This window comes from Papio anubis, chromosome 3, assembly GCF_008728515.1.
Source record: "Papio anubis isolate 15944 chromosome 3, Panubis1.0, whole genome shotgun sequence".
NCBI lineage: Eukaryota > Metazoa > Chordata > Mammalia > Primates > Cercopithecidae > Papio > Papio anubis.
Window position 1 is genome coordinate 118,503,717 of NC_044978.1, and position 72,089 is coordinate 118,575,805.

Genomic DNA, 72,089 nt, shown 5'->3' on the forward strand with positions numbered 1-72,089 from the left:
ATTAATTAACGATAGCAGTGCCCCAATATGTTTAGGCATAACGAAGTACATCCACAATATACTCAAATGAAGATTTCGTTAAAGCTATAGCTGGGTCTTAAAGCCATGGGCTTTGAAATATGTTCTGGACTTCATTTACAAAATATTGCACAAACAAGATCTTATCTAAATAAGGTTATTTGACCTGGAACATTTTACTCCACTCTCAATGTGACTTGCTTAAACCATGGGCAATAAAATAAAGTGGAAAATGGGAAAGCCCTAAATGACAAACTGTAGGAAACTATAAAAACCTCTCCCTGCCACGTCAGGAAATCACTTAATCAGATAGCATTATTGGGACCAGAAACATCTATTCTCACAGCTCACACGCCCACATGCTCCACCCTGCTATACCCAGGACAGCCTGGAACAAGGAATGAAGCCTTGATTATTTCTCTTCACTTGTTCCCTTGAAGCACCACCTCCTGGTCCCTCCACTTCTGGTGCTTTCAGAGGAACTTGGTAGAATTTGACAAAGACTTAAGAAATATTTGATAAGCCCAGGAGTTCAAGACTAGCCCATGCAACATAGGAAGACCCCGTCTCAAGGAAAAAAAAAAAAAAAGCCAGGCATAGTGGTACATGCCTGTGGTCCCAGCTTCTCGGGAGGCTGAGTGGAAGGATTGCTCGAGCCTGGGAGGTTGAGGCTATGATGGTGCCACTGCACTCCAGCATGGGTGACAGCCAGACTCTGTCTTGAAAGAAAAAGAAAGGAAGACAGACGAGAGAGAGAGAGAGAGAGGAAGGAAGGAAGGAAGGAAGGAAGGAAGGAAGGAAGGAAGGAAGGAAGGAAGAGAAAGAAAGGGAGAGAGAGAGAAAGAAACAGAGAAAGAAAGAGAGAGAAAAGAAAAATAAAAATAAAAGAAATATTTGAGCTTACCAAAGATTTGGGACTGAGGCCTTTATTTCTCAGAGCCAATCATCAGTTCAGGTGTAATTTCCTACAGGAGCTTTCCCTGATTCTTACTAAGCAAGGCTAAGTGACATTCCTCTCTGTTCCTTAATACCTTGAGCTTCTCTCAGAGCAACAAATTGCATTGAAATGTTCAGTGAGTAGCTGTTTCCCCTACTTAGAAACTCTAAACTTCTAAGAGTCTTTCCTCCTTAGCATTTGTCACAGTGGGTGAAACAGTACCTGAAATACAGTGGTGCCCAATCAATGCTTACTGAAATCCCTGCTCCCTCTCCACGCTCCCATGAATGTCTGTGTGGTGCAAACACAATGCTGTTGCTGGAAATGTTCGTTTAATATGATAAAAGGCACTATTTGAAAATAATAATTTGATATTTTGTTTTACAGAAGATGTCATTTCCTCTTTAAGAAACCATTGTCCACAATCTCAGGATGCACCTGAGTTGGTCAGGATCTTGGTTCCACGTTACAGAAACCCAAACGGAACTAGCTTAAGACAAATGAAGAATTTATTATGAAGATACTAACATGTCTCATGGCGCCCATAGACAGCAACTGTGCTAAACTTCTAGAATGCGTGTAACCAGGACTCACGTTCTGTCGGGAAATTTGTGCCTCGTCTCTGTTTTTCACTCAGCGTTTGCTTAAAGCTTCACTTGCTGTAGGCTGACCAGATTCCTTTGTTTTTCTGTTCCACATGAAGCAAAAGGTAACTGCCAATAGCTTCAAAATGCACATTTTTATACCCCAAGAACCTTAAGAAGACTGACTTCAGTTCAAGTTTCCAATTTCTCTGGGAATGACTCTAATTGGCCCAAGTTCATTAAGTGCCCACCTCAGACCAATCAAATGCAGCTGGAGGTGGAGTTCAAAAATATGGCCAGGGTATTGGGAAGACAGTCCCATAGATGTCAAACACACTCCCAAATGTTTTAGTTCCTAAAGAAAACACATGGTCAGGATGGATTATTTCAAGAACATTAATGGATAAGGTTTACAAAGCATAAGGTGTTTAAAAGCAATAGTGTTCAAATTTGTTTTCATTAGTAATGCATGGTAAAATAAAAAATTCCCAAGTAACCACGTTTACTTTGTTTTAAAAATAAATTTATTTTATTACATGATAATATTGACAGTTTACATAACAAAGTTATTTAGTGTATGCAAAGCAACTATAAAACACATTTTGAAAAGATACAAAAATCTTTGAAATTCTTTCTTGATACCAGATCTACCAAATTTTGAGAGCCACCATTGACATTTTAGGATCAAAACAAAATGGCTTGAGAGATTTTATTGGTCAGCCAAACTCAGTCCAGGAAAAAAGAAACATTTAGAGCATTGTTTTGTGTTTTTAAAAACTCTAATGGATATTTATTCCAAGCTCCTTTTGTATCAAAGAAGACTACATAAGAGAAAGGGCATGAATGAGCTTTTGAAAATAAAGCATATACAACATGGATCAGTTGGATATAATTGTGTTTCAAGTATGATCATTAAATCAGGATAAAAAATAGATTTTGAAAATTATCAGTTGCTTGACTTAGCTCTTACTGACAGGGAAGCTATTTCCGTATTACATATAAGTACAGCTCCAGCTTCACTCAAAACACCACGGATGCTAGAAGGTGATATATGATTTCAGCATTTGTCTGAATTCTCCACTTCACTATGGAATCTACATTGCAAAGTAAAATTTGCAAAGATTCTAAAAAAGAAGCTGCTTGGCTGACACACACAATTTGGGGGGCATCTTCCATTGATTTTTGTAAGTGAACCACCTAATCAATGTAAAAAGTTAAATATTCCACGAACTATTGACTAAATGTAGATTGTGCTTTTCCAGGTTTAAAGCAGTGTTTATTAAATATACCATGGAGTAAAGGAGCACTTGGCAAGATGGTCTCAAGTAATAGATGTTATGGTCATGAATTTACTGCATCAAAATTTACCTGAGGGCAATCATATATGCTGTCATCAAGAAGAACGCAAATGAGGATATGGTCACAACCAGTCCCTACCTGGTCTCTCCAGTGTTGTCCCTGACCATTACTCCCACATAAACAGCCTCTTTCAGTAACATTATTTATGTTTTATTGAGCATAAACACTTACCCAGGGCTTAAGGAATGCCAAGCATTTACTTTTCCATCTCTATTCATTTCCTTAGTTATGGGGCCAATCTGTTTGCTTTAATAATGTAAAAATGTAGTCACGTCATTGAGAACTTATAAAGGAGCAAAGAAACGTAATAAAAGTCAATTCTATAGAAAGCATGATGGTAACAGCAATCTAGGCCAGGATTTCTCAGTCTGTGTGCCTGTAGGAAGATGGCCTTGACATCTCACAATCATACCAAAACACAATTCAGTATAAAACCTTGGGTTATGTTATTGAGTTAGGTTGCACTGATTCAGATGAACAAAAATGATGGTTAAAAGCACAGATTTTGATTTAGATAAACCTTGATTTCTATTCTGTCTCCAACAATCTCCAACTGTCTAAATCTGGATTAGATTATTTGACTTGAGTTCTTTGGCCCTGTTTCCATATGTAGGAAACGAGGATTATAATATCTATCTCATGGATTGCTGAAAGGATTAAATGAAATAATATATTTCAAACTTATTAGCACATGGTAAATGCTTGATAAATGGTAGCTTTATTATTAATTCAATTCCTAAGACCTAACCTCCTTTCTACTTTTCTTTTTTGTTTGACTAGTAATCCTGGTGACAATACTTAAATGAAAGTTTATTGAAATTTCCCTTCTGTTGTTGCTACGTAACCAGTTGCTGTTTTTCGAATTACTAGACAATAATCATATAATTAACGTTCTTATTATTTAAAAAAAACACAAACTAAAGTTTCAAATAAAAAGTAAATACATTATTTAAAATTCATGTCTACTAGCTGTTTTCCTGAGACACATTCTGTCCATTTTCAAATGAGCAAGGCATTTTGCAGCTTGCCACCAGCCTGAAGGTAACTTCATAGCCTCTGAGAATGAAGAAAATAACAACACGTCACTCTAAAACAATGGACTATGCAATAATAATAATAATTTAAAAATCCAGAGCCAGTGATTTTGTTTTCAATTCAGTAATGTTGTTTTTGGAATAAGTTAGGAGCACATATAATTTTCATCAAGCATTTACCAACCCCATTAAGCTGCTAGGATTGTCTGGGAGTGATGCTTTGTACAACTGAGCTGTGGAAAGACACTACTGTCTCATACTGGATGTCAACAAGGAAGCTTGTAGGTCTAATTGCTACTGACCTTCCTTATAACCTAAGAGAAACTGACCAAGGATGAAAGCCAACTCAGAACAGTGAGCAGAAAGAAAGAAATAATGTGTTTCTTTATGTATGAGCCTCTGGTTTGACAAGTGTGAAGCCCACCTTACCTCTGGACTGCCATTCATGTGAGCCAATACGTTGCCTTCACTTTATGCCAGTTTGAGTTGGATTTTATGTTATTACAAACTATCCTGCTCTGTTGTGCTAGTTATGCATCATGTGCCTTCTTGGAGCCTTTCTCTGCCCTGCTCTGTCTCCAGGATACTGACCACTTCAGATTCCATCACCAGGGCTCCATTGCCCTCTGGTTTCTGGTGGGTTTGACTAGTAGGAGGCACCTGCTGAAGATCCGAAGGCAAAAGGAGAGAAACTTTGGAATACTTCTTTCCCTATTTCCTCCCTCTGTCCTTGTTTATATCTGACAGTGGCTATTCCCTCCACAACCACAGTTCCTGCCTAGGGGACCCTCCTGCAACATGCCTCTGAATGCTAAGATAATATTTACCTTGGCCCTTTCTATAGGAAGGGCAACAGCTCCCAACCATTCCCAAGCTCAGGGAGCCTCAATGTACTTTTCCTTAACCTTGATCCATGGTTCTTTCATTAAAATCTCTCTATTGGATCATCTGAGAATATTCGTGATTCCTGCACAATCCTTACAGATGTTACATTTAAAGAGCTTATAACAGTGCTTGGCATTGTGGTAAATGCTCAATATATGTAGTTATTATTGCTATTGTTATTTCCTTTCAATGTGAGGTGTCTATATTAAAATACCTCTTTCCTGTGCCCAAAACTTAGAAAGAAAAATTATATAAATATCCCCACAACCATGCAGTATTAGAATGCCTATCTCTGTGGTAACATGCAGAAAAAGATACGAGAAAGTATTTTATTTGGTTTCAGATTCTATGAAAAAAAACCAATTTATTTTTAGATGTTTTTAAATAAAAGCAAACTCTAGTGAATGATTTATTAGATGCAAGTAAGCCCAGTCTCACCAGTTAAATGTCACCTGAATAGTTTTCTATCAGCAAGTTTATCTCACTTACATTAAGAAATATTTGTCTCTTCAATATCTTCATTGATAGGAGTTATATCTTTACCCAGAGTTTGCATTTCTTCTTCTTTCTTCTTTCTTTTATGACGTTTCCGAAGAGGACTTAGAAAATACATGTTAGAAATTAGTATGGGCCTAGTAGTTCATGTGAACACAAAATTATCCATCAAAAGATCCTATGATCTTATTTACAGACTGTTAAAAATGCATAGGTTTCTTTTAAAAATATATATTTAGGGTTCTCTCTTAACCCATCTCCTTCTCTAGGTTCAGATGATAGGTATAATAGGCAACAGTGTGGGTAGAAAATAGTTATCAAAACAGAAAGAATATGTCACTTATATTGATGGAGTTTAGTTAGCAGAAGAGAATTTTTCAGGCCAAGTTATTTTACAAAATAGACTAATGAGTATTACATAGTGTACATGTGGTGTACATGAAACAGTATAAATTGGAAACAGGCATAAGGAAAACAAGAGTGACGTAGCCTGTGGATATATTAACTAGGCTTCTAGATACATTAAAAAATGTGTTAGATATTCCAGACTGCATTCCTGTTTTCCTAAAGTACAGCTCCAAGTTGATATAACAAAATAGGCTGTTTCCCAGCTTTGCCCAGCTGATTCTCTGCCCCAAACCTGGCATAGTATTTCTTCCTACCTTAAGTAGGTAAAATAAAAATATATCTTTCAATTTTATAGTTAGAAAGTATCTTACAGATTATTTGGTTTAACACTCTTGTTTTACAGAAAATAAAAGTTCAAAGATGTTGAGAAATTTGCCCAAAGTCTCAAAGACACATAATGGAGGAGCTGAGACAAAAATTAAATACTCTGGCCGGGGACAGTGGCTCATGCCTATAATCCCAGCACTTTGGGAGGCCAAGGTAGGTAGATCAGCTTGAGGTCAGGAGTTACCAGCCTGGTGTACATGGTGAAATCCCATCTCTACTAAAAATACATAAATTAGCTGGGTGTGGTGGCAGACACCTGTAATTGCTACTTGGGAAGCAGAGGTAGGAGAATTGCTTGAACCCAGGAGGCAGAGGTTGCAGTGAGCCAAGAGCAAGCCATTGCACTCTAGCCTGGGCAACAGAGCAAGACTCTGTCTCCAAATAAATAAATAAATAAATAAATAAATAAATAAATAAATAATCAAAGACTCCCTCTACGGTAGTGTTTTTTCCCTAGCACATTGCAAAGAAAGGAATCATAAAGAGCACCCTCTTTATGTATGGTCCACAGTGAAGGGTAGATCCAAGAGTTTAGGAATCTGGGCAAGCTTCTTAAGACAAAAAGATACCACTTCAATAAGATACTTTTTTTTTTGTTTTGGTAGCATACTTGGTGGTAGTCCTGTTCTGCAAAAAAATAATAAAAATAAAAAATAAAGTTTACAAAAAGAAACTAATTTAATTAAGAATTGTCCCAGAACCAGGTACCACGGCTCACACCTGTAATCCTGCTACTCAAGAGGCTGAGGCAGGAGGATCACTTGAGGCTAGGAGTTCAAGACCAGCCTGGACAACATAGTGAGAGCCAGTCTCTAAAAAAAAAAAAAAAAAAAAAAAAAAAAGCCTGGCATGGTGGCACACACTTGTATACTTGTATTCCCTACTACTCAGGAAGCTGAGGTGTGAGGATCGCTTAAGCCCAGCAGTTTGAGGCTGCAGTGAGCTATGTTCGCACCACTGCCCTCCAGCCTGGGCAAAAGAGTGAGACTCTGTCACAAAATAAATAAATAAATAAACAAATAAATAAATATATACAAATAAAAGTTGTGCAAAGCCGCTCTGTCTCAGAGAAAAAACAAGATGTTTCCTGATTTTCAAAGTTCTGATATATAATAGAAAGCAAAAGGAAAAACAAAGTAATGTGGTTTGCACATAAAGTTTATTATTTTAATGTGGCAAAGCAAAAAAAAAAATTTGTTTTTATCTTTCAATGTTATTGTGTTATGGTACAATTTTAGAAAATAAAAGTCTTATGTAATCTACTAACAAACATAAAATATAGGCTTTAAGACTAAATGATTGTCTTTTTTCACTAGAAAATTTATACAGATTTTATTTTAAATTATAACAATTTTATTCAGTAAATGATAAAAATCATGTATTATGTGTTTTATTATGAGTACTTCTATATCAACAATGGCAAAGCTCAAAAAGTAGATTTATTTGAATCAAAGAAAAAGCAAAAGAGAATGTAGGAAGGAAGAAAAGAAGAAAAACTATGAGCAATACTATTTCTCAGATTTACTTAAAATTAAGTTTAAAAATACTTACTGACAGCATGTGCAGACGCCGATGACCAAAATAATAAAAACTACCATAACTGCTATCAAACAAATCACCAGAATCTGTCCTCTGTCTCCTTTTAGGTAAAACAAGTCAACTCTCTCACACCTTGCTCCAATGTAGCCTTCATCACAGCTATAAAACAAGAAGAGGGCAAGGAAGTAAAAGATGCAAGACTTAAGAATCTCTACTTCTTTTCTGAAGAAATTAACAGTTTTAATTACTTGAAATTAATAAAGAACACAGTTCCTTTTTTAAAAAAAGGTACACTACTTTGTTGACTAGTGACTTCCATTTTTTTGCTTTGCTGAAAACCTGTCACCACTTGATCATTAGACATTATTAATATGTCTGATATAAATACACAAGGATGATGACAATTAACTAAAATGTATTTTAAAATTTTAGTCTCTGAATTCAAAAAGGAAAGGAGGATAAAATTTCCTCCACAGCATTCCCAGTGCTTAAATATCTCCATGATAAGGAACTCAAAAATCCCCAGGACTTCCCATTTCATCACAGGATAACGCAAATAGTTTTGATGTGTTCAAGCTGTCTTATAAATTAGATAAAAATTGTATGGTTTTATATGATCAAACGTACTAACGCAGGTAAAAGTTCATAATACAATGTTCCATAAATGTTAGATAGAGAGAATGTTCTATAAATGTTGTTTCTACAGAATTTCTTTCCTCCTTCCTCCACTGTAAGTGCTATCCATTGATTCTAGTTCTACTGCTTGAAGGCATCACAGATTAGGTCATGCCTTCTATTACTCTTCTATTCACTGCCTCCTTCATTACATCCCCGCAAACACATAGTTCTTGTCCTCTTTAGCTCCTTTATCTGATTCCTGAAACCACATTTGCAGATCTGTTCACCATTCTCTTCACTCTCCTCTAAATGGCTTCCCTTTTTTCCATGGCCCTCTTCAAGGGAATGACCAGAAATCAACAATCTCTCTTCATTTCCCTCATTCTCTCAGCTTTCTATCAATCTGCCTTAGGATATATCTAACATAAACAGATGTCCTAAATCTGAGATTACAGTTATGTATCCACTTGACCAAGCTGGGGCTTGTCTGAGTAACGCCCAGGGCTAACAACTCAGTGATTTGAGTACTCCTCATAGAATTATCTGAACTGCATCAGAGAATTAAGGTACTTTAAAAGTTTGGAGACATTTTACCCAAAATTATGTGTTGTAACCTCAGTATCTTAGTATTAATAAACATTTTCCTTTATTAATATTAGGGAAATAGTAATAGAAAATATTAATAAATATTTTCCTTAAAAGAATATTTCAAATGAAGTCAAAACACAAAGTGATACTTGGTCCTATACATAATTATTTAAATGTCAAAAAGATTAAATTCTTCTCCTTAGAAAACTTCTGTGCACCCCCATTTTCCTTTAAGAAAGGATTTACTGCTGGGCTGTTCTATACTTTATGCTCGAGAAAAGCCAACGCAGTCAATCCTCACAAAGCCTGTATTTCTCAAGTGAAGAGATCCCTTAATGCCAATATTGTAGCTGAGACAGTGCTTCAAAACAAATAAACAAAAAACAAGCTCAGTAACAGCCATCAGTTGAAAGGTGAGGCATAATGCAAGCAAAGGAGAAAAGACACCTAAAGGCATCTATAAAAGGACGCAAGGATGAATGAAAGAAAATTGTTTCCTGCATGAGATATCAAAAATCTGTCATACATAAGACTAAAACTAGGGAGGGGGAGAATCTTTTTTTTTTTTTTTTTTTTTTTTTTTTTTGAGATGGTGTCTCGCTCTGTCACCAGGCTGGAGTGCAGTGGCGCGATTTTGGTTCACTGCAACCTCCGCCTCATGGGTTCAAGCGATTCTCCTGCCTCAGCCTCCAGAGTAACTGGGATGAAACCGCGCGTGCCACCGTGCCCAGCTAATTCTTGTATTTTTAGTAGAGACAAGGTTTCACCATGTTAGCCAGGATGGTCTCAATCTCTCTCTCTCTCTCTCTTTTTTTTTTTTTCTAGTTCTTCTTCTTTTTTTTTTTTTACTATCATACTTTAAGTTCTAGGGTACATGTGCATAACGTGCAGGTTTGTTACATATGTATACTTGTGCCATGTTGGTGTGCTGTACCCATCAACTCGTCAGCACCCATCAACTCGTCATTTACATCAGGTATAACTCCCAGTGCAATCCCTCCCCCCTCCCCTCTCCCCATAAAAGGCCCTGGTGTGTGATGTTCCCCTTCCCGAGACCAAGTGATCTCATTGTTCAGTTCCCACCTATGAGTGAGAACATGTGGTGTTTGGTTTTCTGTTCTTGCAATAGTTTGCTTGACCTCATGGTCCACCCCTGTCGGCCTCCCAAAGTGCTGGGATTACAGGTGTGAGCCAACCCAACTGGCCGGGAATCACTTTTAATTGCATGTATAGGAGAAAGATTTGTCAGAGTTTTTATAAGGTTGGAATTAAATCTTACAAATATAATCTTTCCCAACTAGCTTAAATATTCCTCTAACAAATTTACTAAATGTGATATTTGTAAACAATAGCTTTGCCCATAAAATGCACGGCAATTACTTTCTACTCTTCTAGAATGTTTTCCTAATTATATGCTGTGGGATTGGTGGCTTAACAATGCTTTAACTGAATTCCTCATTAAGCAGTACTTCCTGTAAGTTGTACCCCAATGAATCCATGCTAAAAGGTCAAACCTTAACATAGCTGGTTATAGTGGTTCTTATGATATTTATGCTCTTCAGCAAACCAATAACATATCAGCTGATGTTTATTTTCAGTGAGTGTATCTCTTATGTAAGAGAAGAGGCAAAGAGAGCAGATTCTAACTTTTTTTTAATTAAACGGTGATTAAGTGGGTTTTTATTTAATAAGCATCTTATACTATTTAAAATCAGAAATAATTTTAAAAGATGTTCATGATCCTTAAGGGTACTGCAAAATTGGGCGTTGGGATCACTATTCTGAAATAACCACCAGAAACTGTTGTAAAAGATCTATAAACATTAACCTGATCCTTATTACCACCTTTGAGGTATGTGCTATCATTAACACCATTTTATAGATGAAGAAACTGATGCACAGAGAAGATAAGGTAATGGGGATTCAAAAAGGCAGTCTGGCTCCCAAGTTCATGCTCTTAACTGCATAGTAGATGTGCTGTGCTGCATGTATAAATAAAACTTATGTATCTGGAAACAAATTGTTCCTTTTCAAAGGAAGTACTGAGAAGATTACTAGGAGAAGATGTGCATTATTTGAAACACACTTTGGTTTTTCATGTAAAAACAAGAGTCCACAAACTCCCATGTTTGTGGGATCCCATGATCCCAAGAAAAGGAGATATTTCTGGTTTCTCAAGACAGCGTTATCACCAATGGCAAGAGAGTTTTGCCTGAATCTGTGCTATATCACCTGAAACATCAGTCCTAGGTTGATTTTCTACTACCCATTTCATAGCTATCTTGGGAGGATGAGGCAGGAGAAGCACATTAGCCTAGGAGTTTGAGTCTAGCTTGGGCAATATAGCGAGACCCTATCTAAAAAAAAAAAAAAAAATTGTTTTTAAAAAGTTGGGGCCGGGCGCGGTGGCTCATGCCTGTAATCCCAGCACTTGAGGATCACGAAGTCAGGAGATTGAGACCATCCTGGCTAACACGATGAAACCCCGTCTCTACTAAAATTACAAAAAATTAGCTGGGCGTGGTGGCAGGCTCCTGTAGTCCCAGCTAGTCTGGAGCCTGAGGCAGGAGAATGGCGTGAACCTGGGAGGTGGAGCTTGCACTGAGCCGAGATCACCCCACTGCACTGCAGCCTGGGCGACAGTGTGAGACTCTGTCAAAAAAAAAAAAAAAAAAAAAAGTGGAACTTTTTATTAATGGCATACTTAAATATGTTCTTAAAAAGTTGGAACTTTAAAAATTATTAAACTCTTGCTCTGTGCTGGGTACCACAATTAGTGTTTTTTGCATTTATTATTTTGCTTTCTTCACCACTTGACAGGACAGTATTATTACTCCTTGTAGATGATAAAACTGAGGCTCAGAAAAGGTAACTGACCCACTGTTAACACTGCTTATAATTGGGGAAAACAAAATCTTACTTTAGGTATATCTGACTCCAAAATCTGTGCCCCGTCTGTTATGATCTTCTGCTTCCCATTGACTGTGTATTATTCCTCTACTAAGAAGATGTTCCGTTCAGATTAAGGCCTTGGTCTGGAAATTTAGTGTAGTATTAGATGGACTGTAATAGAGGCACTATTTGTTCATGCATCAGTCATTTCTTGTGCACCTACTAAATTCTGAGGGCTGTGTTTGACACTGAAATACAAAAATGAATAAGCCATGAGCCCTGCCCTATAGGAGCTCACAGTCACAGAAGGCACATTGAAAGAAACCACCAGTTATGCTCCAGTGGATAAGAGCTTTCATAGAGGTGTGGCTAGATCACAGGGGAAGGCCATCTAAGTCAGACCTGGGTGTATGCCTGAGAAGGAGGAAGTCAGTGAAGGGGTGCACAAGGAGATGATGAGTGCAGTGCATCTTAAACCATAGCAAGAATAAGCTTTCTAGGCTACGAGAAGAGCATATAATAAATCATGAAATGAAATGTAGAATTTTAGAAGAGCATTTAGGAATATGGTGAGATATAGCTAAAAAATTAAGCCAGGATCAGGTGATCTAGGAAGGCTAAGAAATCAAGTGTAAACTTTACATTGAAGGGAACAATCTGTGTGTTGATCCTAGGCAGGTAGATTACACATTGTGATTTTCATTTTAGACGGCAGCAATATCAAAGAACAATAAATCTGCAGACATAGGAACCAATCACGAAAATGTATTAAGTTAAAGATCATTAATATTTTTAAAATTCAATATATGCTTCCAAACCAGGGAGCAATTAAATGAATTTTTTAAAAAATTAGATCTATCCCTCTCAACACACACACACACACACACACACACACACACATGCACACACACACACTTCCTTATTTTCTTACATTAGCAATTGTTATCTGCCTCCAAGTATTATCCACGCATATTTCTTTTTTAAATTAAATATATTTAAGTTTTTAAAAAGTTTATGACCCTTAAAGTTTCCAAAAATTAGGATTTGGAATCATTTTTCTGAGAAACTTATGAGAAGAACACTTATATACTGGGGCAACTATGCAGAAGAACATAAACGTTCTATGAACTTTAAGTCAAAATTGCACTTGGAGAATCACCTTCCACTTCTCTAAGGAAAGGTCCCAGGAAGCACATTAGTGGGACATCCTTTTAGAAGAAAACACATATTTAAAAGATGCAAAAAGAAAGTTGTGTATGCCTGAGTAAAACTGAACGAGGCTCAAATACAAAGAGTTGAAAAGAAAACTCTTCTCCCAATTCCCCACTGTACTAAACAGGCTTCGCTAATCTCTTATTTATAAATAAGACTAATTCCTTGCACTTAACTGACACCTTCAAAAGTAGCTCTTAATTTGGCAGGAATTTCCTCGTATTTACACTAACTATAAACCACCTAACACTTGCCAGAATAATTCATTTCCATTTGAACCACCCAGGAGATTATTTGAGCTGAAAAGAATCAGTTCTGCTGGCGCAAGAAATCAGAGGACACTGCCCAGCCCGGAAGTGAAGCTGAACTCTCACACACTCATATTTCAGGAGGAAAGTGTGTGTCAGTTTCTCCATAAGTAGTTGCTGAGTGGGCCCCTAAACAAGTGGCTGGGGGCAGAACCAGGCAGAACTGTGTTCGGACAGATGGCATGGTTAGCTCACACTTTCCAGTCCTGGCAATCCCCAGGCGGGCACCATTCTGCACCCTTTTGCTTGCTGGCTGAGGACACTCCACTTACACACAGGAGGGCGTCTGCTCGGTCACCACGAAGCGGCATCTCCCTTTGATGCAGTAATGCTTGTATTGCTTGGGGCACCTAGAGAAGTGGCCTTTCTGCTTTGATTGTGTGGTGGTAGCTGGAAAATGAGAAAAAGTTCAATAAATCAACTCTTTTTAAATATTCGCTTGTAAATAGAATCATATTCCTATCTTGCTGCCAGTTTCTCTGTAGAATATATTTGAATCTCTCATTTTTCTTTCTCTCTGCATTGGGATAGAATTCAGACTTTTGTGACTCCAAAATAGCTCTGGAGATTGGACAATGGGGATCATGGTGAGAATGTTACCTACTTTAATTAAGAATTGACTTCAACCTACCTTTCAGAAACTTTAGTGTCATTTAAAGGGTAAAACACAAGTATAAGAAGAAGAAGGCTTTCATTCCATGAACGCTATCAGAGCCATGCTAGAGAAGAGAGGTTTTTTGTTTGGTTGGTTTTGGGGTTTGGTTGTGGTTGTTTAACTTAAACACTTCCATAGTATTTCCTGGGTGCTAGATGCTGGTCTGTTTGCTTTTTGTATATTGTTCATTTAATGTTCATAATAGCCTTGTGAGGTAAGCACCATTTTAATCTCCAATTTACGGATGTACAAAGTACAACACATGGAGGTTAAGTCACCTTCCAAGATCACACAGATAGAAAGTGGCAGAACTGGGACTCAAACCCAGGGAGTGTGCCACTAAGTCCACGATCTTGACTGCCACATACACTCTGGCATTTTGTTGAGCCAGCCGCTCACCAGGTGTCTGTCACTGACTCTCAGCCTGATGCATGCAGAAGTCACACCTGCCTCCGTGGGCAATTGTCTCTCATTTGGCCCATGAATTCTTTCTGCTGTTCTGAAGGAGGAGGAAAATACTGAAAGCTTCATGCTCTGGATTTCACTCCTGAACTGACTTCCTTGCCTTACCCTTTTAGGGGTTTGATTGCCTAATTTTTCAACTGAGGGTAGTAACATGTAGCATTTCCCCATCACTGACATGTAAAATTTCAGTAAATAACAATCATCAAGAGAAACAGAACAGAAATACTAACTAGCTGTTTCGTCTGTTAATTTACAAGGGACATATGCCCACACCCACAGAAAACAACTAACGAGCCAGCTCCAGCCCAGGGTCAAACTTTCCATGTTCATGGTATAACCAACAGCTTGCAGGATCCAGGCGCCTGTGGAGCCAGGAGGACCATAGTGTGTTCATGTCAGAAGGGCATGTCACGCTAGGTTTGGTATGGCACCTGTCATCCCAATGACATTGAATAATCATTTTATGAATAGCAATGACTACTAAACATCTTAATTAATATTATGAAAAGGGTACATATAATTGCCCCAGGCCACCAGAGAGAGGAATCTCAAAGGACTTAGGATGATCTATACACTGCAAATTCCTGTGATTCCAGGTCACAGTGCAGAGTTTCAGGGGATGGCAGAATCTCACTGAGGAACTGGCTAACCTGGTTTGATTGGTGACTTGATAACCACCTATGCTGGCTGCTTGAACTACATGCCAGGTATTTGCTTGATACATGTCAACCAATGAGACTCATCAGAAGGACTGAAATTTCTTCCAGAAATAACTACAAAATGTATCAAAGACAAAGACCTGTGTATTTTGACAAATAAATTGATGTCAGCTTCCATTTGTTGAGTGTTTCCATTTCCAGAGCTCTGTAATAGGCAGTAGAAAACATCAAAGAAATAAAGGATACCCTATCTTATTATTTAAATTGGTAGATTAGAACAAACAAAAAACAAGAATAAGCAATTAACTGGCAAAAACAACCATCATAACCAGATAATAGTTTTAGTACACTGAAAACAGTGGAAGAAACACTGGATTCAGAGAAAGAAAATTTGTGTTTAATTTTCAACTCCACCTTTCATTAGCTGCATGAGTCTGGGCAAGCTAATTAGGCTGTCTGAACCTTTGTTTCCTCATCTGTAAGATAGACATGATAACATCTACATTGAAGGGCTGTTGAGAGATGCAATAAAAAAAGATATGTAGAAGTTCATAGCAGAATTCCTGGGACAGCAATCCCCTCAGCAAATGAGTTAATCCAAGAATCTTAAAATCTTGGCAATTCTAACAGCAATCTCGTATGAGTGTGAAGAATGTTGACCTAATCAAAGAGAAATGAATGGAAAATGTAGATTTTTTAGAGGAGGTGAACAAGCAATTGATTTATGGAGAATGTCAATAGCAAAGGCACAGAGTCAAGAATATGCAGGTCTAGTGCAGGTAGTGGGAGGCACATTTCACTGAAATGGAAGGATCCTGAAGGAGAATAGCAAAGAATGGCTGTGAATGAAAGTTAGAAACCTCAGATGTCAGTAGGCTGAAGTGTTTACACTTGAAACACAAAGCAAGAGAGAGCTGAAGATGATTCCTATGGATAAAATTAAATGGTATATATAAAAATACTTTAAACTGTGGAGCATTTTGTCGCCATATTATATAGGAGAGTATAGACTGGGCTCTTAGTGGGGGCAAAGAGACACATGCGATAAGAGTCTGGGCTAGGGAGATGGAGGGGAAGGAGATTAACTCAAGAGGCAGCAGACTTAATGACAGATCTTGTATGAACCAGAAAGACCTTTCCAGATTTGCAAAGCATACCTATCTTTAAATATCAAAGTCATTTGGCTATATATCCTAATCTTTACTTATTTCTCTAGTTGCTGTGCCCCTTTAAATGCACCCAGGCTTTTGATAAACACCATGCAGAGTATGATACCAAAAAGCAAATTAACCAGCAGCTGCTGAATGCAGTGATTTGATCAGCCTTCGTTCATCCAAGCAGCACAAATCTATGCCAAGGAAATGTTTGCCAGGTCTTGTTTTGATCGCTCACAGAGCTCTCTCCTTTGCCAAGTAAGCATGCTCTTAAATATTCTCAACATTATTTAGATTTTAAAACATTTCCATGCCACCAGGCAGAAAATGTCCAGTGATTTCTTTATGGAACTTTAAAACCTGAAAGCAAAATAAATCACACATACTGCCACACATACACATAAATACACATACACACACACATACACATACAAACCCAGATGGGATCATCCTGTCCTTGTCAAAATGAGAAGGCTTATCAGCATTCTTTTTTTTTTTTTTTTTGAACGGCACCTAAAATTTCAGTTCCTTATAATCTAGTATTCATCAAGTTCATGTTATCTAAAAATTGAACTATGGAACCCAATGTTTTCTGCCTGTCATGAGACCTGATGATATAGGGCACAGGAGGGTGAATATACCCTTCCATTCCAGAGATATTTATCAAGAAGAAGGAAAAGTTAATCCTATGACAAAAGAGGGATATGTCCTAAGTGTTGTGTTTCTCTGTTGTAAAGTGAATGACATAGTCTTGAAAATGTAGCAAGGTAGCAACCAGAAATATCCCTCTGATCCTAGAGGTGGTGGAACGCAATTGATCTTTTTTCCTCCCACATTACGCTTTTGCAACTCAAATTCCAAAAACAAAACATACCCCTGTCCCAGAGAATTTCACTGGAAAAGTACATCCACTAGTGGGTCAGGCTGCAACACAATCTCATAAGTGGATGGGCACCACAAGTAATATATATCGATCTCTTCATAAGACTCTATATTCCAAAGATGCTAAACACCAATTAAATAAGAAACGATTAGGATTACTGCAGGTCAGTGGATGTAAAAACCTAACTCTAAGGTTTGCAAAAGGAATCGGAAGGAGGGACATCTTTCTTAGATAACACAGCAATTAAACAAGAAGTAGTCATCCTCCTTGGGTCATATAGGTAGTTAGATGAGATGTACTAGATTCCCTTGGGCTAAGCCAAAGTGGAGGAATACAGTAGACACCTAAATGACTTAGTTTCCATATGGAATTTTCCTCAATTTGATGACATTTTGATTAAACATAGGATAGTTCCTTAGTCTCTATATGATTCTAGTTCTCAAGACAAAAGAGGCTTTGTGATGCCTTTGTGACTAAAACTCTGAGGAGTAGATCCATTACGTGTATCTTTCATAAAACCTTTGCTTATTTATTCTAACAGTGTTCATTCAAATGTATTTAATAATTTTGTAGATGACATTAATATCAGCAACTGTATTCTGAAGTCAACTCAAAGGTCAATCAGTACTACAACTGTTATTACAGTGCTTTTTCGTAATACCTATTATAATGGCTATAGCCTTATAGTGTCTCTAGCTCCGTTGTTAGATGCATAGTTAAATCTGTATGTACAAATGTAAAGGGAAAGGCTAAACTTTGAAATAGATGTCTCACAGGTGTTAACAAGGAGACTGAGGAAGAAAAACAACTATAAATTCATACTCCCACACAGATAGGAAGTAGAGCCTAGGGCTTTATTATTTTACTCCTTGGCTTCCAGGCATCTTCCCAATAGGGATTTCCTCCTTTTACAAACCTCTTAGGCCAAAATGTGAAGAAGAAAGTTTTATATATTTAAAGTTAATTTTCTTTTTTGTCTTGCCAGCTATCTCTGGTCAGGGGAATGTAAATTCACAGTGTCCTTGAAGAAATACATACTTTGAAAATTTATTTTAATTGAGGATTCCCATTTGTCTTACATCCAATGACATTTCCTCCAGAAAAGTGAAAGGGGACGTTACATCTCACAGAGGTACATGTTAACTTTTTTTGAGCCACTAGAATTTGCTTATATAGGAGTTCAGTGGTGCGATATGGACAGAATAGCATGTCTTTTAACTAAGAAGGCCCTGGCAACCATTTCTGAGCTTATAGGAATGGGCCTTCACCCAGAGCTGCCCTTTTTCATTTAATCCCTTTGGTGGAAAATAAAAGAATCAATGTTGAAGCATGGGTATCTTTGCATATGTTTAAAAATATTCATGGCTAGAGGAAAATAAAGATGAAGGGACAGGAAGAAAACTTATCTTTCCCTTGTTTTTCAAGAATGCATGCTATAGAATTCTTGTGTGCATGATGAATCCTTTGCTCATTCTTCTTTACAGGTTCCTCCTCGCCTCCCTCAACCTCTAAAATTTTGCAGATACAGCAGGGCTAGATACTCTTTCATCTCTTCTCCTTCCTGGGTAAGCTCATGAAGTCTCCTGTCCTAAACACAACTTTATGATAACAATTTCTAAATTTAGTTTACATCTTAGATATCATCCTTCAATCCCAACTGTCCCACTAACATCTTCACTTGGAGATCTAACTGACATTTCAACTTAACACTTTCAAAATAGAATATTTGATTTTCCTGTTGAAACTTGGTCTTTCCTTATCTCAGTAAATAATATCCATTCTTACATTATTTCAGCCAAAAATCTTGGAATTATCTTGACTTATTTCTCTCTTACCCTATATGCAATGCATCAACAAACCCTATTGGCTGCATTCAAAATATATGCAGAATATTCCCATGATCTCCACTACCCTGGTCTGAGCCCAGTAGCGTCTCAGGCTGGAAATCACTTCTATGACAACACCTTTAGCTAGTCTCTTTCCTTCTGCCTTTGCCCACTTGACTATCAAATCTGCATACAAAAACCAGAGTAATGCCATTAAAACTCACTCAGAGAAAAAGCTGAAGGCCTTATACTCCTTGGCAAGGCTCTGTTATACAGTACTCATTACCTCTCTTTCTCCATTACCTTTCTGACTTCATATTTGACCACTGTTCATTTTTGCATCCCTGACACCTGGACGACAGCCTGCTGCATAGTAGGTGCTCATAAATATTAGTAAGATGAATGAATGCAACACTCAAGTTAGAAAATGATACAGTCAGTACAGAAGATCTGTTCCGGCATCCTATTCATTTATTTTTCAAGAACCTACTGTTCTCATTTGCACTTTACCTTCAGGAAATGATTGTTATTCTTATTATTTTTAGCATTTTTCTCACACGTTCCACATTTTGATCTTCCCACATGATTCTAAGCAGTTTAGCATGGTGATTAACAACACACTTTCTAGAGAGATGATGTCTCTGAATTCATGTCAGGCTACTTTGTTTACTGTGTGATCTTGAACAGATTACTTTATCTCTCTGTGCCGCAGTGTCTTCATTTGAAAAAGGGAGTAATGTAGGTACCCCATAGGATTAAATGAATTTATATACATAAAACACTCAGAACAGTCCTTGGCACATAGTAGGAGATAAATAGATGATGGATGCTATCTTTTTGTTAAAAGTGTAATTGTTGATGATGATGCTACACCCCAAAGGAATAAAGTATAATAAAATAAATCACCAAATAAAGGAACGAAAGGAGGGCTGAAGGAAGGAAGGAAACAAAAAAGTAAAGAGGGAAGGAGAATAAGAAGGAGGGTGGAAAGGGGAAGAAAATTGATTTAAATAAGTTAATTAATGCTATCGTGACCATCATATAAGAGTAGGCCCATCTACCTTAGATTCTGAGAGATCAAGCTCAAAGATATTTAGCATAGTCTACCTATTAATTTTACCTGATATTTTAAGGTAATACAGTTATTTTAGCCTGATAATGTGAAAGGACAGTAGTAACATAAATAACGCTACTCAATGCCACAAAAATTTCAAGAAGCTCCATCCTTGATTAAAATTTTCAAAATCAAATCAATTGATTTTCAACACCTCTAGAATTGTGTTCTTGAGATGTTTTTTGTTTGTCTTCTGTTTTCTAATAGGCTACTAGGAGAAGAAGAGTAAACCAAAGAAATAATTAAGCATTTTTGCTCTGTATTTCTGGTTTCTCATTGATTTCTCAACATACAGCCATGTTGAAGTCTGTCTTCTCTCCATCTCTAGATAATATTCCCCAAATAGTAAAATGTGTAACTATATTTTTAAGCCCATTTGCAAGAAAAAATTCTATATCCTATATAGGAAAATACAAAATAATTTTTCTGACATTATATTATTATTGTGATATTTAAGCAAAGTGATCTTCCACCAAATCACTACTGTATTTGTATCTTAATTATGCCAATAACTTTACTAAAATAATTTACAAATAATATTTTCTTAAAATTATTGTAAGTCAGTGACAAGTTGCATCCTGCATGGTCTTAGCGTGCCACAGGCCTAATCACTCATGGTGTAAAAGAAAGTTTCCCCATGTAGAGATTACAGTATATGGTCTCTATTTTAAATTTTTTTAAGTCAAAAACTCATTTTTGCCTTATTTGCATAGTTTTCAGCTTTTACATTTATTTGTAAATAATACATTCATATTTAATATTTGTAAAATAGTTTACAAAATTTACAATAATTGTACTAAAATATTTATAAGATCTACAAATGCAGGCTTAACCTCCTGAATGGGAGGGAAAGGGAACATACAAGCAATAGTGATAAAAAAAGAATCAGAGATTAATAAATTTCGCTTTTCATGGATGCTGAGGGGGTGGGGAGATAGCCAGAGATTGGTTGCAGGATACAAAATTATAGTTAGATAGGAGGAATAAAGTTCTAATGTTCTCTAACACTGTGGGATAACTATAATTAACAATAATTTACTGCATATTTTGAAATAACTGAAAGAGAAGATTTTGAATATTTTCAACACATAAAAATGATAAATGCTTGAGGTGATAGATACTTGCTAATTACCCTGATTTGATCATTGCACATTGTATACATGTGTTGAAATAGCTCACTGTATCCTATAAATATGTATAATTATTTTGTCAATTAAAAATAATCATAATAAATTTTAAAGAAAACAGAAAATATACCAAAAAATAATTATTTGGACATGTCCCCAGACTATGTCTCAGAAAAGAAATTACAACTAATTCAGAGAAAATTATGGATTTGAGTGGGTGAACAAAAATAACTACTTCCTCAGTGATCCTCCAGAGAAAAAATTAGAGATAAATTTAAAAGCTAAAACTATGCAAATAATGCAAAAACAAGTAATTAAATTTTAAAAAATTAAAAATAAAGATCTTATACTGTAGCCTCTACACTGTGGGAAACCGGCTTTTACACAGTGAATGATTAGACCTGTGGCACGCTAAGACCATGCAGGCTGTAACTTGTCACTGAGTTACTATGGAAGACGTGTGATGGGAAGGTCTGCATTAATGGGCATAGACTTTGAAAATGAAAATTTTGGTGCTGGAAGCAGAAAGCTGCCTAAGACAACAAAATGGCTTAGAGTGAGAGATTGGGGATTATTCTGTTCAAGGATTTTCTTAGACCCCTCTTTTTGTTAAAGGGTATTAGAGAGACATATAAAAACTACATCCATTTGTAGTACATAAAGAATTAGAAAACAGCGCCCATCAACCAATGAATGGATAAAGAAAATGTGATTTATATACACCATGAAATACTACCTGACCATAAAAAGGAACAAAATAATGTCTTTTGTAGCAACTTCAATGGAGCTGGAGGCCATTATTTTAAGAGAAGTAATGCAGGAATGGGAAACCAAATAGTGTATGTTCTCATTTATAAGTGGGAGATAAGCTATGAAGATGCTCTATTAATCTGTCCTCATGCTGCTAATAAAGACATACCCAACACTGGGTAACTTATAAAGGAAAGAAGTTTAATTGACTTACAGTTCCACATGGTTGGGGAGGCCTCACAATCATGGTAGACAGTGATTGAGGAGCAAAGTCATGTCTTACACGGCAGCAGGCAAGAGAGCTTGTGCAGGGGAACTCCCATTTATAAAAACATCAGGACTCGTGAGACTTATTCAATACTATGAGAACAGTATGGGGGAAATCGCCCCCATGAATCAATTATTTCCACCTGGCCCTGCTGCCTTTGACACCTGGGGATTATTACAATTCAATGTGAGATTTGGGTGGGGACACAGTCAAACAATATCAGATGCAAAGGCACAAGAAAGCTATAATAAACTTTGGGGACTGAGAGGGGAAGATTGGGAGCAGGGTGAGGGATAAAAGACTGCATAGTGGATATAGTGTACACTGCTTGGGTGATGGGTGAACTAAAATCTTAGAAATCACCACTGAAGAACTTATCCATGCAACCAAAACCACCTGTACCTCCAAAACTATTTTTTTAATTTCACTTTAAGTTCTGGGATACATGTGCAGAATGTGCAGGTTTGTTACATAGGTATACACATGCCACGGTGGTTTCCTGCATCTATCAACCAGTCATCTAGGTTTTAAGCCCCCCATGCATTAGGTATTTGTCCTAATGCTCTCCCTCCCCTTGCCACCCGTCCCCCAACAGGCCCTGATGTGTGATGTTTCCCTCCCTGTGTCCATTCCCACTTATGAGTGAGAACATGTGGTGTTTGGTTTTCTGTTACTGTGTTGGTTTTCTGTTACTGTGTTAGTTTTCTGAGAAAGATGGTTTCCAGCTTCATCCATGTCCCTGCAAAGGACATGAACTCATTCTTTTTTAAGGCTGCATAGTATTCCATGGTGTATATGTGCCACATTTTCTTTATCTAGTCTATCATTGATGGGCATTCCTCCAAAACTATTGAAATAAAAACTGTTTTAAAGAAAAGAAAAAAGAGGAGTAACATCATCAAGATGGCAGAATAGAAAGCCTCCAACTATCCTACCCTCCACAAACACACTGAGTCAACATTACAAAATAAAGACAAATTCTTTTGTAAGAAATTCAGAAAATAGTTGAGAAGCTCCTGTCCTCTAAGCGAATGCAAAAGTAGCCACATTGAAGAAGGTAAAAAAATCTGAGACAGTCTCTCATCATAATCCCTACCCCTAACACAGCATCGCATGATCAGAAGAAAAGTTTCTAGATCTCAGAACAAAGAGAGTTGGACTAGCACAAAGCCTCGAAGGGCCCCCAAGTCTTCAACCAGACTGATTAATGAGAGTCTCCTTCATAAGGCCAGTCCATGAAGAGAGGAGAGGTAGCTGTTTTCTCTAATGCACAGACACCAACACAGCAAGTTAAGAAAAATGAAGGAACAGGTAAATACATCCTAAAGAAAAAAAAAAAACACTAATGAAATGAAGATGTATAATTTATTTGACAGAGAATTTAAAATAACTATCATAAAGATGCTCAATGAAGACAGGAGAACAATACATGAACAAAGTGAAATTTTCAAGAAAGAGGTAGAAAATATTTTTTTTAATCAAACATAAATTTTCAAGCTGGGTAATTCAGTAACTAAGCTGGAAAATTCAATAGATGGGTTCAACAGCAGACTGTGTCAAGCAAAAGACAGGATTAGCAAACTTCAAGACAGATAATTGGAAATTATACAATCATAGGAGCAAAAATTAAAAAAGAATTTTAAAAAGTGAAAAAGCTTAAAGGACTTATGAAACACCATAACTACAGGCAGACCAATATACATCTGATAGTAGTCTAAGAGGAAAAATAGAAAGGGGCAGAAAGCTTATTCAAAGAAATAATGCCCCAAACTTACCAAATCTAAGGAAAGAAATATACATACATAATCAGAAGACCAACATATTTCAAAAACATAAACCCAAAGAAATCCACACCAAGACACCTCACAATCAAATTGTCAAAAGTTCAAAATAAACAGACAATTTTGAGAGGAGTCAGATGAAAATTACTTTTCATGCACAAAGGAACCTCCATCACACTCAGTGGATTTCTCAGCAGAAATCTTGTAGGCCAGAAAGGATTAGGATGATATATAGTTATCCATCACTTAATGACAGAAATATGTTTGGAGAAATGCGTTATTAGGCAGTTTTTTCATTGAGCAAACATCATAGAGTGTACTTACACAAACCTAGATGGTGTAGCCTATACACACCTTAGTTATATGGTATAGTTTATTGCTCTGAGGCTACAAACCTATATAGCATGTTACTGTACTGAATACTGTAGACTATCATAACATAATGGTGAGTATTTTTGTATCTAAACACAGAAAAGGTACAGTAAAAGTATGATATAAAAGTTTGCAAATAGTATATCTATATAACGCACTTACTATGAAAGGAGCTTGAGAGGCTAGAAGCTGCTCTAGGTAAGTCAGTGAGTAAGTGGTGAGTGAACATGATGGCCTAGGACATTATCATAAACCACCGCAGACTTTATAAACATTGTACTCTTAGGCTACAATACATTTGCATTATAAAAAATTCTTTCTTCAATAATTAACTTTAATTTACTATAACTTTTTATTGCATAAACTTTTTTATTAATTTCTCCTTTGACTCTTGTAATAACAGCTGAAAACACAAACACACTGTACAGCTCTACAAAAATATTTTCTTTATATCTTATTCTATAAGCTTTTTCTATTATTTTGTGCTTTTTGAACTGATGTCACAGAAATAAAAAGGATTATATTAGACTACTATGAAAATTGAATAACCAAGAAGAAGGAGATAAATACCTAGAATCAAACAACCAACCATGATTGAATCATAAAGAAACAGAAAATATGAACAGACCTATGACTAATAAGGAAATTGGTCATAATCCAAAGCCTCCACAAATAAAGGCCCGGGTCCAGATGCCTCCACTAGTGAATTCTATCAAACATTTAAATATATAATTCCAATCCTTAAACTCTTTCAAAAAATTGAAGAGGAAGAAACACTTCCAAAAACATTTTACGAAGCCAGGATTGCCCTGATACCAAAGTTAAACAAAGACAAAGACATTATAAGAAAAGAAAACTACAGGGCAATGTCCTTAATGAATATAGACTCATTCATAATTCATTTTGACAAAATTCAACACCCTTTCATAATAACTTTTAACAAACTAGTAATAGAAGGAAATTACCACAACATAAGAAAGGCCTTATATGTAAACCCCCAACTAACATGGTACTTAATGGTAAAAAATTACAAAGCTTTTCCTCTAAGATCAGGAGCAAGACAAGAATGTCCAGTCTAACTGCTTCCATTCAACATAGTGCAGGAAGTCCTAGTCAGAGCAATTAGGAAAAAATAAAATAAAAGGAATCTAAATTGGAAAAAAAGAATTTTATCTCTACTTGAAGATGACATGATCTTAAACATATAAAATTCTAAAGACTACACACAGACACACACACATATACAAATACACACAAACTGTAAGAACTAATTTACAAATTCACAAAGTTGTAGAATACAAAATAAACATGAAAAAACAGTTGTATTTGTATACACTAATCACAAACTGTTCAAAAAGCAAAGTAAAAAATAAACTAACTTATGATAGCATCTAAAAGAATAAAACACCTAGGAATAAACTTAACTAAATAAATGAAAGACTTGTACACTGAAAACTATAAAATATTAATTAAAGAATTTTAGAAAGACAAAAGTATATAAAAAGACATCCTGTTTTTGTGGCCTAAAAGATTTAATATTGTTAAAATGTCCATACTACCCAAAGTGATCTATAGATTGACTATCAAAATTCCAATGACTTTTTTTTACAGAAATGGAAAATCAAATTTAAATTTCAAAGGAAACTGCAAAGGACCCTGGATAGCCAAAACAATCTTGAGCAAGAACAAAGTTGGAGGTATCGTTCTTCCTGGTTTTAAAACATATTACAAAGCTACAATAATTAAAACAGCATGGTACTGGTATAAAGACATACATAAAGACCAATAGAACAGAGTAGACAGCCAAACAATAAACCCATGAATATATGAACAACTGATCTTCAGAAAGGGTACTAAGAATACACAAAGAGGAAAGGGTAGTCTCTTAAATAAATGATGTTTGAAAACTAGATATACACATGCAAAAGAATGAAATTGGACTCACTTGTTACATTACACAAAAATCAACTCAAAATGGACTGAAGACTTATATTAAGACCTGAAACAGTACAATTCCTTCAAGGAAACATACGATAACACTTCTTGACATTGGTCTTGGCAATGATTTCTTAGATGTGACACCAAAAGCACAGGTGACAAAAGTGAAATAAACAAGTGGGACTATGTCAAATGAAAAAGCTTCTTCACAGAAAAAGAAACAACAGAGTTTGGGCTGTGCAGAGACAGGGTTAGAAGTTATAACAGTTAAGAGAAATGGGAACTCAAATCCATTGTGATAGGTAAATTAGTACTGTTTTTCTTGAGGAAAATTTAGCACTATACAAAACATATTGATTACACATATCCAAAATACATAAAGAATTCTTACAACTCAATAACAAGAAAACAAATGACCTAATAAAAATCAGGATCTCAATGAGATACTTGTATTCCCATGTTTATTGTGGCATTATTTCATAAAAGTCAAAAGGTGGAAGCAACCTAAGAGTCTATTGATAGATTAATGGATAAAGAAAGTACAGTACATACATAGAATATTATTCAGCCTTACAAAAGAGAAAAATACTGCCATCGTGACAACATGGATGAACCTGAAAGAAATTTTGCTAAGTGAAATAAGACAGTCACAGAAAGACAAATATAATATGAATGCCTCTACTTATATGAGGCATCTAAAATAGCCAAATTTATGGAAGCAGATAGTAGTATGGTGGTTGCTGGAGGCTTGGGGAGTTGCTATTCAATGAGTACAAAGTTTCAGTTAGTGCAAAATTAATAAATTTGAAGAGATCTGCTAATCTGTAGTTAACAATATTGTATTGCCCACTTTGTTTGTTAAAAGGGTAGGTTTCATGTTAAATGTTCTTACTACAATAAAAATAAAATTAGAAAACACATTTAGGATGATGATGAGGAAGATTTTGGAACGTTGTCTGTCATCAAATTATGGAATGATTTCCCAAGGGAAATGTGAAAAAATGCCATCATTGAAGACATTTGAAACCAGACTGAAGAAAAACACATGAACACATAAAGTTGGCCTTGTTCTTCTGCCTACAAGGATGACAAGACCCAAACATGACCTAAGACACCATTAGATTCTACAGCCGATGAGCACCCTCTGACCACCCACTACTGTGAGGGATGAAAGGGGAAAATTGGGCTGGAACTGATGACTCACATCAGGAAGACTTGCTCAGTGTGTTCCTGGCTCTGTTACAACTTCCCAAGAGTGCTAGGAAAGGAGAAGTTTACATCAAGTCACCATACTCCCAGTTCATAGAAGTTTTTTTAAGTCAGAAATAACCCCTATAGAAGACCAGACCATACAATCTATACAGAACAAACATAACCTTAGACCAGGGGTCAGCAAAGTGTAGTCCAAGCATCAGATCTGGCCCACAGCCTGTTTCTCTAACTAAAGTTTTATTGGAACAGAGCCCAACCTATTCATTTGCATAGTGTCTATGACTGCTTTCACAGTACAATGGCAGTGTTGAGTAGTTGTGACAAAGACATCATGACCCACAAAGCCTAAAACTCTTATTACCTAACCCTTTACTAAGGCCAACTCCTGCCTTAGACTGATAAGTTTCAGAACACTAATTCAAGCATCTCCAAGGTAAAATATGTAAAATCCTTGCCTTCTTCCCTTCTTTTAACTAAGAAATAGAAAAGAAAAAAGGAATTTAACTTTGAGTAGAGTATGTCAGCTTTTCATGAATCCAGACTAACATATCACATGCTAGAGTCTGGAACATGCATCTGTGACCCAAAATACAGTGGCTGACCAGAGGCACTAGAATCAGAAAGACCTGCGTTTGAATTGCAGATTTGCTATTTTCCAGCTGTATGACCTTTGGCAAGTTACTTAATCTTTGTAGGTTTTTCCTTGAAATAAAATAAAAAATATTATCTAGCTCAGAGGGCTCTTGTGAGTAGTGATGAATTACTGTATATAAAGCACTTTAGCACAGTGGCCGGTACTTCAATATGTACTCAATTACGTAGTATTATGAGTACTATTATTATCAGAAAACTAAAACTCAGATTTGAATATAAAGTTTGTGAAACATTACCTGCACAGTTTTCATCAGGGTCTCCACAGAGAAGGCCATTAGTTTCAGGACTTCTGGTGGAATTCCCATCTGCCACCACACAGTGGAGGATCACTAGACCTTCAAGTTCAAAACACAACCAAAACCAGACATGAAAATTTGCTTATTGTGAAACAGTCTATCAAAGTCATCACCCATTTCACCCATATATGAAAATAACAACCTACGGTTTCCATTTCCAAGTCATTCACTCCCAGAAGGGATACAGAGGCCAACATGCTGCACATTTTCAGCTCATTGCTAAAGAATGAATTTTCAAGTCACCATCACTTACATCTAACTATGGATCTTAAGGAGGAAACTTGGCCATAGCTTGTGAAAGAGCCTTATAACAAAAGCAGAAGTAAGAGCAGCTGAATTCCCAGTCCCTGAGTGGATATACTAATGAATTTCCAGGGAAAGTGGATGGTGAACTTCCATGGCAAGCAAAGTGCCTTCTCCATTCCACACAGACCCAGCGTTTCTCAGGTGTTAACAACTGAGTGTGCTTCTTTCTGGGAAGATATTTGATCCATGGGAATTCTTTAAAAATTTTAGATCCCTTCAGCTAAGAATCTCTGTTTCTGAGAAGGACAGGCCACATGTTTTACAAGGTAGAGAAGAATGCCATGCTGTGGTTAGAATGGTTCAGAATACAATGTGCAGTACTTGTGTAGATACTGATTCAAACAAACCAAGCAGAAAAGGTCACCTATGAGATAATCAGGGAAATTTGACACTGACTGGACACTAGATAATATTAAAAAATGTTATAGATATTTTAAAGTATGATAATGATATTGTGGTTTAGGTTAAAAAACAGGTTCTATATCGTGTGTGTGTGATTATGGAGAAAATTGATGTATCTGATGTTTGCTTTGAAATAATCCAACATGAGAAGGAGGATACAAAGAAGTGATGAAAAGGCATGGATGAAATAAGGTTGGCTACATATTGATAATTGCTGAAGCTGATGGTGGGTATATCAAGGTTCATTATGTTGTCCTCTCTAGTTCGTATATGTTTAAACATGTCCATAATAATAGGAGGAAAGAATAGAAAAAGAAAGAAGAGAGGAGGGAGGAAAGTCAAGAAAGAGAAAGATGGCTTAGAAATTAGTTGGTCTTGAGTTTAAGAGCTGTTTTGGCCAGATAACTATGAAAAGCACTTAACACGGTGCTGGTATGTAAGCAATGTGCAATAAAAATTACTTATTATGATGCAACTGACAAGAATAAAATAGCCTGTCCACCAGTTGTATTGAAATTTATACGTCTAATGATTTCTAAACATATGGATGTTCTCCAATTCAATTTCATTCAACAAACATTCATGGACATACAGGAACACACAGGTGAATACGATGTGCTAGATCGCAAAATCCTCAAGTTGCCCCCAAGCTGTGGAGCCAATTAACCATAACAGAAAGTGCTACTACTGTACCAGAAAGCAACAGTGGCTAGCAAATTCAAAGGTCAAGAGTTTTCAAAAGGGTCTTTTAAAAGAGAGACTCTTTTTTACCTATCTAATTGGAACATTTTTTTAAAGAAAGAAATTGTACCTAGCATGGGTAACAGTAAAGAGAAACGGAAACTCAAATCCATTGGTGATGGGTAAATTAGTATTGCTTTCCTTGAGGACAATTTAGCACTACACAAAACACAAAAGCAAATGAAAACACAATGTATAAATCTTAAATTCAGTAATTACATTGCTAATGGTTTTTCTTAAGGAAATAATTCACGTTAAATAAAGACATTTAGCTACAAAATGGGATGAGCTTAAAAAAAATATAGATTACCTAAATAACTGACAATAGATTAATTAAGTATATTGAACTATCTTCATGCAACAAAATACTATCCAGCCATTAAAAGATGATATTCAAACATATGTAAAACCTATCCATATAGTCAAAAGGTGAATGAGTAAATAGAGAGTAGCTCACAATTTCCTTAAGGCAACACTTTTCTTAATTTTTGCTTATTTGTATTTTCGAAGCTTTCTAAAAGCACATTTTATCTGTTGCAACTAGAAAAAAGGGTGACTCATGTATTTCTTTTGTAAATTGTAATTTGGCTACCAAATTTCTAGATTATTTACACGTTTTCTCCCAGCACCTGCCCTTTCCTTCACACTTGAAACAAATAGGAACAAACAATCATTTAGGGCTTCTGAAGCACAGTAATTTTATATCATTCATCTTTGTAATCCTGGTGCCTAATACAGAATTTAACGAATATTCAACAAATGTTAAAAGACTGAATGAATCAATCTGTAAATGAACAAGAAAAAAACTCTTTATATTCAAAAATCCCAGGGGCAATTTCTAGTGGAAAATAATAAAATATGTTTAATTCATTTCTAAAATCCCATCCATGGGTTTTCTTCATGGGCAGTAATAGGCCTTAATCTCTTCTAATGATGGAAACTAAAAAAATAAAAATAAAAATAAAAAATCTCTAAATCTCATAGAGATTCTGCATCTGCAATCTGAGGATGGTAGTATGTCCTTCTCGGGGTTATTGTAAAACTTAAGTTTATTTTTAAAAAGAGCACATGGCTTGGCACATGCCATACAATGTGCAGTCCAATTACACGCCTTCTCACTATCACTTATAATTTAACCCATCATTCTCCAATTCCACTCACAGAGGGAGTTCCAATTCCTTTGAAACCCTGCTGAGGCCTTCAAACATCCCCATAGGCTGGGGGCTACAGCCCAGGCTCCTTCTGCTAAGCCTCATTTCACATGCTGGTGTCAGTTGGCAAAAGGAGGTTACTGTCCTCACAGGTGGAGGCAAAGCATGGGGAGGAGGAATCCTCAGCCAAGCCAGCTCCCAAACCAAGCAGAGCATACATTGCTCCTCTTCCTGCCCACCCCAGCAACCTACAGGTCACAGGTTGGTGGGTGCGAACCAAAGCGAGCCTGAAGAAGCATTTGCCTGACCTTCACAGTTTTTAATAATTGAATCAAGGCAGTTCATATTAAACCTGAATTTTCTTCTTCCATTGAAAGAGTGGAAGATCTGGCAAGACAGACCTAAAATACTTTCCTAGCAACAACTGGCTGAAACTAAGAAGCAGGTGACCCCTTTAAGTGCCCCAGAACCCATGAGGCTTCCTGCACTTATCTATTTTAACTACTCAGGCCCTAACAGGTATTTGAGTTTGTGATCTGTAAAAAGAGACTCAGAAACCAGATAAATGCTCACAAAATTATCTACTAAACAATAAAGGCTGCTATAAAGAAAAAGGACACTCCTGTTCATTCATAATACAATGAATATTTATTAAGACTGTGTATTTGATACAGGTACAAGACTCAAGACACTGAAGGCTCTAAGATAACAGACACAGGTATTATCATTAACCTCAAGGAGATCACATTCTGGGAAGATAGACACACACTTTTATTTTCTTTTTCTTTTTTCTTTTCTTTTTCTTTTTTTTTTTCTTTTTTCTTTTTTTTTTTTTTTTTTTTTTTTTTGAGACAGAGCCTCACTCTATTTCCCAGGCTAGAGGGCAGCGGTGCAATCTAGGCTCACTGCAGCCTCCACCCCCCAGGTTCAAGCGATTCTCATGCCTCAGCCTCCCGAGTAGCTGGGATTATAGGTGCCTGCCACCATGCCTGGCTAATTTTTGCATTTTTAGTAGAGATGGGGTTTCACTGTGTTGACCAGGCTGGTCTTGAACTCCTGACCTCAAGTGATACACCCGTCTCAGCCTCCCCAACTGCCAGGATTACAGGCACGTGCCACCAAGCCTGGCCTGACACACAAATCTTTAAGGTACAGCATAATATGTACAACAACGATGATAATGCAGAAGTAATAGGATAGAGAATCAACTCTGCCTAGTGGCAAAGACTTCATGGAGAAATTGAGATTTGTCATGAGTTCTTAATGAGGAATAAATGATTTTTAAAAGCATCAGTTAATAACTTTTATAAAAAACAAAAAAAAGTGTAAACAAGATAATAATCATAATATGTTAATTGTTTCAACAGTGGATAATATTTATGTGGTTATAATAATGTCAATATTGATAATTTAACAAAATATGTTCATAAATTCAGGGCAAGTAATTAGCCCACATATACCATATGGGATAACTGGTTGTGACTAATCAGTGTGTGCTGTGCCAGTTCTTGAATGTTTTGAGTATCGGTCCTGGAATTATGAGAGAAGATAAGGTCAGCAGATAAAATCTAAACCTGACAAGTCAAGAAGTAGCATTATAAGGAAATGATTTGCAGTAAACAGTTGAATACCAGAAGAAACATCAAAAAGAGTCAAAAGTGGTTAGTAGAGAGGCAGAAAAGTATGGTGCAAAGATCTGCTATTTATTGTTATAAGCCTCTTAGTACTGATTTTTTGAATTAAAAAATGTATATTTATCATTTTATTAAAAATATAATTAATTTTTAAGAAAAGGATAAATAAAGTCATAGTTAACCAGGGCATTCTTAAAAAAAAAAAAAAAAGAGGAAGAACTTGTAGTAAGCAAAAGGAATAACTTGTTAAAAGACATGGCATGAAACAACACAACTTTTCCTGCTTGTTTGGTGGGTGGGTAGGGATTGTGATGGAAGAGGAGGCTGGCAAGCAAGTAGGCAACAAAAGGCCTAAATGCCATGTGGATTAGTTGGGATTCTGTTATGCAGTTAAGTTGAGACCACTGAAAAGTTTTAAGTTAGAAGCAACAGAATCATCTTTTTATTTTTTCCATTTTGAAAAGGCTACTTTAATATCAGCATGGGTGATTCAGACACACCTAAACCAAGATTGTAGCTCCGGGTATGCAGAAAAGAAGAAAGGCCTATAGGGGATAGCCATAAATGAAATATGAAAGACCTGGTGACTGGAAGTGGAAAAAAGGAGTCTGGGATGACCCCAGAGTCTGCTGCTTGAATAACTGTCTGGATTGTGGTACCAATCACAAAGATACAAGGTACACAGAAGGGAAACAGGTTGGGTATAGAGAGGAATTCAGTTTGGGTCACTGACTTTGAGATGACTGTGGCTCATCTAGAAGACAGTAGATGAGGTGTACATCCAGAACTTTGGAGCAAAGCCAAGCTACAGGTTCTATTTTAGGGAATCATGGAAAATAAACTGGAATTTAATTCCATGAGAATAGACTTCTCAAAAAAAAAAGGCAATGTGAAAAGAAAAGGCTGATTAAGAGCAGAATTCTGAAAATCCAGTGAAATAAGAACGTTTAAAGGAACGTACATTATTAAAATAATCATCTTTATCAGGGAAAGTATGAATTGTATTTTAAAGAAAATGAAGGAAAATATGATACTCAGCTGTAGAAAACATAGTAAGATTTCCACTCAAAAAGATCATAGGTTATGTTAAAATTTAGAATTAGTAAAAACTATAAGTTTAAAATTTCCCACCAATTAACTCTCAACTCCCCAGAAATCATCCTCTGGGAAAGTTCATCAAGTCTGTATTTAAAACTTCAGCACAGAAATTACAATCTCTTCCAAAATATGCCATTTCAAGGAGACAATTCATCAATTCTTTCAATCATGATCATTCATTCATTCAAAAAAATTAACCACCTACTTCTAAAGCTCTAAATGTTTCTTTATATTGAGCTGGTTTTTTGCCTTCCTGTTATTTTATTCTGCTCCTTGGAGTCACCTAAAATAAGTCTAAGCTTTCTTTTCCTTGACAGATTCTCATATACTTGAAGCCAGCTATCAAGTCTTCCTGAAAGAATTTCACTTCTTCAGGCTAAACATCCTGGTTCCTTCAGTCATATTTTATGGTATCATCAAGACCCCTCACAAGCCTTGTCATCCTGTTCTAAATGCAAAGTCAAAATAAAGTGCCATCCCACATGGTCTGATAAAGATAGAATAAAGTGGGGCTTTCAGACCCCACACTGGGAGCTCCCCATAACATAGCAGCCCTTTTTGCCTGTCACATTAATACCGGGGTTTTATTCTCCTTACCATAAAATGAAGCTCCTCTATCTTTCATAATGCTGGAAAGCAATGTATTTATGGTTTTCTTTTTTCATTGCTGTAGTTCTGTTTTGTTGCATTTTTTTTACCTTAAGAAAATGGTTTTTACACTTTTTCCTTTTAAATTTTTTTGGTCAGATTTCACCTATCATTCAAATATTTCACAGTCTTTTTGCTGTCTGATTCTTTCATTCAACCTATTGTCCATACCTCCCTGCTTTGCATGACCTGAAGAATTTCTCAAGTGCATTAAAGCAATAAAAACAAAATAAAATAATGTTAACTGCATTTGCTAAGTGACTAGAAATTAGTCCCTATTTCTGGGGATAGTTTTAAAACATCAACTCCACTCATAAAATTAAAGACAAAAGGAAAATAAACCCAATTCTACTTCAGTGAATCATGGCTGTATTTACTTTTATGCATTTTGAGATTCTCAAGTTAAATATTACAGAATGTATTAAAAGTATTATCCCCATCAGTCAGCATGGGGAATGAAGTCAGCGTAAACAATACGAGCATTCAAAAAGAGGCAGCCTGACAAGGAGCATGACACGCTGTCTCAAAGTCACTGCTAATGCTGAGGTAAGTAGTACACCAGCTGGGTCAACTATTTAAAAAGATCATATATGACCAACTTAAACAGTCATGTATGTTGTATTTGCCTCATCTCTGAGCCAAATTTTCCATTTTTAGAGCCAAGTGCATTTTGTATTTTAAAAATAAATATAATATCACAAAATGTCCATTCATTTATATTCTCATGATTTAGGACATCTTCCTAGATACACTCCAAACTTCTACTTATGTATACTAAATCCAGTGATTCCTTGTCATATCGTATCATTTAAGATTAGAATCACATTCCATGTCTCATTAGAAAATCTAGCTTTAAGTCAAAGAAGAATTTATCAACCTATGAACATAAACAGAAATTAGAAGAGTATTTCATAGTCACGCCACTATAATTTTATTTATATTAAAGAGAAGCAGTGCAGAGTAATGGAGAAAAGGCAACTTTGGGGTCCAATGGAGCTGTTTTTGAATCCTAGGACCTTTTAAGCATCACATTTATAATTAGGATTGAGTTTCTCAACCACTGAGCTTCAGGGTCCTCTTCTGTAAACTGAGGCCCATAATACCTAACTTACATGGCCTGGTAAAAATTTAGCTGTGTGCTTAAAACGAGGTGGAGGGTAGAAATTATGAATTTTGAACCTAGGTAATGCCTTGCACAGGGTAAGCGCTCAAAAAATAGTAACTGTAAGTGACCAGAAGTAAAAGAACAAAAATTTAAATTACCCTGGTAAGAAACTAGATTCGCAGCCTCGTAAGTGGATATTGACAAATTTCTACACTTATAGTGTGATTTCACTGTGTATAAAATATGTTTCTGATATACACTATGAAAGATGAATACACATACATATGCATACATTCAACAGTATGCTTTTTCCTATGTACTTAATGAGACAAAACTATATCTTTGTCTATCTGCATGTCCTTTCTAATTTGTGAAAAAAATTTGAAGTTAATATGCCTCAGCTAATTAATAGAAATATGACATCTTCTATATGCATAGTTCTTTGTGTTTTCAGAATAGTTCGGCCAGTGACTCAGCATACCATTTATGTCAGTTGGGATTACTGATTCAGTTGGTTGGTTAAATGATTCAATAATACAAATATAGCTGATAAAGTCAGATCATAGAGAGTAATAACTAAAAATCAAGTGAATCATAAATCATATCTCTAATTTGTAAAAAATAAAGTTTTTAAGTTTAAATCAACACTAGGAGTAAAAGCAATAAGCATTTGGGGAACTTTCTTATTACATCTTCACTGTTAGGAAGAAAACAGAATTTTAAATAAGCATACTATACACGGAGTAATTTCCAAGTCCAAAAAGAGACCCTATCTAATGTGGAGTTGGAAAAAAAATAGGGAGTGAAAACATTGTTTAACACTGGGTTTGTGGTTAGCTGAGATGAAAACTGTGAAATGGGCGAAACGTGACAGTGTTCTTCTCCTTTTTTGTTAACTCCTTTTCTACTTTTTCTTCTTCTTGTCTTTCGCCCACCTATAAACCATTGTCCTCACTCTGCTTTAACATGGCCCCAAGGAGAACATAATTCTTGGACAGATTTTTCTTTCTAAATGTATTTGCTTTCAAAGCAGACCTGCAAAGAGAGAAATTATTTAACTCAAAAAAACACTCTACAATCTAGAGTGTCTCAACCTGGGTTTCCTTGAAAGCAGAACCGGATATACAGACTAAGGGATTACCACTTTATTTGAGAGTTACAAGCTTGGGGTAGTGAGAATAAGGAAGAAAGGAAATGAAGCAAAAAAAAAAAAAAAAAGAGGGACAATAAAACGTGTGCATCTATCATGCAGTGTGTAGTTCCAAAGCGAGATGCAGAGAAACACAGAAATTTGCTCAGACAGCAAGTTCACTAGTACGTAGGCCACATGAATGGTTCAAGAAAAAGACTCACACCTTGAAGCAGTTCACTGGAAAAAAAAAATGAAAGAAGGAAGAATGTATCAGACCCAATCACTTTCATCACCAATTTCCTACTGGACAAAATACACCCCACTGAGTATTAACTCTCTCAATTCTGACCCCTTAGTGACTGAGAGGCCAGAACTCATGCCCTGGGACATGGTGTTTTATCCAAGTTTCAAAGTGGAGCAACCTGGCATGGGGAGGAGCTGACAAAGAGGCAATGAAGATGGTTGAAAGACTCTTAGGAAGTGCACAATATTTGTGTCCCAACACAGTGAGCAATTTGGGTATCAGTACATCTCCTGGGAAACAGTTTTCCAGGACAAAGAGGGATTTTCCAAGTTCTCTTAAATCATGTCTTCTGGAGAACTGCCTATTCTCTAAAACTGAAAGACAGGCTTCGGGGTTTCCAGGGCCAACATGGGAAGCAGAGACAGGAGCAAAGAAAAAAAAATGAAGAGGGTCTTTACAAATAGTGTATGTGCATTCAAATTCAGAAAAATAAAATATGAACTCTTTCTTCCTCCAACGTAAAACTCTATTCTGAATTGGTAGAAATAATATCTTGGTGTTTAGGAAAGGCTAAAAGTGATTGATAATATGGTTTTTAACTCATAAAAGTACTTCACAATCTTGTATTTTTACGACCCAGAAGGGAAAGTAATTTAACAACCTGTCATATACAAACTAATTCAGGTATCTGAAAACTGTCAACATGACAATGCCTTTGCCAGTAAATCACCACTTTTTTTTACTATTACCATTATTAAATTTGTGACAAATTGATTGAACGACTACATTTAATAGGAACTCCAAAATAACCTGAAGCTAGTTTCTCAGAAATCATCAGTTGTCAAAATTTGACTTTTTGATTCCCATTCCTTTATAGTAAGGCCAAACCAGGCAGTTAGACATTGTGACAATTTGAATGAAAAGTTTTGGGCTCACCGAATTTCCACAGTAATTCAAAGAGAGGAGGTGAAAGAACCAAGGAAAAAGGACAATTTGTTTTCAAGGAGGATTATCCAAGTGCAAAGTGAGGTGAAACTGTGGCATTGGTTTCTGGATCTAGTGATAACACGGTCTCTGACCCATGAGGAAATAGTCATCAAACTTTAATAATGGTAAAGAAAAGAACACAAGATTTCAGAATAGATGTTCACCCAACCTGAAAAAGCCCCAGTACTTAAACCCTTTGAATGAGTTAAAGTAAGCCAACACAACTTAGCATTGAATCTGTTATCATCTTTATCAATAAAACCATTTGCAGAGACTAGGAATATAAAGAAACAAAGATTAGGCAGAATATTTTAGGCATCAGGTATTTAGAACATAAATTATATTGGAATTCCAAAAAGTGGCAATGTGTTAAGTTGGAGAAATCAGAAAGAAAAGTTTCACAGAAGAACTTAAAAACTGAGGACCAAAGGAAATGACATTGAAATGAGCTTGGTGTCTTTGGGAGACAATGAGTAAAGCTGTTCAGCTAGAGTGACGAATTATACAAAAAAGTATTAAGAAACAATGGCCTTCTCGGTGTGTTTGGTGTGACTATGAAATAATTCAATTGATTTTGTTGTGTGGCCTATGAAAAGAAGACTCATTAAGAAATAGTCACAACACATATTGCCAGTTGAAGCTTCTCAAGGCCTGCCCACCACATCCTGAAAGACAGATCCCCAATTAAGAATCTGACTAGTATAGAAAACCACTCACTAAGTATTTGATAATGAAGACAACTGCTGTGTGGAAATCACTGAGTGACGTGTGTATTCTTTGTTATGTTTCTGCAAAGGCAAATGGAAGTGAAGTTTATTATTTTGTGTGTAGTCTCATCTCATATCTCAACCAAACTTCCAATCACTCTTCTGACCCTCCATTACCTGATGATTGTCTTTTACCTAAAAATGAACAGGGATTTTCCTCACAGAAGTCTTCCATCACAGGATGGCAATGTTACAGATAACTATCTCCTGATGTAACAGTATTTGAAATTTTTGTCAATGTCATTTACCTATTGTAGTTGTGCTTTATTTTTCCCCTTCATAGTAAGCTATTAGTCTGTCATTCTTATTTTAATAGATGGTAAGATCTGAAATATGCAATGTCTTTAATGCAAAAACTAAGCCTGGGGCATAGAATTGGTGCTGTATTCCAAGATGAGGACCATAAGAGAACACAGTTATTGAATTCAATTTTGGGGGAAAAACTCAATTGTCTTTTTAAAAATTCTTCATTATTGGTTTCCCAGGTTCCAAGTGGCCTGTGTCTTCTGTCCTTCCCAGGGAAATCTACTGAGAGTTTCTTATTCTGAAATTTTATCTTTCAACCTCAAAAACATTGCCAAAGTGCAGTAATATCATCTTGTACTCATAAGAACCTAAGAAAACTTGATGATCACAGCCCACTCCCTACCCACCTTAAGAATCACCTTTACACAACTCCATTTATGTACCATCCAGACCACACATGTGTACAGGCAGGGGAAGCTCACCACATCCCAAGGCAGTTGGCTCCACTTTTTTCAAAGCTCCATTTGGGAAAAAATTTCTTCCAAATGAAGGTAAGTGCTGCCTTCCTGGAATTTTAGTTCACTAATGTAAGCTGTATTCTCTGAACTATACAGGGGAAACCCTTGGTTGAAATGACTTTTCGCATATTTGAAGTCGATTCTCATAAGCCAAATCTTGTCTCTTTTCCATCCACAACCCCAATTTCTATTCTCTCAGTCACGTGTGTGTGTGTGTGTGTGTGTGTGTATGTGTGTGTGTGGCTTCAGTTACCAATAATCTCTTGTCCCTTGTCTTTCAAGAGCACCAATCATTTCCTCATAGCTCACTCAAGAGTGGCCTCTTCTTTAGCCTCATCCTCCTTCACATCCACATTAGAGTATTTGATATGGTTGACTTTCCCAAATCTTCCATCTAAAATCCACCCCCATTCTTGGCTTCCTACTTATCCTCTCCTTTTTACTCAACTTCACCAGCTCTTTTGCTGACTCCCACACCATAAATATGTGTGCCACAAATAATCTACCTCTGTCTTTTTTTTTCCACTTTTTTGTCATGGTAAAATACATATAACAAAAAATTTATTATCCTAACCTTTTTAAAGTTATCATTAAATACATCCACACTGTGCAACCATCACCACCATGTAGCTCCAGAATTCTTTTCATCTTGTAAAACTAAAACTCTATACCCATTAAATAATAACTCCCTACTTGCCCCTCCTCCGAGCTCCCATTCTGCTTTCCGTCTTTATGACTTTGTCTCCGTCACAGACATGACCAAAAAAGTCAAAGTCATTTTCATTTTTGTAATGTCACATAGTCTCACAAAACATGCATGGAATCAATATTTGATCAAACATTTACTGAAGATTTATTGCATGCATGCACTGTGCTAGACCCTGAAATTATAATCAGTAAAATGATTCAGGTGTATTTCCAGCCCTATTTTCTTTCTTTCATTTTAGATTCACGGGTACATGTGCAGGATATGCAGGTTTGTTACATAGGTAAACATGTACCACAGTGGTTTGCTACACACATCATCCCATCACCTAGATATTAAGCTCAACATCCATTATCTATTCTTCCTGATGCTCTCCCTATCTCCCAACAGACCCCGGTGTGCGTTGTTACTCACCATGTGTCCTTGTGTTCACATCATTCAGCCCCCGCTTATAAGTGGGAATGATGGTGTTTGGTCTTCTTTTCCTGCATTAGTTTGCTGAAGATAATGGCTTCCAACTTTTTCATGTCTATGCGAAGGACATGATCTCATTCCTTTTTATGGCTGCATAGTATTCCATGGTGTATATGTACCACATTTTATTTATCCAGTCTATCATTGATGGGCATTTAGGCTGATTCCATATCTTTGCTATTGTGAATACTGCTGCACTGAACATATGCACGCATGTATCTTTATAGTAGAATAATTTATATTCCTTCGGGTATATAACCAGTAATGGGATTGCTGGGTTAAATGATAGTTCTGCCTCTAGGTCTTTGAGGGAGAGCCAGACTATCTTCCACAATGGTTAAACTAGTTTACACTCCCAACAACAGTGTGAAAGCATTCCTTTTTCTCTGAAACTCCACCAACATCTGTAGTTTTTTGACTTCTTAATAATAGCCAATCTGACTGGTGTGAAAATGGTATCTCATCATGGTTTTGATTCGCATTTCTCTAATGATCAGTGATGTTGAGCTTTTTTTCATGTGTTTCTTGGCCACGTGTATGTCTTTTGAGAAGGGCCTGTTCATGTCCTTTTCCCATTTTTAATAGAGTTGTTTGTTTTCTTCTTGTAAATTTGCTTAAGTTCCTTGTAGATTCTGGATATTGGACCTTTGTCAGATTGATAGATTGCAAAATTTTTCTCCCATTCTGCAGGTTGTCTGTTCAGTCTGATAATAGTTTCTATTGCTGTGCAGAAGTTCTTTAGTTTAATTAGATCCCATTTGTCAATTTTTGCTTTCGTTGCAATTGCTTTTGGTGTTTTTGTCACGAAATCTTTGTCCATGCCAATGTCCTGAATGGTATTGCCTAGATTTTCTTCTAGGGTTTTTATAGTTTTGGGTTTCACATTTAAGTATTTAATCCATCTTGAGTTATTTTTTGTATGTAGTGTAAAGAAGGGGTCCAGTTTCAATTTTCTACATATGACTAGCCAGTTCTCCCAGCACCATTTATTAAATAAGAAATCCATTCTCCATTGCTTGTTTTTGTCAGGTTTGTTGAGGATCAGATGGTTGTATCTGTGCAGTTTTATCTCTGAGCTCCCTATTCTCTTCCATTGGTGTCTGTGTCTGTTCTTGTACCAGTACCATACTGTTTGGGTTACTGTAGCCTTGCAGTATAGTTTGAAGTTGGGTAGAATGATGCCTCCAGCTTTGTACTTTTTGTTTAGGAATATCTTGGGGCTATTTGGCTCTCTCTCTTTTTTTTTTTTTTTTTTTTTTTTGGTACCATACGAATTTTAAAATAGTTTTTTCTAATTCTGTGAAGAATGTCAATGGTAGTTTAATGGGAATAGCATTTAATCTATAAATTACATTGGGCAGTATGACCATTGTCATGATACTGATTCCTCCTGTCCATGAGCATGCAATTTTTTCCCATTTGTGTCCTCTCTGACTTCTTTGAGCAGTGATTTGCAGTTCCACCTAAAGAGGTCCTTCACTTCCCTTGTTAGTTATATTTCCAGGTATTTTATTCTTTTTGTAGCAATTGTGAATGGGAGTTCATTCCTGATTTGGCTCTTGGCTTCACTCTTGTCAGTGTATATGATGAATGCTAGGGATTAGGCTGGCGTGGTGGCTCACTCCTGTAATCCCTGCACTTGGGGAGGCCAAGGCACATGGATCACTTGAGGTCAGGAGTTCAAGACCAGCCTGGCCAACATGATGAAAACCTGTCTCTACTAAAATACAAAAATTAGCTGGGTATGGTGGTGGGCACCTACAATCCCAGCTACTCTGGAGGCTGAGGCAGGAGAATTGCTTGAACCTGGGAGGTAGAGGTTGCAGTGAGCCGAGATAGTGCCACTGCACTCCAGCCTGGTTGACACAGTGAGATTCCCTCTCAAAAAAAAAAAAAAAAAAAAGAATCCTAGGAATTTTTGCACATTGATTTTGTAACCTGAGCCTGCTGAATTTGCTTATCAGCTTAATAAGCTTTTGGTCTGAGATGATGGGGTTTTCTACATATAGGATCTTGTCATCTGCAAACAAAGATAATTCAACTTTCTCTCTTCCTACTTGCATATGCTTTATTTCTTTCTCTGGCCAGAATATCCAATGCTATGTTGAGTAGGAGTGGTGAGAGATGGCATCCTTGTCTTGTGCTGCTTTCTGAGGGGAATGCTTGCAGCTTTTGCCCATTCAGTATGATACTGGCTGTGGGTTTGTCATATATGGCTCTTACTATTTTGACGTATGTTCTTTCAATACATAGTTTATTGAGTTTTTAACACGAAGGGATGTTGAATTTTATCAAAGGCCTTTTCTGCATCTATTGAGATAAGCATGTGATTTTTGTCTTTAGTTCTGTTTATATGATGAATCACGTTTATTGATTTGCATATGTTGAACCAACCTTGCATCCCAGAGTTGAAGCCAACTTGGTTGTCGTGGATAAGCTTTTTGATGTGCTGCTGGATTTGGTTTGCCAGTTTTTTGTTGATTTTTGCATAGATGTTCATCAAAGATATTGGCCTGAAGTTTTCTTTTTTTGTTTTTGTATCTCTGCCACATTTTGGTATCAGGATGATACTGGCTTCATAGAATGAGTTAGGAAGTAATCCCTCCTTTTTAATTTTTTGGAATAGTTTCAGTTGAAATGATACCAAGTCGTCTTTGTACCTCTGGTAGAATTCAGCCATGAATCTGTCAGGTCCTGGGCTTTTTTTGGTTGGTAGGCTATTTATTACTTCTTCAGTTTCAGAATTCATTATTGGTCTGTTCAGGGATTCAATTTCTTCCTGATTTAGTCTTGGGAAGGTGTATGTTTCCAGGAATTTATCCATTTATCTTAGATTTTCTAGTTTATGTTCATAGAGGTGTTTATAGTATTCTCTGATGTTTGTGTGTATTTCTGTAGGTCAGTGATGATATCCCCCTTATCATTTCTGATTGTGTTTATTTGATTCTTCTCTCTTTTCTTCTTTATTAGTCTAGCTAGCTATTTTATTAATTTTTTCAAAAAACAGTTTCTGGATGTATTGATTTCTTGAAGGGTTTTGCATGTCTCCATCTCCTTCAGCTCAGCTCTGATCTTGAGTATTTTTTGTCTTCTGCTAGCTTTGGGGTTTGTTTGCTCTTGGTTCTCTAGTTTTTCTAGTTGTAATGTTAGGGTGTTAACTTGAGATCTTTCTAGATTTTTTGATGTGTCAAGTCCTATTTTCTAAGCAGGTGAATAGCTAAACTGGCTAGTAATTGGAATTTCCTGCAGTATCTTTTTTTTGGAATAAACTTTTTATTTTGGAACAATTTTATACTTACAGAAAAGTTGCAAAGTGCAGGGAATTCACACACACCCTTTACCCACTTTCAGCTTCCTCTAGTGTTATCATCTCATATCACTGTGGTAAATTTATCAGGACTAAGAAAAAACTATCACCTCACACACATAGTTCTCCTAGAACCAGAACCTTGGCAAGTTGCTTAATCCCTTTGTGTTTCATATCCTACTCTATAAATTGGAATAATAATGATATCAACCTAGCTCCTGTGTTAGATAAATGTTATGTGGATGAAATGAATTATTATGCTCTTAGAACAGTGCCTCTCACATAATACACAACTGTTCTGCTATTATTTTTATTGTGAAGATCAAATGAGATAATGGGTAGCAAAATGCTTTTACAATTATAAACTTCCCCAAAATGTAAGTAACTACATTGATACTCTATAGAGAAGGTCAAGGAGATACCTGAATATGTAGTAACATCCTGTGTCTGTCACCCTAAGAGATGAGACCAGTTGAGTGTCAGAAACCCAGATGGCATTTCAGTAGGAAAGTGATCGTGAACAAGTCAAGTGTAAATGTCCTGAAAGTGCTTAATTCAGCTCTGATGACAATTTCCTGGTGGTGCTACAGGCTTTCTGCACTAGAAGACAGAGGGAAGTGGTTCTCACCTATTCTAGGATGGCCTGGACTTTGCAGCTCACTCCAAAGAGTAGAGAACAAAGATCCGTGTGTAATGTGCCTAAATTTAACTACTAAAAAATTCAGACATTTGATTGTTATGAAATCTTTATATATAATACTAAATAAGTTAGGGATTCTCAACACTAACAATTCAGGCTGCAGTCAGCCTCCAAAGCAAAGCTATTTCTATTTCTATAGGAGCCACCAAAAGTTTGTTTTTCTGTTTAAAGCTAAACATAAACCCATGAATACAACAACTTGATTATTCACCATTCATGAAAACCATTTCTGTTCAAAACAATTGTAATCACACAAGAGAGAAATATCATCTGACATCTTACAGAATTCAAGAGTAATTTTGAATAAACCACTGGAGAGTGCCCTGAGTCCATTGCCCTTCCCTCCCCAACTTAGACACTTATTTTTAAAGTTTACATTTTGACCAGTAAAATCTGCCCTGAACCAAACATGTAGCAGTCTGAATCCTCAATACAAAACATAAGAAATAGAAGAAATGCTACATGAAAACGAAAAGTCCTTTTGTGAAAGAATCTCTAGCACTGCTAGCAGCAAGTCCCATATAACAAGGGATGGATAAACCTGTCCTTCTACCACATCTCTGAATCTGGGGTCAGTGTTTTGCCAACAAGAAATACAAATTTTTTTTTTACTTAACCTGTTGTCATTTTACTGACTGGGCATCTTCTACCAATAGCCACTTACATTCATTCATTCATTTAATTAATACGTTTTGAGGTCCTACTATGGGTCAGGCACTCCTTATGTAACTCTTCAAAACTAAATAGTTAAACAAGTGAATAAATCCACAGTCTTGCAAAGAGGAAAATGTTATATTAGTAATTCATCCTGTTATGCAACTAGCTCATCACTTTGAAACAAGGCAACTGAATATGAATACTGTTAAACTTCCCATACCCATTTTGTAATTAATACCTCTAGTCTATGAGTCAGGTAAGTAATATACTACATATCCTCAGGAAAGAAAATGTAGAGAATAAATGAAAGTATTTCATGGTTATTTGACCTTGTTTAATTGATGTGAATTAAGATTAAATATTGCATCTCCCTCCAACCATCTAAAAAAGTATTTCACTGTTTCTTTAAATTATAACAATTAGATATACCGTTGAAATACTAAGATTTCTTTTTTTAAGGTATAAATATGCCTGGAAAGGCTAGCCATCTTGAGCAATATAAAACATATGAATTTTAATCGAATTACTTTCCTCTTAAATTTGACTTGAGAGCATTCTTGACCAACTTTTGTATCATTCTTTGCAGATCCAGTATCAGCTGGGGTCTGGCACAGCCTAAGATCAATAAGCATAAAAGCAGGACACGGTAGGGTTGAAAGCACATGCGGAGTCATGAAGATCAGAATTTGAGTTCTAAGCATATACTATGTTTTAGGGAAGCTACTTAATCTTTCACAGTGTTAGTTCCCACATCTGTAAAGTCTTTTTTTTCCCAGGTGCTGTTGTTACCCTAAGATGAACTTGGAGGACCTCCTGATTATGAGCTATCTTCAACCTAAGAAAGCCTAGCAATACATGATTAGGGAACACACAAAAAGAAACATGAAGCAAACCAGCAAACCAGTAAACCACTCATCTGGACCTTACACAAAAGGTGGGGCCAGCTTGTCCCCAAGCTGTAGGGAATAAGGTAAAAGGAAGTCTAGGTATTTCCAGAGTATTTTAACAAATTCCCCAGATAAGAGACCACGTAATATTTTAAGTCTAACTTGTAACAAAAAGCATGAATTTGTCTAAATTATAAAATCCCCTGCCTCCAATTCCCAGGATATCCTACAGAGATAGAACTGTACCAAGAATTCAGGATTCTGACTAATGCCCTCATTTCGGAGATCGTGCTTTCTTAACCAGACATTATTTCCTTCAAAACTGCACAAAGTTAATTTTGGTTTGAGATATTTGGGTCTACTTACTGCTACACAAAAAAATGATAACTAGTAATTTGTTAATTTGTCCACCTTTTAATTTTTCTCCCATTTTTTCCTTCACCACTTCCAAGAAAGAATTGTCACTATTAGTGAATTTTCCCCTAATCTCTGCAGCCCGTAATAAATTCTCCTTTTCTGAGATAATATTTAATCCGTACTATGTAACTTAAACTTCCTTAAGGATTGAACTATTATACAATGTTTCATTTGGAATGAACATTTCTATCCTATGTAAGTCTTTCTAGAAAGACAAGAGCTTACACTTAGACTTTTCTCATTAATGTTTAATACAGTTTAGACACACTGTAAACAATATTAGACATACTTTAAAATAGTAAAATTAAAATAGTAAAAACTTTTAGGTCTGTCTTCCTCAGTATCACATGTTTAGAAATAATGATAGTACTTTTCATCAACCTGCCAAGTACTGTGCCATGAGCAAAAGAGTTATACATTTAGTTAAGTTAATGTTTTGCTAATGGCGATAGTCAGTAACCACCTTTCATGAACAAAACTCATACCAGGTCAGCCTATTTGGCAAAACCAGAGTCAGCTGCCATCTCAGCAAGGAGCTATGTATCAAAACCAAATCATCGTTAGCAAATCTGAAGACATTAAAGATAGGATACAAAGAGTTCTGGGAGAAAGCGAAAGGTTCTTACATTCTGATTATCAAAACTAGGAATGTGTGTGTCGGGGAGAGAGGGAGTGGATGTGACTGTGTATGTGAGGAAACAGAAGAGTTCACACCAACATCTTCGTGATACACTCTGAGAAGCCACTGACCTAGAAGGACTTCCTGGACTATCTCCACTGAGATTCATTCATTCAACCAGTATTTATTGAGCACCTACTATATACACAGGGACTGGGCTCTAACTGTAAACAACCCCTGCTGTCATGGAGCTTACATTCTAAGGAAACAATTCAAAGCACTTTTGAAAGCGTGGCCATGGTGGGCAAATTCCTGCCCTATTTTCCTTTGCTTGCCTCCAGTGTTGACTATTATGGCAGTTTTCTTTGATCAAAGTACAAACTCTAACACTCCAATTGGCTTAATAAACACTGATTCCAGTTCTTTTTAGACAAATACCCATGAAATAATTGAAAAGTTATCTGAATATTCACAAAGGTAAAATAGTAATAATACAGTGAATATTACCTGCCAATTATTCTTCTAAAATCTTTTCCTACATTTTCTCATTTTATCCTCAAAATAATTCTGTGTCTCTAAATGATAGTTACCTTTATTAAAATTCTATAGGTGAGAGAATTACACAAAAGGAGTTTAAGCAACTTTCTCAATGTTACAAGACAACCATTATAGAATAACAACATTTATGCACGGCTATCTGTTCTTAAGCATCTGAAGAAATTATTTTGTCCTAAGAAAACTTTGCTAAATTAATGTATTTTTCTTACATATGGAAACAACTTTTGGCATTGCATCATCATCTATTCTTCTAAAATGACAGTTTTATTTCTTTTTAATTAAGGCAATTACTTATATAATTCAAATAAATCTGACAACCCAATTTTGATGAGATTTCCTCAAATATTAAAATTACCTTCTAAATATTTTATTTTACTCTGCTAATGCAGTCTAACTTTTTTGTCTGATATCAATGCTAGGCAAGTGCAGTAAAGCTCTTCATTGCATAAAATTAGGATCAAAATTGGCAGAGGAAGAAGAATCTGTAGAGGCATTTATTTTTTCAAGAGTAGATATGCATTTTCCTTTTGCAGCTTTATTTTTTACATTTGTTCCTTTTTAACAAAACCAGTCAAAATAAAACTTTTTTTGAGGATTTTTATCTATTACCTATTTCATAACTAGTGGGAGCAGGAATTTGAGAAATGAAGGCAACAAAAAGTCTTCCCATTAATTAGTAGAACCTGATGACATTCAGGAAGTATCCAGAATCAAAATGTCAAAAAATTTTAAGAGGTATTGATAACAATTAATGATTTGTCCTGTGCTTTCCTACTGTCTATTATAACAACTCATGCTTATTCTATGTTTTGGGCACATTTTAAGTGCTTTACATAGTAATGCATTTAATTCACATAATTGCATTGGTCCTATTACTATTAGGTTTTACAGGTGAGGAAACTGGGCCAAGTAGGTTTAAGAGACTTACCCGAAGTTTCAGAGCCAGCAAGTCACAGCACCAGGGGGCCATGCCCCAAAGGTCTGGTTGAAAGTCTACAGGTTTGACCACTACATGACCCTGCCTCAAGATATGCTCTTTTTACCAATTTTCAGTAATTACCATGTGGGTTCTATCAGGGAGACTATGAAGCAATGTCACCCCTTCTCCATCTGCCCAAAGGAGCATCCCCTAGGTGTTGGTGCTCTAAGCAGACTAGAGAATATACAGGAGTCACCCACATGTTCAAGGATAGAATTAGACTAGGATGTCCAGACTGACACAGGCCAGACACAGTCCAAAATAAAGCACCTGGTCTGACCAATACCAACTGAACATTATCAGCCAGGCTAGCCTGGCCCTGGGCTAGGAGAAGCAGGGTTTCCTGGAAGCAAGGAAGAGCCAGGAGTCCAAGAATCTGCCAGAGAATAGCCAGAGCCAGGGATGGCACAGATGTGTGGGTAGGCAATAGGGGAAGCAAAGGTGTAGGGGACAGCTAGGATGAGCTTACATGCTTTTTAAATAAGTCAAAAGAACTGGTTTCCAGTATTGGTTTTTCCTGTTATAAGCAATGTGACATCTCTGCACTTGAGTGTCCTATGTCTCCCTAGATAGGACATTCTGCACTTGAATGTCCTATCTCTCCCTACCTAATTCAGCAACAAATATTTATCTGCTAAGATCTCTTGAGACCAGGAGTTTAAGACCAGCCTGGCCAACATGGCAAAATCCCATCTCTTCAAAAAATACAAAAATTAGCCGGGTGTGGTGGCGAGTGCCTGTTGTCCCAGCTACTGGAGAGACTGAGACAGGAGGGTCACTTGAGCCCTGGAGGCGGAGGTTGCAGTGAGCTGAGAGATCATGCCACTGTACCTGAGCCTGAGCAAAAGAGTGAGACTCTGTCTCAAAAAAAAAAAAAAAAGAAAAAGAAAAAGAAAAAAGAAAAAGAAAAAGAAAAAGAAAGAAAGAAAGAGAAAATACAGTAGAGAAATATGAGCCCTTTTTGGAAAATCTCATTTTTTGAGAAAGTAAGATTAAATGGCTCAGGATTTCTACTGACTTAGAAAACACCTTTAAATGGTTTTAGAAAATAAAACCAAATTAATGCATATAAAGAATATCAATAACACATAAACATATAATTTATATTTATATTAAATGTATTTGTACCATATAATCTGCTTATGGTGTACCTTCTTTTTATATCTCCAAACTCACTTCTGTCTTTATAAAATTTCCTAAAGAAAGTAGTATACAATTTGCATATGTTAGAATGGAAGTTATCCTGTAAAGATCCATCTACTAAATGCCAGATGTATTTAAGGAGCATCTACATTTATAATAAACATAAGCCATTTCTAATTTACATCACATGTTGTTTTGTTTACTTTTTGAAAAGAATGTAACATGGAAAGGGCAACACCATCTAACGAAACCTCTTCATTTTACAAATGAGAAAAACAATGCCCAGAAAGCTGTAACTTACAGACATCTTAGAGTCATGAAATGGCAGAACTGGAACCAGGGCTCATGTCTGCTCAATGCCCACTCTCATCGCATTTCCACCATCTCTCTCTCTCACACACACACACACACACACACACACACACACACCAGTGCCTCATGCATCTTATTGCTCACATTGTTTTCAAAAAGTCAATGGAACAACACGTGACATAATTTAGGAAAGGGACTTCAAAGTAAAGTGTGTGTGACAGAAATAGGACCACTTAATGGAAACAGTGATGCCAAAAAATTACATCCTTTGGCATTCTGCAAGAAGTAGAGCTTTAAGGGGATCTAGAGACCAAATTCAATTTCCCAAGCCAATCATTTAACAGGAGGGTTGTACATTTAGGTTACCCTGAGTGTACAATAGCACTAAATTAGAGTTTTGCTTTTTGTTTTTCATTTCTGTCTTTTGACAAGTTTTGAGAAGAAAATATTGTGTGATAGTAAAGGGGAAAGAATGTCCATCGACTTTAAATAGTCATTTCTACTATGACACTTCTCCTAAAACATCACCCTAATTTAGGCCCCAATTAGCTCATGCCCATATTACACCTATGAGACAATCAGGTCCTCTGGCCCACAGGCACCACCCCCTTCCTATACTGCACCTCACTGCCAGATTTATCACCTTTAAATCATTGTTTGCATCATATCACTCCCTAGTCAAGCCCTGTGATGGTGTGTGTGTGTAACAGCTTATTGATTCTTTTCCAAATATTCTAATCTGGCTTTTTCAGTTCTTCCTAATGTGTCTGCCTCTCAGAAATTCTACTCTTTCCAGTAAAGCATGCTCATTGACATCACCAACCCTTCACTAATGCTTTCTTCCTGGTCTCTGTTCCCTCTTTCCTCTCTACTATTGCAAACTCTACCCAAGCCTCAAGGCACGCATTGGTGCCCTCCATTCAGCCTTTCCCCACTATTTCAGGCCCCACTGCTGACCTCTCTCTCCCTTTTCTGATTTCATGAATTTTTCCACAGGTTACACTGCTGGGCTTGCATTTCCAAATTCAGTGTAAGTTCTAGGGCAGGAATCATGTTTTATTTTAGGAATCTCATGAGCCCGTTCCCCACCTCCATTCCTACATACCTCAGCACCTTGCTGACTATGACAGATTCTCAGGGAATACTTTGATTGTTGTACAGTTTAGACATGGTGGAGGAAGAGAATGTCAGCTACACGCAAGCAATGCTGGCAAAAGCATCAGGACGATTTCTGCGGTTAAGTTTCAGCCCCATTGCTCTTCTTCATGAATGTACACATTCACTCTACCACTAAATTGCTACTGACTCCTTCCCCTTCAGGGTTTGTTAAATAAGTTTATTTTCTCTAACCTTGGTCCTAAGTCTGATCCACCTCCAACCAAGTTCACTGTACCTTTTTAGCCACCTCTCTTACTCTAAGGACACAGTCAAATGAAAGTTTTCCTTTAGGCTCCCCCTCTTTTTCCTCCATAAGAGGAATTCCCATTCTTTTTCATTTGTGGTGTCCCCTTCCCAGGCTTGAGGGTAGGAGTGATATCGTGGTGACACTTCAGCTGTGGAGACTCTCCTCCTACCACATAAATGCTCCAAACCCAGATATGTCTACAGCCCAGCTAAGATTAGAAAATCTCACTGGGTTCCCTTCCCTGCCCCGCAAGATGACCATGATGCAGAGAGTATACTTTGAGGAGCTGGGATTTTTCCTACCTAGAAGCCTTCTCATTACCTTTCCTCGGGGGAGGGGAAGGGGAGGCCTGCTTCCAGCGGCATCTGAAGTTCTAGCTCTGCTCTGTGAGTTCTGACTCCTAAGGAGGCAGGAGAGACCCTCTGGAGGGCTCTAGGCATCCTGCTACTTCTCCTCCTGCTGGCACTGTTCCCTAACGCCAGGTGATCACACCTCCAGTCAAAGAGTTCCCGTTCTTCTGCCTCCTGCAGGATATGCTTCTTGTTCAATACTCCCACGTGAGCTTCTTTAGTGGGTTTCCCTGCTCGCCCCCACCCCGCCCTCACTCGCGGGCACAGCGCCTCCCCGCGGTGAATACCCCGCCGGCGCCGCCAGGCCCTCTGCTGTGTGCACAAGGCAACAGCTGGCGGCCTACTTGCAGCACTGGCAGCGAGGACCTCGGAATCGCTTCCGCCCTCGGGCCTCCTCACGCGTCTAGGGACTGCCTCCAACAGGTGCAGCCCCAGGTGCCCAATTGCCAGATCTTTAACCTCGCGCTCTCCCAGCCTTCAAAGGTCTCCAACCCGCGCCTGCCAGCCCGAGCGCGCCCTCTTGTCCAGATGCCAGCTCGGTTCAGGGTTCACCCTCCCCGCGACTCCAGCCCCAGACTTTCCTGATGGTTTCCAGTGCCCAGCACGGCCACTTACCCAGGGCAAGGGCCAGGAGCAGTGGCAGGGAGCTGGCGCCGCTGCCCGGGGCGGCCCGGTCCATCAAACCCGCTCTGCGGGGCCGGGCAGTCCCTAGACAAGTCTCCCTCCTTCTTCGCCCCCTTCCCGGGCCTCGGGCGCCTGAGAGGGTGCCTGGAAACTAATCCCGGAGCCAGAAGGAAACGAAACTACTTCCCAGGCTGGCACCCTGGCTACAGGGCAGGGAAACACCCAGGGCGGGCGGCCGGCCGGCTCCGTGAATGTCGTCGGGAGGAGGGAGCCTCCTATTTATCCCCGCTCCTCCTGCACACACCCCGCCAAAGAGGCGCAGGACTTGGTCCTGGGAGCCTCCACGCTGCTCCCACCCAAATTGCCCCACACCCATACCCACACCCAGGGACATATTCGGGCTGCCCTCGGACCAGCTCACCACTCCCCCTGCTGGGTCTCACCTGACTGACTGTTCATTTCCCTCCCCCTTAGAGCGTAAACAAGGTAGGGAGGGAGATGTAAAGAATCCGTGTGGAGGGGTGTCGGGGGTGCCCGTCGGGCCTGCAGGCTGACCTAAACTCCTGGAAGCCACTGAGGAAGAGTCAGAGACCCAGAGGTGTTCTGGAATTCTAACTTCCTTTATTTCAGAGGATTGCTAGTGTCATGGAGAAACCATAGTCACCATTCATTGTGGTTGACTTCAGGCATTTGATAATGCAGGCAATTTCAAAAGAGTCATTGTTGCCTTTTAAAGTCTTGAAGCCATAGCGAAACCTCGTCTCTACAAAAAATACAAAGGTAAATTAATAGCCGGGCATGGTGATGTGCACCCGCAGTCCCATCTATTCCCTGAGGCTGAGGCGGGAGGATCCCTAAAGCCTGGGAGATGGAGGCTGCAATGAGCGGAGATCAAGCCACTTCACTCCAGCCTAGGCGCAAGGGTGAGACACTGTCTCAAAACAATGACAACCAAAAAAAGAAAAAAGAAAAAAAAAAAAAAGGTAACAAAATAGAAAGAAAAGAAAAGAAAAGAAATGAAAAAAGTCTTCAAGCTAGTGTCTTAGTTTCTAGGTGCATTGTCTTCTAATAATTTGTAAAATTTGGGCTCACCAGGACCTACTTTAGAAATTTCATTTGTATTTCTATTTATGAATTTACTCATGTATTCAGTATATTTTCATTTAATTGCACTAAGCACTTTCTGGAACAGAAAGATATTCTCACAGCTGTTTGAGAAAGCAAACAGCATCCAATTTTACCTTATGTGGTTAGATATTGCCTCCAAGATAACCAAAAGGTACAGCTGTTTTTGTACTGATCTGTGTTCCTCATATAAGATTTATGTGGATAATTATGCCCCTCAGTACAGAAATTTTATTTCTATAGCATCCAAAAGTCACATAAGTCTTATTTTACATATGAAATGTAGCTTGGGTGTCTGCTTCTTCCTCGCCAACCTGTTGTTTAAATTAAATAAATTGTTGTGTATTTTTCTCCCACGAATGACATTTCATTTCAAAACTAATTCAAATCATTTTACAGCCCCAGGCAACTGATATATCCAGTGGAATAAAAAGCAGCTCTTAATTTTCAGAATCCTCTTCTAGTCCCACATGACAGCTCATAAAACATTGGTAGAGAAGGCAGGCAAGAAGTTTAGAGAAACCCAAAGTTGTAAGATGGAAGGTTACTGCACCCCAGCTAAAAAGAGCAGAAACACTGGAAGCCAATGGATTTTGACATCATCTCCCTCCCTCCCAACACTTCCACCCTGCCTTTATCCTTTCTGATATTCTCTCCATCTCCCAGCATCAGTGCCCTAAGTTAAAGTATTTCTTACTCCAAGATGACATTTAGCCTAGCCAACAGCTGCCCTGTTAGCCCCAACAGAATGTTACAATTTTATTTTCCTTTTTCATAGACACCAATAAAAACAAAAAAGTGAGACCTAAACAAAAACTACTAAATGTTTGTTGAGCATTGGAAAATTCCAGGACTTGGTGTAAGTATTCATCATTCATGCCATTCAAGTGGTAAATTAATTTTTTCAGGCCACTAGAATGTGAAGTAGTATAATTTAATATACTAAATAGGACAGATAAATTAATAACCTTCCCTGAGGGCTTTATTTACCACCATAAATAAAATAAGTACTCCCAAGACTACGCCTTCCAAATTTTCTGACACTGGATATCCAATCTCTTCAAGGTTAGGAGACTTCCTGTCTTTTTTGCTTGCTTGTTTCTTTTTTTCTCTCTCTTTCTCTCTGTTCTTCCTCCCCTTCTTCCCTCTCCTTCTTCTCCTTCTTTTTCTCCCCCCACCCCCCCTCCCCCGCCCTCCAACCACCTGTCTCTCTCCAGTCATTTGCTTATGAGGCATCTGGAATACAACCATTAAGTTTGGAAGAGTGGAAGGTAACAATCGATTTTCCTGGGGCCTCAATGATGTAACTGAGTTGTGTCTCAATGTTTTAGTTTGCAAGCTGAGCTGTTGCTAAGAGAAAAATAGACCAAAGTTACACCAGAGTCACAAGGTAAAACTTGTATTCCTAGTAACCCCAAGCTAGGAATTGCTTGAGTGCTGTTTTTCCTGTGCCGGGTTTAGGCAGGTATAACCAGTCCTCCCAAATCTGGTATGAGGCTTAAGTAGATTCCTCTGGAGGGCCTTTAAGCATCAGCCTTTTCTCTTCCCACACAGAACAGCCTGCAGCTGGGACAGTCCTCCCTGTCTTCTGTACAGGACAAAATAAACTTGTAGTTACTTATCTGGCACAACACATAAAAAGACACACGCTGTGATGGAAAGGAAAATTTTGGAATGCATTCCTTCTAGGTCAACATGTATTCTCCAAATTAAGACTTTAAGGCATTCAGTAGTATAGGAAGATTTCCTGATGACCATTAACTTTATTTAATTTAATAAGAGTGGGCGAATGAAAATGAAGAAAGACATTTTTAAAATTGTAATTTTTATAGTAATGATAAGCATCATGCATTGTAGATTATTACTGATACAGTTATATAGAGACAACTTTCAAATATTTTATTTAAAACTACTAAATTGGTCTCTAGGAAAATATCAACGAAAAATCACTGCTCAAATGTTGTATTCAGGTAATTTTATTTTGTAATCTAGTTGTTCTGAGGGAGGTTTTTTTTTTTTTTTCCTGCCTACTTTCTTGTGTCTTCCTCTTCAGTCTAGGGGATCCATTTTTATATGTATTTCTCAATGTGTTTGACTTGTATCTCTTTTCTTGTTGGTTTTTTTTTTTTTTTTTTTTTTTTTGAGACAAAGTCTCACTCTTTTCCCCCAGGTTGGAGTGCATTGGCGGGATCTTGGCTCACTACAACCTCCACCCCCAGGTTCAAGCGATTCTCCTGCCTCAGCCTCCCAAGTAGCTGGGGATTACAGGCACCTGCCACCACACCTGGCTAATTTTTTGTGTTTTTTTAGTAGAGACGGAGTTTCGCCACGTTGGCTAGACTGGTCACAAACTCCTGACCTCAGGTGATCCACCTCAGCCTCCCAAAATGCTGGGATTACAGGCAATAGCCACTGCACCCAGTCAACTTGCTATCTCTTTTAAATGGCAGCTTAACATGAGTTGATAAACCTCAAAAATAATAGTCTCTGTGATATTATACCTGTTAGTTTCAGTTCACCATGATGATCCTTTTCTTTGACCATATTGAAACATACTTCAAAAAGTAATTTCTGATTTAAAAAAATCTGGGCTTTTGTGCTGACCCTTGTTGTAGGCTAAGTGAGAAAACACCTATGTGGCCCTAGACATCTCTTCCTAATGTACTTGCCACAGTGGCTTCATCTCTTCCTACTTGGTCCCAGACTCTCATCAAGGTAGACACTCCTCTAGGTAGGACAACAGAGCTGGAATATTATGTACACTTGGTTTTGGAATCTGTTCAGTCTGTTCAATTTGGATCTGTGTCACCCAGTGACCAAATGACAAACTACTTACCTCTCTGAACCTCAGTTTCCTCATTGACAAAATGTGATGGTAATGACTTACACAGTTTTTATGATCCCCAATAATATACATCTTCAAGAAAAAAATCTGGTACATTAGAAACTGTTCAGTGAATTATAGTTGATAGTAGCAGGAGTAGGAGTCATAGTAGTAGTAGTATTGGTAGAGATGGGTGTCTCACTATGTGGCTAGTCTCGAACTCCTGGCCTCAAGTAATCTTTCCTCCTCAGCCTCCCAAAATGCTAGTATTACAAGCATGAGCCACCATGTTCCACTAATAGTTGTTGTCATTATAAAATTATACATTATAAAATTTTACATGGTACATAGAACCAGTAGAAACAGGCATCCTTACTAACCCTCTCTTACTAATAGTTGAGGTAGAGAGAAGGAAAAGCACAGAGCAAGGCTCTGCTGGGAAAGTAACACTGAGCTAAAATTCCATGGATTTCGATACAATTTTGCCTCTTCATATGCCCTTAAACCTCTCTGATCACATTCTCCATCCTTTGTATTTCTCCTTCCTCCTTCAACTCTCTTTAGAGACCAAGATAGCATGTAATCCAGGATACAAAAACGTGTTGAATATAAACAAAGTACTGTGATTTGAAGGCCTAAATAAATGAGTTACCTAGTTTCCCAGAATGCAAAGAAATAAATTCAACAATTAAGTCAAAAAATGAATGTTTGTTGTTATTGTTGTTGTTGTTTTTGAGACAGAGTCTCACTCTGTCACCCAGGCTGGAGTGCAATGGTGCAACTTGGCTCACTGCAAACTCTGCCTCCCGGGTTCAAGTGATCCTTCTGCCTCAGTCTCCCAAGTAAGTGGGATTGCAGACATTCATCACTACGCCAAGCTAATTTTTGTATTTTTAGTAGATGCACGGTTTCCCCATGTTGGCCATGCTGGTCTCGAACTCCCGACCTCTGGTGATCTACCCACCTGGCCCTCCCAAAGTGCTGGGATTACAGGCATGAGCCACCATGCCCAGCTAAATAATGAATGTTTAATGAGTTTACAGCAAACTAACAAGGCTTTACGTGGTCATTTTCCCTTTTTCCCCCAACTTCTTGGTAAGGGGAAATGGTGACAGGAAAGAGTAAGAAATGAGAAGCAGCAAACCTGGAGAAGAGAGGGAGGTTGAGTTTAAAATAATTCTTCAAAAAATCTTTCATAGATGCAGAATGATATCTTAAAGGACTTTAAAAAAAAAAAAAAAGCTGAAATCTACCTTTGTGTCATCTTCCTCACCCTTCCTTTGTTTTAAGGTGACATCGATATACATATTATTAACCTCAGAATAATTTAATCGTCCTTATGACTCCCCCAAACAATTCAGTTATATCTTTAATCTAACAATCCTCGGAACTTAAGATTTTTTCAGAGATAACTACATGTCTTCCTTTAATGATACATTTAAATTACTTTTATATTTCTCATAGTGTAAATTTTTCAGAAGTATTTCTTTAGCCCTATAATATATACCTGCCATTTGTCCATAAATACAGTATTTTTAAAATGCTAAAGCTAATGTAAATGCTTCAGAAATGACTTAGCAGAAAATATGATATCATGTTTACAAAATATTCTGAAGTTACTGTCCTTTGTCTTTAAGGTATATTGAAAGTTCTTATTATTGTCCCTATTAATCTCTATAAGATACTTTTAATAATTTTGTCCCCAGGATTACCACCTAATAACTAGTTAGTTTTGAGATCAAAGGAGTATGATCCACAAATGTAAATAAGTTTAAACCATAGAAAATAAAACCAGCATTACTCTCTAAATTTACTATGTTTAGGCTTTTGGGAGGTAAGAAAAACTAGTATCTATTTAATTTAATAAGAATTAATTATCTACATTTGTACAATACTTTCCCATATATTAACCATTTGAATTTAAAGTAGCTGCTGAGATAGGCAGGCTGTATTATAATTCTCATCTTAAAATGAGAGGAAATAGACATCTGTAGAGTCAAGTGATTGGTCCAACTTTCAAAGTAACTCCTAGAATCAAGGTCTAAAGGCAGTAAGGCTCAAGCTATCATAACAAAATGCCATAGACTGGGTGGCATAAACAACAAAAATTTATTTTCTCACAGTTCTGGAAGCTGGGAAGTATGAGATCAGGTGATTCAGTCCTGGTGAGGGCTCATTTCCTGGCTTGCGGATGGCCACCTTCTCACTGTGAGCTCACATGGCCTTTTTTCATCATGTGCACATGAAAAGAGATAGGGAGATCTCGCTCTTTCTCTTCTTATGAGGTCACCAATCCTATAAAGTTAGGACTCCATTATTATAATCTCATTTAACTTTAATTACCTCCTAAAAATCCTATCCCCAAGTCACCCTGGGGGTTAGGGCTTCGATGTATGAATTTTGAGGGAATACAAACATTCCGTTCAAAACATAGAGTTTGGGTTTGGGAATTAGACAGGTTTAGCTCTGCCACTTTTTCTTTTTAATAAAGCTTTTTATGTTTAAAACATTTAGATTTAAAGAAAAATTCAAAAATATTACAGAGAATTTCTGTACATCTTGCATGTAGTTTCTCCTATTGTTAATAGCTTACCTTAGTATGGTTCATTTGTTGAAACTAAGGAACAAACATTAGTGCATTGCTATTAACTAAAGTCCATATTTTGCTTACATTTTCTTAGTTTTTGTCTAATTTTTTTTTCTATTCCAGTGTCCCATCTTGGATACTACATTACCTTTAGTCGTCATTTGTCCTAAGGATCCTTCTGGCTGTGACAGTTTTTCAGACTTTGTTTTTGCTGGCTTTGAAAGTTCTGAAGAGTACTCATCAGGTATGTTATGGTATGTTCTACAATTATGTCTTTTCTGATGTTTTTCTCATGGTTAGGTTTTTCTGCTTTGGGGGAAGAAGACCACAATTATAAAGTATCATTTCTACTGATTTTATGAAGGGTGAATAATGTCAACATGATAACTATTCTTGATATTAACCTTGGCCACCTGATCAAGTTCACTTTGTCAAGTTTCTCCATAGCAGGTTATTCTTTACCTCCTCCCACTCGCCATACTGTATTCTGGAGGGAAATCACTAAGTCCAGCCCACACTTACTGGTGGAGAGTTATGCTCTACCTTTCTGAGGGAGGAGTATCAACATAAATTATTTGGCATTTTTTGCAGATTTTTCTCTTCTCTTATATTTATTTATTCAATCATTCATTTATATTGTTGTGAATTAATTGAATTATTTTATATTTGCTCTATAATACAAAACAACTTGTATCTCTGTTACCACCTGCTGAATGCACATTTTAATAGAGCACAAGTTATTTTTCCTTTGCTCTTCATTGCAGTCGTGTATGGAATACAGGTTACATTGCAGGAAAACATGCAACTGGATCTATGATAAGACAGGACATAGGCTCTGGTAAAGATTTTATGACAACGAAAACACAAATTGACAAATTGGACCTAATTAAACTAAAGAGCTTCTGTACAACAAAAGAAACTACCAACAGAGTAAATAGACAACCTACAGAATGGGACAAAATATTTGCAAACTATGCATTTGACAAATGTCTACTGTATAGAATCTATAAGGAGCTTAAACAAATTAACAAGCAAAAAACCACCAACCCATTAAAAAGTGGGCAAAGGACATGAACAGACACTTTTCAAGAGAAGACTTACAAGCAGCCAACAAGCATATAAAAAGATGCTCAATGTCACTAGTAATTAGAGAAATGCAAATCAAAACCACAATGAGATACCATCTTATACCAGTCATAATTGCTATTATTAAAAGGTCAAAAAATAACAGATGCTGGCAAGGTTGTGGAGAAAAGGGAACACATATACTGCTGATGGGAATGTAAATTAGTTCAGTCATTGTGGAAAGCAGCTTGGAGATTTCTCAAAGAACTTAAAAGAGAACTACCACTCGACCCAGCAATCCCATTACCGGGAGTATACCCAGAAGAATATAAATCATTCTACCATAAAGACACATGCACACGTATGTTCATTGCAGCACTACTCACTATAGCAAAGACATCAATGCCTATCAGTGGTAGACTAAATGCCCATCAATGGTAGACTGGATAAAGGAAATGTGGTACATATACAGCATCGAATACCACACAGCCATAATAAAGAATGAGATTATGTCCTTTGCAGCAACATGATGGAGCTGGAAGTCATTAACCTAAGCAAACTAACACAGAAACAGAAAACCAAATCCTGCATGTTGTCACTTATAAGTGGGAGCTAAACATTGAGTACACATGGACACAAAGAAGAGAACAATAGACACCAGGGCCTAATTGAGGGTGGAAGGTGGGAGGAGGGTGAGGATCAAAAAACTACATATTGGGAAATATGCTTACTACCTGGGTGATAAAATAATCTGTACTCTAAACCCCCATGACATGCAATTTACCTCTATAACAAACCTGCATATGTACTCCTGAACCTAAAATAAAAGTTGTAAAAAATTTAGTTAAAAAACGTAAGCTAAGATATGATTACATATAAATTTCAGAATTCAGTTGTTTAAAGAACAATGTTTATTACTTTTTTACGTATCTGCTTAGGGTGGGGATAACAGGAACTACAGAGTCATTTAAAGACCTAGAGTGATGGAGCTATACCATCTTCACATTTGTCTCCCAGTAAAATGTCTCCATTGTTTAAATGGAGGAGACAGCATGTACTGAATAATTGTATGGGCCAGGCCTTAAAGTAGTGCATACCTTGTATGTTCACATTCCATTGACTAGAACGCAGTCACACAGCCACCACTTTTCAGGGGAAGCTGGAAAATACAGTCTAGTTGTACCAGGAAAAAAGGGAGAATGGATTTTGGTGGACACCGCAGTCTGCCACAACTAGTAAATGAAATGAAAAGAAGTGTGTGAAAACATATTTGCAAAATAATATCATTGACATGGTTTTAAAAATGTTATCTACTACCAGAGATAATGATGCTGCTGCTCGTGTTGGTTCTAGGCGGAAATTTTAATCAGATAATGTGTAGGGAAATGCTTTGGAGGCTGTAAAGTTGTAAACAAGTGTGAAGTGTTATAATTATTTTTCATTTTAGCTTCATGCATTGAAAAAAATACGTATTGAAAATGTGTTAGCCCCAACAATCATAACTAACTTAGAATTTATTCATTCTAAGATGCACACTTTTTGATGCTTTACCATCATTGACATCTGTATGCATCTCTCCATGTTGTCAGGCAGCAGTTACAATAAAGTTGTTATTGCTTGAGCATACTCTCAAAGGCTTAGAAGACAATCCTGCAGACCAAAATGGAACATCCTTTTAAGTAATGGTATATCACCATTACCTTTAAAAGCTTTAAAAAAAATTGTGTGAAATAACAAAAATAGCAATAATTCAAAGTTAAAAGTGGTTAGGAAAAGTAAGACTTGGTATTTAATATTTGCCTATTTATTTCCTTTTATGCACACATAATACCAATATATAATAATCTATGTATTAATCTAAAACATTTATTTCAATTAGGATAAAATTAAAATTCCAAGTAATAAGAAAGTATTGGTCATTGTTTAATTTTTTCATTAAAAAATTGTTTCCTTAGCATTCATAATGTAATGATACATCATAAAAAATAGTATTTTATATTAGACAAAGTATGGCATTTGGCACTCAAAATTATAAACTCCTTGACATTCTCTAGTCTGGGCTGGCACTCTTGGTATTGCTGGCTGATGCCTCAGTTATGTTATTTCAAGAGCAACACAAGCTGTGGCCCAAAATATATGCTTAAATCCCCTTCTTTGGTTTGCTAAAATTCTCACTAAAATTCTTTTCTCCCTTGAGTACATTTCCTAGAGAAGCTCATAAAAAATGTAAAGTTGTTATCCAAGAGAGCTAACTCATTAAGACATTAACATCCTTTAAATAGTAGATGAACTAATTTAGTGTAAGAGATAGGCAGTCACTTAGTGAGACATGACAGGAAATTTCTGACTGCTGCATAAAGTATCATTAAAGACTACAGGCTGGGATATCAAACTCAAAGCTGGATCTGCTTACTATAGGCAAATGTACTGAGTAGGAAGAAGAGGAAAAAAATCACAGCAAAAGGCAAAGGAGGGAAAAGTGAGACAACTTTTGCTTACCCTCCATTGTGTTTATAGTCTACTTTGGCCTTCATTATAGTATTTCTTTCTGCTCCTCTATTCTTGCAGAAAGATCTGTAGAATTTCATTAGAAATACAAATCTCGATGATATAACACTGGTCTGAGGACCTGGGTAGAAGTGAACCTCAAGAAAGCAAACCCTGCCTTTCTTCTCTGCCTCATATTTGTGAAGGCAAAATCTGATTAGCATTGCAATTGTGCTTGTATCTTCTACTAAACAATTTCACAAAGCACCTCTGTGGAAATAATATGCAAAACGTCTATTTCTGTATTTTCTTATCTAATTTTCATCATAACCCTGTGAAATGTTATTTCTCCCATCTTAAAGATAAAAAACTAAAGCTAAAGTAAGTTAAATTACTTGCTTAAGGACAGATAGAGAGTACATGATATAACTTGGTCTCACTCTCAAATCCTATGATTTAGAACTGTAGAATTTTCTAACATAATGCCAGGTTTCTCTTTTGAGATGTTAAGCTGCGCAGGTCAAATAAAATTGTAGGGGAGGTATTATAGGTAACCACATACGTGCAATAACCAGTTTTGCATTCTGGAAGGGGGTGACAAACATTGTGACAATGGAATCCTCCAGGCCCATGATATGTTTTGCTTACTCACCTGAGCCTGAGTGCAGGAGGTCTACATTGGTGATATGGCATCCTACCACTGCAATCATGATAGAAAAATATTTAACCTTCTTGGAAATCTTAGACCAACTTTACAGACTACAACAAAAAGGGTAGGACTCTACAAAACTGGAGGCGTCTGTGCTTGGGATATTCTAAATCAAGACAACTGAAATCTAGAGAACCTACCAAGAATAATCTCAATGACTGATTCTTCTTCCATTAAGAACCAAAATTTCTGAAAAACCTATAAAAAATAGAAAGTTTATTACCCATCCCAGCTTCTAGATTCATTATCAAGAAAAAGAAGAGTACTTTGAACACATAGACACAGAAGTAAAACACTGAGTATCACTAAACTCCTGTTCACCTGAATTTTCAGAACAATTAGTTCATCATTTCATTATTCTATTTGGCAAATTTTCCTGGAGAACCTACAATGAGCCAAGCAGAGTGACACTAAAAAATGGCATACCTGCCCCTGGTGCCTTTCCTCCAGGTCACATCCTGATCCTGTTCTCTGGATTTTATCAGGTTTTGAGAGGAGGTAAGAAGACAAAGCCCAGGGACAAGAGAGCCACATTCTCTAGACATAGGGCAAAGCTAGCCTATCCTGTCTGCCTCATTTATCCTATATCATATTCTGGTTCTGTAATCCCTCAGAGCCTTCTCCAAGCAAATACACAGTACTATGAAGAAAATATTGCCCTATTTGCTCCTCTGAACATTGCCCTATTCGCTCCTCTCCTTAGCACAGTGGCCCAACTGTGGATCTCTGAGGATTCCATTACAACCTTGACTCATGTTAGCATTCCTCCTTTGGAATGATGTAAGAAAGAATGCACAGAGCACCCCCTAGAGAGTAATGTAAGTGACCAACAATTGATTCATAAGCATTATAATAAATCCCATGAGGAAAAAAATAATTGGGAGGAGTTTTTAGAAAATACTACTTTATATGTGCTAATATCATAAGAAAAGTAAGCTAACAAGTTAAACAAGGAGGACAGTATAGTCTTAAAATTTAAATCTTAAGTAAGGACACAACCTTGGTTCAAAACTTAACATTGTTCTTTGCCAGCTATGTGACCTTAAGCAAGTTACTTAGGTTTTTCAAACCCAAATTTTCACAGCTCTAAATTGAAAATTATAGCAGAACTACTCATAGGGTTCTTGTAAGATTCAAATGGGAAATTAAAGACTTGTAGCATGGTGCCTGTTACATAACAAACATTCACTATTCATTATTATAATGATGCTCAAGATAGCCTCAAAGTTATCCCAAGATTTGGTGCAATTATAGCAATCACTGGAATAGTATATTAGAAAGAAGCAGTCTTGTTAGAAGCTGTAGAGATTTACAGCTGTATGAGACTCTCAGGTCCTGAAAGGAGACCTTATGAAGGCTAGTGGAAAGCATCAGTGTGAAGACAAAAAAAAAAGCTGGGCTGGGAGAGGTGGTGGGGGATAGAAATCAGAAGTAACACTGTTGTGAAAATATCTTGCAAATTATTGGCCAGATAAAAAATAGTTTCCTAACCTATATAATGGCAAAGTTGTTAGAAAGAAACTTTTCTACTTTTCCTCTATTCCAGCTCATCAAATATATACTGAGTACCTACCTTGTACTAGGCTTTATGTTAGGAAGTTCTGTTATTACTCAAATGAAAACATCATATATGAGGGCCCTCTGCCTGTAGCATCTTTCACTAGACTGTAGACACACTTATTCTGAACAAACAGGATGCTCCTGCCCACCTAGCTATTCCACAGAATGTCACTTTAACAGGTAGGGGAGGAATTCTTTCAGTTAAGAGTATGTGAGTGCCTTATTCCTCTGCTAGAATAATAACAACAATGAACACTTACTGTGTACCAGGCACTGTTCTAAGCACATTATGTACATTAACTTTTTTAAATGTTCACCATGTATATTGTGAATTATATACTATTGTTATCCTCATTTAACCATTGAGAAAACTAAAACAGAAGTTGAATAACTCGCCCAAGATTACGTGGGTAAAATGTGGTAGAGCTTTGCTATATGTGCTACATATGTGCAAGTTCTGAACCCTGAACACACACTTCAAATCCAATGACCTAGTAGTAAATCACTGACTCTGGCTTTGAAGACCTCAAATAATAGTGTGGGGTGAGGTCAGTCTTCTGACGACCCACTGGAAGCCGCATTTGGGAACAATAGTGTATCTAATGAATTCTTCACTTTCCTTCCTGAAAAATCATATCTCTTCAAAATATAGAGAAGAGATGGGACAATTACTGCTTTGGATGTAATTCTAACTCACAAGAGGAACTGGTTGTACAGTGAAGGTGAAATAAATCATAGAAGAAAAATGACTATACAATCCTAGAATTAGTGATGGCCACTTAGGGTAAAGCTGGAGTCCACTCTGCAGCTTCAGTTGAAAGAAGGCAGATTTTCAAAAGCATATCAGGGAAAAACAGGCATGTTAAATTAATAGGGCACACAAAGCTAAAAGAGGCAAATGAATGTTTCAAGAGTTAAAAATGCTCAAGAAAACATGATTCCACTTATGTAATTATTAACAATTTCAGTTACAGGCTGTCACAGACCTCTAAAAATAGCATCGAAAGGGGCTGAGGTGTGTGAAAATGATTTAGGACCAGAGAAAGGTTGTCCTAATTATGTTCATAATGAAAAAATCCAAAAAAGGCCTAACGCTACTGTTTTATGCCAATGGCACAACATACGTGAATCACATACATTTTTTAACTTTTCACCTGTATTGTGATTTTATTTTTTCTACCAAGGAGAAAAAAAGGGGCAGGGAAAAACCACCTGAAGTGGTATGAAACATCACGATGCATGTAGAGATTTTAAAATTGTTCTCAACTCCCTTAATGAATTCAAGTATTTTTTGTTCCTGTGGATACATTCCAAAGACACTTGGGGAAGGGGGTGCTGGTGAGAAGCTCTTAGTAATCTATGTGAAATCAGTTCCAAAAGACTGAAGATAAGGAAATATATTTTTAGTGATCCCAAAAGGGAAGAACATGTATCTTATAAATGATAGGTTGCTAAACTTAACCAGACTGGGGTGGATTCTTGCCTGTTTCACAAGTAACAGCTCTTTCTGGGTTGTTTAGCCTTAAGCAGAGAGGACAGGGGCAAGGAGCGGGGGAAAGTGGCTTGCATGACAGATGTCTTCAAATATTTGAAGAGTTGTCACATGGAAAACGAATTATGTTCGTAACTGCTGAGTCCCAGTGGTTATAACAAGGACCTAGCGCTTAGAGGCAGATGAGTTTGGATTCAATATAAGAAAGTTGTCTAAAATTTTAATGAAAGAATAGACTCCCTTGGGAAATAGTAAGTTCCCTGGCACTGGAAGTGCACATGCTGTGTGTTGTAAAGGAAATTCAAATAATTTCATCTCCCTCCTAAACTGGACATTAGGATGCTCCAAGACTACAGGACCTCAAACAGCCTTTTCAGTCCTAAAATGCTAATGCATGTCAAGATTTCTTCCTTCAACATAGTTTTAAACTGACCAAATGGTCATTAATAAATTATTTCTGCTTAAATATCCCATGAACCAGCCATTGAAAAAATAATTTTGGGGACTGGGGGAATGAATGATGAGAAATTACTTAATGGGTGTAATGTACATTATTCAGGTGACAGACATACTAAAAGCCCAGACTTCACCAGTATACACCAGATAACCATGTGACAAAATTGCACTTGAACACCTTAAACTTACACAAATTTTAAAAATAAAGGGAAATAATAATAATTTTTCAAATTCATTAACATACTAATGGCTGATAATTTCCTATGTTCTAAACTATTTTCTAACTGCAACTTTTTAAAAAACTAGCACTTATGATTATGGTCTGTAATATTCTGTAATATTCATATGCTCATCTGCTCCTAAAGGAATATAAAATAAATTCTAAAGTGTTTTTATTACAAATTGTGGTCTATTGGTCTCATAAAGGACACAATTTAACAATTTCTGCATTCTGTAACCTATCAACAATTACAGGCTAATATCAATTATTAAAGCACTTAAATGTGAGTTAGATCACATTAAATTTTGATGCAGTCCATATCAACATCTTTAAGCCATCTAGAATATATTTTTAAATGTATGACTGAGGACACAACATGGAGATTTGAAACCATAATAAGAACAATGAGATCACTTGGACTCGGGAATGGGGACATCACACACCGGGGCCTATTATGGGGAGGGGGGAGGGGGGTGGGATTGCATAGGATTTATACCTGATGTAAATGACGAGTTGATGGGTGCAGCACAGCAACATGGCACAAGTATACATATGTAACAAACGTGCACGTTATGTACATGTACCCTAGAACTTAAAGTATAATAAAAAAAAAAGAACATACGACTGCATTTAAGCAGAGTAAATATTGCCATGAACAAAGGAATCTAAAGGAAGGATTGTTTCTATAATAACTTCAGTCAATGCCCTAGGAAGATGAAGGATGAGATTTTAAATGTAGTCTACACTGAAAAGCTGTTATTGAGAGAGACTTCCAGCTGTGATGACAAATGGCATTTATAGATCTCAGTAACTTCTAACTGCTATATCCCTTTTTTCTAAATAACTTCTAATTGCTATATCCCTTGTCAAAATGGTAAATTCAGCAGAATATACACGAGTGACTAAATAACCTTAATTCTCTACCTTCAAATATTTATAATTTGAGTTTTTAATTTTTCATTATGTACCTTTTATTCATTTCACATCTTCTTCATCCTCAATAAGCCTTGGGAAGCATTCATCTCTATTGCTGTCTTTGGCTTTTGCTTTATAAATAAGACGCAAATAAGTTTTATAACCAAAATCTCAGTATTAGAACCAGAATCAAGGTCTTTTGTGACCAAACCCAATATATAATGTAGCACACTATAATCTTCTCCTACCTTAGGCTGACAACTTCATTAATAAAACCCTTCAAGTCAATCCAGACTTGCAAATTGTCATTGCCTAACATCTCAGGGATAAGAAAAAAATTATGCCCTTCTTTAGAAATTTACTTAGCAGAAGATAGTGCCGTAAAGAAATTAAATCATTTATTATTAAAAAAACTTCCCTCAACTCTCTCAATTTTTATACTTCCATCATTTCTCTCAGTTTAAGGGTATTATTTACACTGCAGTTATTTTCAACTGTCTCCTTTATTAACAGCTAAAATACTTTCCCTTATGAATCAAAATGATAGCTCTGCCAACAATAAATATCTCTCATGACTTTTCAGAAAAAATGTTTCCAAAAGCCCTTCTGTCCGGGGAAGAGATTCAAGCTGTCTGCACCATCTTAATAGGGGCTTATGAAATGTCCTGCTCAGGAAGAAAGAAATAACTAAAGATGGAAAAGATGATGTCCCCCGCCCCGACCCCTTCGCAGCCTGACTTCCCGCTTCGTTTCCAATGCTATTGCAATAACTCAGACCCTTATCACCTCATGCATGGAATAGTCTGCTAGCTGATTTTCCTGACTCCAATATTATTTCTCTGCTTCATTTCCTTTGTATGTGAAGTAGAGAATAATAATGGCACCTTCTTTTATAAATTGCTATGAAAAATAAATGAGTGACTACATAGAAACTGTTTAGACTAGTGTCTGGCACATAGTAAGCACTCAATAAATGTTAACCCTATATGAAATTTTATCTTCTATGCTTCTCCAAGGCTGAACATTCTACAGTGAAAATCTGGATGCATCCAGAATCCACCATTTCCAATCTCTTCTACTGCTACTATTCTTGTCCAAGCCACCATTATCACCTGCCCTGGATTATTACAACAGACTCCAAATTGGTCTGTTAACCCAGTGGCCAAGTGATCCTTTTGAATTTCAAGTTGGATTATGTCACTCCTCTGTGCTCTCTTTCCCTCTTTCTCTCAACTGTTCGTGTCATCACAAGTACATGTTAAAGTCCTTACAGTGGTCTCCAAGGCTCTGAACAGTCCATGACCTTTTTTCCCTTACTTTCCTGACATCACCTCTGCCTCCACTTCTTGCAGGTTACTTAACTCAGCCTCTCAAGCCTCTTCAGGATACTCCACACATGCCAAGTCTGTTCCTACTGTAGATCCTTTGGACCGGCAGTTCCCTCTTCCTGTGACATCTTCTCCCCTCTCCCCTACAATTTCTATCATTTACTCCTTTATCTCTTTCCAATCTTTGGCTGCCCTGTTTAGAACTGCAACTCTTCCTCTACCCCAGTAGGGCTGATACCCCTTAACCTGCTCTATATTTTTCCATAGCACATATGGCCTTTTGACGTGCTATATAATTTACTTGTTGATAACATATATCCCCCATCCCCGGTAAAAAAGTAAGCTCCACAGGGGCAGAGATTGTTATCTGTTTGTTTATTGATGTATCCTTAATGCTTAGAAGAATCCTGGGCATGTGACATATTTAATATACATTTATCCTATAAAGCAATGAATAAACAAGTTAATGAACATGTTGCCATTCTGCTGAATACCCTTCAGTATCTCCCCACTGCCAAATTAAGTCCAGACTTCTTAGCCAGCTACATCTAATGATCCAGCCCTTGCCCATCCCTTACTCCTGATCTCTAGTGGTGACTCACACACAGTGCACTCTCAAAACACACTGAACTATTTGAGCTACTTGAAGTTTCCCGGCCATGCAGCCAAACATCTCCTGCTGACCTGAATGCCTGTGCTCTCCTTTTCAGCTGGTAAACAACTCCCAGTTTTCAGAATGTCACCTCACTTGAGAAGATTTTCTTAACCTTCCAATTCCTTGTAGAAGGTATTTCTCCCTCCTCTGTGGCCCTGGTATATCCTAAAGAGATTTCTAGCTCAGCAATAAAGTCACTGTATTGATTTCATTTGTTTCCATGCCTATCTCTCTTGACTACATTGTGGGCGACATGTGAGCAGAGAACTTACTCATATACCCAGCACTTCTGTGCAAAACAGGCCATATGGATCATAGATACGCAATCTGTATTGTTGAATAGTCATAGGAATGCCTGAAAGATGTCTATTGGATATGCTGATTCCCATACTACCTAATAACAGCAGAAAGTTTAGAAAGTCAAAGCTCTTCCAGGTCAAATATTCTGCCTATGTGGTTCAAATGAACCCAAGACTACTGATGATGCTCTTAAGGAAGATAACAGAGGTAAGGCAGAAAGAGACAGGTAGAGAAAGGTCAGGGATCTAGCTAGGAACACACAGAGCCCAGTGGTACTGTCTTCCTGTTCATTGATGGGAACATGGAAGTCGAAGGAGGGTCATATCTGGACCACCCAGATTTCTGGATATTTCCTGAATTACAATAACTTCAGCAAGTCTCTCTTGACTCATGCCAGCAGAGGTGTAGAAGCCAGGGAAGGGTGATCACGCATAAGAGGATGACTCCACAGAGCTTCCAATATTGTATGCTAGATAAAATATTCAAGCTGGAACAAGCAGAAAAACCAGAGAGAGGAAAGAAAAAGAAGAAGAGAAGAAAAAAAAGAATTATTGGGTTTGAAGTTGGGGGTTGGGGCATGGTTTTTCTACCAGAACTGCCCTTGCAATGCTCTGGTTGTCATTAGCTCAAATTTCAAACCACTTCCTTTCAATGGGAACAGTTGCTGAGTACTAATCCCATAAGGCTTTTTCTCTATCAGTGCCCTTTTAGCATGGTTTTCAAGTATCTCTTTTTTTTTTCTGCTGATCATAAACTAAGTTCTTGGCTCAGGCACTTTTCCTTGTTTTGTTATCTGTTCCTTGGGCCAGGGACATATAACATGCTGACTAAGGTTAATTACTTCATTAATTCTCTTACTTTCCTGATGCACAGTATTACTTTTATCACCTTCTGTTCAAAAATGAGTTGAATTCTTTACTAGGATTTTGTGTGTGAAGGTCAATTAACTTCAAACTGTATGCCAAGAGACAAGGAATAATAAAAGTACTATGAGTACTACTGCTGAAAAATTTCTCCCAAATGTGATCCAGTTGTACCCTCAGTTTATCTTGCCAGACATGTTATAACACACCCCACCGAGCTCTGCTTCCTCTGCCCAAACTCTTCTAGCAAAATACACATCTGGAGCAAACGGTCCAGAAGAGGCCTCTGACCTCTCATCCCATGGTACCTCCTTCACACCTGGATACATTCAATTAAATTACTCAACAGTCAGAGGAGGGCATCCACTATGTGCCAGTATATTGAAAGGTTCTGGGCATCTTGTATTAAATAAGACTAGCCTCTGCTCTCAGAAAGGCAGTGTAATGAAAGAACAGAAAAGTAAATCAAAGGTTTTCATAAGATCTGACAAACAGAATGATAGTAATAATAACAAGAATCATTAGAGTCACTAAAATTTTTTGAATTTTTACTACATAGTAGTCAGGCATTCTGTTTTATGTATTAACTCAAGCCCTGATTTGAACCCAGACAATCTTACTCATATCCTGGGCATTTAAATTAGACTGAGTGACCCAGGACCCCATTCCTTAACTCTACCCTAGATTGATAGATCTATCCGGCAACCTCTGCTCTAGACTTGTTGGCAATCACTTCTGTGGCACACAAACTACTCACTGTGTGCCACACACAAAGCCTGCCTAAAACATTCACAGTTGAAGGGGAGTAGAGAGTCATGTAAAGACATAATACTGAAATGGTTCACTTTGTCCATAAAGAAAGGTATAAATAAGGTAGAAAAGAGGCAGAGGGCAGCGAGTAGACATGTATCTGTGATCAGGATTACAGAGGACATCACAAGGGAGGAGTTTGCCTAACCACAAGCAGGAAGGACTTCTGGGAAGACACTCAGGGCAGACATAACTCCTTGCCACTTAAAAAAAAAAAA

At 37.2% G+C, this 72,089-nt stretch overlaps 1 protein-coding gene across 2 annotated transcripts; it reads right to left on the reverse strand.

Moving 5' to 3' along the window:
• Positions 1–2,040: 2,040 nt before the first annotated feature.
• Positions 2,041–53,300, reverse strand: BTC (betacellulin). 2 transcript variants are annotated; one of them, XM_003898757.5, is made up of 6 exons: positions 52,467–53,299; positions 28,299–28,397; positions 13,477–13,594; positions 7,599–7,745; positions 5,307–5,416; positions 2,041–3,954 (listed from the first exon to the last, which is right to left on the reverse strand). In XM_003898757.5, exons 1-5 carry the CDS (start codon positions 52,528–52,530, stop codon positions 5,308–5,310), a joined length of 537 nt encoding a protein of 178 aa, XP_003898806.1. In that variant the 5' UTR covers positions 52,531–53,299; the 3' UTR covers positions 2,041–3,954; position 5,307. The 2 variants fall into 2 exon arrangements, with proteins under 2 accessions (XP_003898806.1, XP_031520364.1); XM_031664504.1 differs by lacking the exon at positions 28,299–28,397 and having other exon boundaries at positions 52,467–53,300.
• Between the last annotated feature and the right edge of the window lie 18,789 nt (positions 53,301–72,089).

Bases quoted from the DNA above. Each gene is read 5' to 3' on its own strand.
- BTC (XM_003898757.5), bottom strand. From the start codon at position 52,530: ATGGACCGGGCCGCCCCGGGCAGCGGCGCCAGCTCCCTGCCACTGCTC. The intron at 13,595-28,298 runs GTAATGTTTCAC...CTCATTTTCCAG, and splicing joins CCCTGATGAAAACTGTGCAG to CTACCACCACACAATCAAAG. The intron at 7,746-13,476 runs GTAAGTGGAGTG...CTTGTTTTATAG, and splicing joins GAGCAGACGCCCTCCTGTGT to CTGTGATGAAGGCTACATTG.